The sequence below is a fragment of the Ursus arctos genome, unplaced genomic scaffold (assembly GCF_023065955.2).
Source record: "Ursus arctos isolate Adak ecotype North America unplaced genomic scaffold, UrsArc2.0 scaffold_21, whole genome shotgun sequence".
NCBI lineage: Eukaryota > Metazoa > Chordata > Mammalia > Carnivora > Ursidae > Ursus > Ursus arctos.
The window spans coordinates 4,457,175-4,526,188 of NW_026622886.1; the positions used below are offsets into that span (position 1 = coordinate 4,457,175).

The following is a 69,014-nucleotide window of genomic DNA, read 5'->3' on the forward strand; positions in this document are numbered from 1 at the left end:
TGCCCTGCAGCTGTGGAGGGCAGAGGTGGGACACTGTTGTCTGTCTCCTACTTGGGGAGATAAAGGTGGCCTGCGTCCCAGCTCTTCTCCGCCCTCCCAGTCCCATTCTGGACCTGCTTCCCTGCTCTCATTTGACAGGACGGAGGAATTTCTGAACAGACGTTCTTGCTGCTCCAGGGACACCCAGCTCTGTGGACACACACCAGGCTGTGTCACGCCTCTGTGCCTTTGCACAGCCTGTTCCCACAGCCTGATACACCCCTCTCCACCTTCTTCAGCTGACCAACTCCTGCTCATCCGTCAAGATTCAGTTCGGGCCGTGGCTGCCTCCTGGGAGGCGCTGCCGTTCCGGCCTGGATGGGATGCTCCTGCTGCGAGTTCCTGCAGCCCGGACCTCACGTTCCGCCGTGCACCACCTGAGGACAGGCGTTGGCACATGCGGCCCCATAAAAGTGATGGAGACGCAGAGGACCTGCTCCAGGCAGGGCTTCAGCGTGTGGGTTTGCGGATCGTGGGGGCCGGGAGAAGGCACCCGTTTCTTCGTGCACGCGGGACACGAACCGAGTCTCCCCACCAGGTGCTTGTGCGCCCAAGTGCAGGGGTACAGGCCCGGATGCCAGAGCTTTCTTCCTGCATCTCCTACCTCCTCCCCTCTAGCTTCTACCCTTTTGCGTGTGGCGCAGGTGTGTGGGGCATTGGCCAGGGAGCCGCTAGGGTCTAAGAAGCGTCTCTGGGGGTGGGAGGGAGTGAAGGGTAGTGAGCCGTTGCCAAAAGCCCCTGCCCGAGGGTAGAGATCTGGTGTCTAACACTGTCTCTGCGGGCAAGCTTGCTGTGTGACCTTGGACGAGTCATTTCTCTCCCCAGCCTCAGTTGATCCGCCCGTAAAATGAGTACGCAGCAGCCACACTTCTCGGGTTGCCTGCCGTGATGCACAGGTCGCGGGCGGCCGGGAGGAGGTGAGGAGGGGGTCCACCCGCGGAGGTGGAGTCCGGGGCCGCAGGCGTCCCCGGGCGGGCGCTGGGGGGCGCTGCGCCCCTCGGGCGGCCCGCCCCGCGGCAAGTTTGCCTCCAGCTGTTGAATGCGCTCGCGAAGGCGGCGGCGGGACCCGGAGCCCGCGGGGTGAGCGGGGCCGGGGGCCGGGGCGGGGCCGGGGGCTCCGCGGTCCGCGCGGCCGCCGCCGCCTCCCCGGGCGCTGCAGCTGCGGCGTTGGAGCCGGGCGCGGCCCCCGCCCCGCGGCCGTGTGTCTGTGCGTGCGCGTGTGTCCGTGGAAGGATCCAGCCGGGAGAGGGGGCGGGCGGGGTCTCGCTGCGGAAAGGCCTGCGGAGGGAGCCGGGCGCCGGGGCGGGCCAGGGCGGACGGACAGACCGCCGGCCGCGGCCCCTGACGCACGCTGCGCCCCGGCCCCCTCCCGGGCGGCGGGCCCCGCCGAGGCAGAGGCGCGGCGACGGGGAGGCGGGGGTGGCGGTGTCTGCGCGCACACGCTCGCTCGCAGACACACACACACACGCACACGCGGGCCACGCCACAGACACACGACAGGCACTGAGCCCCGGCCGGGCGCCGCGCACACTCGCACCCGCGCTCACACTCACTCGCGCGCAGGCCCTGCAGCCGCCGCCGCCGGAAGCGGCGCTCGGCCCGGATCCCGGCTGGGCTGGAGGTAAGTGAATCCCTCCGTATCCGAGCGCCCGCGGCCGGCGGAGGCGGTGGGAGTGAGGGCTGGAACCCGAGGGCACCCCCCCCCTCCGCGGTGGGGGTGGGGCTTGCCGGGGGGGACACAGCCGGGGCGGGGGGAGGATGAGACCGGGAAAGCCACCCCCAGGGGCTCCGGGGTCTGGGGATCACTGTGAGACCCCCGAGGACCACCCTGTGCTGGGGTGCTGGTGGTGGTGGGCGGAGATGGGGTGGGAGGACGCGGAGGACGGTCGGTGAGGTGAGCATTTTTGGGGGGTGGTGCAGAGGCTCGATGGTGGACGGCTGTACCAGCCAGTGCCACACCGCACCTCCCTGCCCTCCTCCTTGTGAATCGGGGACCCTCGCCCCCTCTCGCACTGAGTGCTGCCGGGGTCGAGGAATTCATCTTCGTAGCTGTGAAGGGGGGTTTGATTGGTGCCGCTCCAGGGGGAGGGGGGCAGGGTGGGGCTTTACCCCCTTTACCCGCAGGAGGGCGATGGATTCGGTAAGAGGACCAGATGCGGGGACCGGGGTCCCCGAGGTGGGTGGGGACCCTTGCAAAGGCTTTGCCGCCTTCTCGGTGGTGCTGGCGTGGGGCAAGCAGGGAGGCAGCCCGGGAAGCAGCAGAAATCGGCATAGACTGCAGCTCTGGCATGGAGGGCCACTGCCGGGCTGCGTGTGTGTGTGTGTGTGTGTGTGTGTGTGTGTGTGTGTGTGTGTGTGTGTTTGCATGTGTGGACTCCAGCAACTGGCAGAAGATGGGGGCAGGGGGGTGGGCGTGCTGGCTGGTGGGGCGGTGTGTGCACGTGGGGAGGGATGTGTGTGCCCTGTGTGTGCACACAGGGCTGTGTGCAGGGGCGGGCCCTGCTCTGTCTGTACACACACACGCACGCACGCACGCACACACATACACTGTCTGTGGCCCAGCAGGATTTTCTTGAAATGTTTGGAGGGGACAGAGCTGGTATGCGTGTATGTGTGTGCACTCGGGGAGCGTGTGTCCAGGACAGAAGCAGCCACAGTGTGTCAGGCATGTCCAAGGAGAGAGATTAGAAGGGGATGGTGGCGCCGGCCCTCGGCTCAGCTCAGGAGGAACATGGGACTTGAGGGCACTTTGTGTCGCTCTGTGCTCCGTGCTAGGCCCCTCTTCCCTGAACCCTTCCTAGCCCAGCGGCCAGCTCCGGAGGGCACTGCCTCCGTCCCCTTGCCGAGACACAGGTGTCGGACGGGAGTATGTGTGTGTGTGTCCGGGCTGCGGCTGTCGCTGTCAGCAGGCCAGGCTGTCGGAGGAGGAGAGAAGCTGGGGGGAGGAGGGGGTGCTGGCAACACCTGGAGGAATGTGGTGGAAGCTGCCAGCCCTGGACTGCCTGATTTAGTCATTGAGGGACATTTTCATACAGGGAGCCGCATCATGGGGGTGGGGCTGCAAGGATTTGCCTGTGTACATGCGTGGCCGTGGCTCATACACCTGTCCGAGGGCACCTGTGGGACGTATGGTGGCTAGGCCATCAGCAGGGCATGTGGGCCTGTGCATGTGTGTAAACGTGTGTCCTATGAGGAATGCACACACACGCACATGCACACACAGCCCTGTCTGTAAACACCTGTCCGGAGTGAGCGGTGACTCTGGAGTTGTGTACGGGGGGGGGGCGACCTCTGGGCCATCTGCCCCTGGGCAGCAAGAAAGAGGAGTAATTGAATGGGGGCGTCTCGGGGAGAAGTGTGCGTAACGTCAGCATGGGCCTGTGGGTGTGACGTCAGTGAGAACCTCTGGGCGTGACATCAGCTCCAGGCTGCCAGTGACGTCACTGGGACAGCAGCGTGAGGGGTCACCCCCAGCAGCCGGAGTGTGTGATGTCAGTGGGAGGGTGTGTGGCCGACTGCGCTTCCGTCCCCTATGTTGTGAGCCGTGGGAGGGGGAGGAGGATGGAGCCCCGGAGTGAGCGGTCCCTCCCCAGATGCCCCAAGTGGGTGTGGAGCCCCTTTCCTGAAGGCCTCTCCTCTGCCCCCCACCTTTTAGTGGGGCGCCTCTTGCCGTCCCCCAACAGTCCCAGTTCTCTGCCAGCCGCTGCCGGGTCACAGAGATACGTGTTTGTGAGCGAGGCTGTGTGTGCAAATTCATGCGACAGCACAGCTAGGAGACGGAGCCCGCTGGTTCCAGTCCCACGGGGCTACTCTGGGCTTTGTGATTTAGGCCTTCCTGTCGCCTCTCTTTGGCCCTTAGGGTCTCATCTGTCTCCGGGGTGGGGGTGGTTGGAAAGGTGAGGGGTGTCATGAGAGCCCACGGTGCGGGCTCAGTCCACCACGTCCCCAGGCCTCCTGCCCCAGCTCGGAGTCTAACTTTGTAAAGAACTTCTTTCTCCCTCCTCGGATCCCCAGAGCCGTCCTGTGGGGCTGGGAGGCTGGCTGCTATCATGTGGACACGTGACAGATGAGCAAACTGAGGTCCAAAGGGTAAAGCAAGCTGTGCGTTGATTCATTCCTTAGTGAGGATCTGCCCCCATCTGCCTTCCCCAGCTCGGAGGGTTGGCAGGTCCCTTCCCGCAGGGCACTTTCTTTGTTTTATGGAGGGACAGGGAGCTCTGTGCAGTGGGGGTGGGGAGCGCCCAAGGCCGAGGGGTCACTGGCCCCTGTAGAGGCCGCCTCGACCCCCAGTCCCCTCTCGCTTGTCCTTCCAGCCAGCGAGCTCCAGCCATAGGCAGGGTGACAGAAATGGGTGCTTTCGGCTGCTGAGCCTTCTCTTGTGCTCCGTGCCCGCTCCCCAGTGTGGCTTCCTTGTCCCCTGAAGTCCGCGGGATGTCTGCTCTGGAAGCACAGTGGTTCCAGGGACACCTCCGCGGAGCGGCTGTGTGTGACGTGGGGTCAGCCTTGCTCTCCTCTGTCTGCGAGGCGGCAGCTGTCTTGCAGGCTCAGTGAGAGAGTGTGAAAGTGTGGCATCCACGCGCAGGGCCGGGAGGTACCCATCACGGTTACCCTCCCCCATTCCAGCGACAGTGCTCCCCACTGTCCCCCCAGTCGGCAGCCGCAGTGCCCTGGGCCACGCAGAGCAGAAAGCCAGGAAGCAGGACTGCCTGGAAGCTCGAGCCTCCTTAACCAGTGGTCCCGAAGGTTAACTCAATCGTCTGCCTCTACTGCCCCATCCAATCCCCTATTCAATTAACCTTCTCAGGGCTCAATGAGCACCTGGGGCAGAGTCACTGCCATTATTACCAGGAGGCCGTTGTTCCTGGTGGGGTGGTCCTGGGGGTTGGAATAATGGAGCCCCTCCCCCTCTGCTCTGCAGACAGTCCCCGGGGAGGCCCCAGAGAGGCCCTGAGGCCGGGGAGCCACCTGGCCAAGCCGAGGCTGCCTGGTGCTGCTGGTAGCAATAATTATAGTGACAATAATAACGATAATAATGATATGAGCTAATATTCAGTGAGGCCGAGAGCCAGGCCCGGGGTGAAGCTCTTTGTAAGTGTTTAATCCCCACAGAACCTTCTGTAGCACAGCTATTCTTATTCCTCGTTTCCCGCACAAGACACAGAGAGGTTGCAGACCAGCTCAGGGCCACACAGCGGCAGAACCAGGACTGGGAGCCCCACGTCCGCACCATGAATCTATGAACTCCTTTGCCAGGGAACCTTTCCATCTTGGGGTGTCCTTCGGTGAGGGACCTCTCTGCGCCTTGCCTTGCTCATCTGTCAGCAGAAGCAGTGGACGTGGCAGTGGCCGCAGGGACAGAGGGGCAGGAAGGCTCTAGGGTCTCAGGCCTGTTCCACATTCCTTCTGTGCCCCCCCCCCCCCCGTCCCCTGTGACCTGTGACATCCCCGAAGCCAGCAGCACGCTCTCTCATTGTCCCCCAGCATGGAGCACAGTGCCAGCACCCAGCGGGTCCTCTGGAGGGGCCCCCCTGGGTGATGGAGGGGATGCTGCTCCCAGATCAGTATCTTCCCCAGGCTCCGCGGCTGTCACGGCCTCAGCTGCGGTCCCCCTGGGCCACTCTACCATCCTCTCCCCCTCTCTCACTTGTGGAAAGAGTAGGGGCCCCTCTCTCACTCGTGGAAAGAGTAGGGGCCCAAATTCTGCCTCGTTTTAACGGTGTGTGTCTTGAGCGAGTAAGTTTCCTTCCAGAAGGCCCTGCTTCCTCAGTAGAAAGTGGGGATAACGCTGCCGGGTTCCTAACTTTTCCAGTGTGGTTGCGTAAGAGAATGTCAAGTGCGGAGCATTGAGTCTAGCACATAGTAGGTGTCAATGAGATGAGTCCCCTCCCCCTTCCCATCTGTCTCCCTTATTCATTCCTGGTTCTCTGGAGTGGGTCCTGGGCTATAGTGTGTGTGTGTGTGTGTGTGTGTGTGTGTGTGTGTATCCCTCCCTCTCCTTTCAGCTTCTACGTTCACCCCCTGAAATACATAGAAACTGTTTCAGGAGCCAGGCTGGGAGGTCCCCCCTCCCCCCCCCCCCCCGCAGAAGTGCAAGAAGGGACTGGGAGCTGCCTGTGCCCCCATCAGGGATGTGCAGAGGCGCTGGGAGGGGGCAGGGCCTGTCTGTGTGCCCCTGTGCGTGTATGTGACTGCGTGTGTGTGTGACTAACCGTGTGCCTGGGCACGCTGGTCCCCACCTCTCCCAGGGGAAGGTGGGCAGCAGTTCTGAAGGGCTGCCTGACCAGCCTGCCCGGGGTCCAGCCCCAGCCGCAGCCGCAGGACTCAGGGCTGATTCAGTTTCCCTCCTTGGCCTATCTTTGTCCCCTGTCTCTGAGATTCTCCTAGGATGGGGGTGAGACACAGGTGGAGCGGTTGGCAGCCCACCTCCTTGCTCCCTTGCTTTCTGCGATTCTCACAACCGTGGGGGGGGGGCGGTGTTGGCGGTTCTGCTTTTCTGGGTGTTTCCTGTCTGTCTCTCCTACTAGTACGTCAGCTCCACACGGGCACAGACTCGTAGACCCTCAAAAATTACTTGTGCAAGTTCTTATCTGCATGCTGTTGAGGATGGACTGATGCATTTTGCAATCAGTACACACACACACACACACACACACACACACGTGCGCGTGCACGCACACACACGCACATCTCACCCAGGGATAACTGCTGGGTCTGGGGCTCAGGCAGGAACGCACAGAGAGGAGTCACGTGAAACATCTGGAAGAGGGATGAGACACGGGGGACATCTGCCGAGTGCCCAGCGTGGGGCCTACACACAGTAGGGCTTGGGTGACAGGGGGGCTCTTGGTTGTGTATGCACCCTCGAGGGGGCTGGCGGTGCAGGCCGCAGCCTGGGGAGTGGGGTGGGAGAGGCGGGGCCCACTTCTGCTCGGGTCACGGCAGGATCCCCGGGACCGCACACCTGCTGTGCGCCAGGCCCAGGGCTCAACACTGTCTATTACCTTGTTTAATTTTGGCTGGAGGATGGTGAAAGAGGGCCAGCCAGCCTCTGGGTGGGGGCCAGCCAGGTCTGGAGGTCGGAAAGCCTGGACTGGATTTTGGGAAGACGAGTCTGGACTGCAACTGGGGGATCCATTACACAGGACCCTAAACTTTGGGCTAAGAAAGTGAGTGTCATCCTTTTTGTCAGGGAGCGCCAGAGTCTCTGGGGGTTTGTTAAAAATGCAGATTCTTGGGTCTCGTCCGCTGAGTTTTTGATTCAGGGGGGTTGCTGTGGGGCCCGGGAACCTGCATTTTTAAATGCATTTCCAGAATATGAATTCACCCATGTTTGCTGGTTGGAGGACAGCTGAGGGGGGCTGCATCTTCCGGATCTTCCCGCACAGGTGGGGAGGCCGCAGAGGCATCTGCATTTTTCAGAGGAGCCTGGGCTCTGAGAAGTGTGGCCCCTTGCCTGCGGCAAGACCAGGCCGGTAATGACTGATCTCCATGGTCACCAGCTGCTGTTCTCGGCTTGTTCATTGGCCCTCATTAAATCCTCAGAAAGACCCTCTGCATCATTCCTGTTGCACAGACGAGGGAATGGAGGCAGAGTCTGCAGGCATGGGTTCAAGGCCGCACAGCTGGGAAAGGCATGAAGTGAGCTGGGGACGAAGTGAGACTGGAGAGGGCCCGCCCCGGTCTCGGAGACGCCATGCCCTCCCTCTCCCTTCCTTTGATGCCAGGGTGCAGGTGGAGCTGAGCCTGGGCTTGTGCACGTGAGCAGAGGTCAGAGGCTGCCAGGCGGTGGATGTGGGTGGGAGCAGAGAAGCCAGAGGAGGACGAGAGCCCGGAAGACCTCCCAAGAGCCCGGAAGACCTCCCGGAGGCGGCAACGCAGAGTTGCGCAGCTTGGCCCCGAGGCCGGTCACCCGGTGCGCGATTTGGCCCAGAAAGGTCCGGATCCGGCGGGCGGTGAGGTGTGTGCATCCCCGGTGCGAGTCCCGTGGCGGGCTCCCAGGGTGCACCCGCACGCAGCCCTCCCCGCCTCCCCCTGCCAGCGCGCGGTGGCGGGGTGGGGGGGAGGGCGCGCACGGAGCCCCCTCCCCGGGCTGCCCCCCCCCCCCCCGCCGGGGCCCCGCAGCACGCCGGGTTTCTGCCTTACTTCCCTGTGCTTAGAATTTGCAGCCGCATCCCTTGCCGCTCGCAGGCAATTTCACGGCCTCTGGGCTCGGCACGGTGTGCGGGATCGTAAACCCGCGGGCGCCAGGCAGGGGTTGGCGGCAGGCCGTGGCGCGTGCCAGGGGCGTTAGGGGGGATAGGGGGCCGAGGGGGGACCCCAGCGCCTGCGACTTGTTGGCGACGGGGTGTGTGTGTCAGGTGGGTGTGGACTGGATGGGGGGGTGCCGCGGAGAACTGCCCTGGGGGTGCGCCACGGGTGTGCAGGCGTGGCCGTGCGTGTGCCAGGGGGCTCTGAGAGTGGTTCCCAGAGCGTTGGTGTGCTAAGGGCCTGTGTGCATTGGCGTGTGAGGCTGTGTAGGGCCCCTGTGCCCGTGGGCATGTTTGTCTGGGTGTGTATGGTGAAGCCCAAGTGTGTGTCGGGGGGTGGGGTGGGGGCAGTGCCTTTCCATGGGTGTGTTGACGGGTGTCTGTGCAGTGGCCCCAGGTGTGTTGGCACACGTGTGAGTCTGCGCGCTCAGGTAGGCAGCACCGTATCCGGCTTCTGTGGGCAGCCGTGCACACGTCCGTGTGAGGGGATGTGGAATTCTGATGTTAGTTGCTGCCTGAATGTGCTGGCAGTGTGTATAAGTGTGTATAAGGGTGTCTGCTGGCCACAGGGCGCAGGGTCAAGCGTGGAGGAGGTATCCCTGGGGACCTGAGCCTGGGAGCCCTTTCCAGGAGCCAGCTGGTGCGTCCTTGTCCTCTGCCTTTGAGCGGGGGCAGCGCCGGCCCGCGTGCGCACTGCTCTTCCGTGGCCTCCAGCTGCCAGCACTGGGAGGGTCTATGTGTGCTTATGAATGGCAGCGTGGAGGGGGCCAAGGTGTGAGCCCCTGCCTGTGCGCCAGGGCTGGGAGGACCATCTGGGCTGGTGGAGGGTGGGCGCCAGGCAGGGAGAGGGGCCTCCGAGGGAAGAGAATGAGTGTATGCGTGTGCACGTGTGCGCACAGAGGGAGGAAGGTTGGGTCGAGGCGCGTCTGTCTGGAAGTGTGTGTGTCTGTGCCGCTGGAGGTCAGGCAGGTGCATGACTCGTAGGGCGTGTGAGTGCGTGTGACAGCATTGCACCCAGCAGGGCACAGGCCGTGGGCACACTGGGAGAAGGGGTGTGTGCCAGAGGCATCAATGAGAGATGATAGGGAGGCGGGGGGGGGGGATACTTGTTTCCTGCAGCGGAGGGGCTGGGGCCCAGTTGTAGAAGGAGAAGGTCGGGTTGGTGTTGGGGTGACCAATAGGAGGGTGGCGTGGTTGCCCATGTGAGGAGGGAGGGGCTGTGTATGTGAGCACCTGGTGACAGGGAGTGGGAGGGTGTGGGGGCCATCCCCACCTGGCTATGCTGTGTGTGTCCATGACTGAGTGGGGTGTCTGGCTGGGACGTGGGGAGAACCTCCAGGCTCTGGGGCCCTGCAGGGAGTCAGGAACATGGGCTAGGCTGGGAGAGGTGGTAGGAATGGGGTCCCTTCAGCTCCCAGGAAATCTACCCATCCGTGGCTTGCCCCTCCTCCAGGAACCGTGGAGGGATTGAAAGAAGTCCTGTGGCCCTGGCCCCTTCCCTCCTCTCACTCCTGAACCCAGTGGGGGTAGGATGGGGACCCAGCCTTCCATCTCTCTTCCCCAGCATCTTTCTGTGTCCATCACCCAGCCTCCCTCTCCCCCACCTCCCAGCCTCCATCTACCCCACCTCCCAGCCTCTATCTCCTTCACCTCCCTGATTCCATTTCCCCGCCTCCATCTCCCACTCCTTGTCTCCTTCTCCCCCTCCTACCTTCCTCCCTGTCTCCCATATCCCTGCCTCCCTCTCTCTCATCTCCCAGCCTCCCTTTCCCCCTTTCTCTGCTTCCCTTTCCCCTATCTCCCTGCCTCCATCTTCCCCTCTTCCCAGCCTCCATCTCCCCCATCTCCCATCCTCCATCTCCCCCTCCTTCCTGCCTCCCTCTCTCCCATCTGCCCACCTCCATCTCCCCCATCTCCCATCCTCCATCTCCCCCTCCTTCCTGCCTCCCTCTCTCCCATCTCCCCACCTCCATCTCCTTCATCTCCCAGCCTCCATCTCTCCACCTCCCAGCCTCCATCTCCCCTGTCTCCCTGCCTCCATCTCCCAGCCTCCATCTCCCAGCCTCCATCTCCCCATCTCCCAGTTTCCATCTCCCAGCCTTCATCTTCTCATCTCCCAGCCTCCATTTCTCTATCTCCTAGCCTCCATCTCCCCCATCTCCGAGCCTCCATCTTCTCATTTCCCAGCCTCCATCTCTCCACCTCCCAGCCTCCATCTCCCCCATCTCCCCGCCTCCATCTCCTCTATCTCCCCGCCTCCATCTCTCCACCTCCCTGCCTCCTGTCTCCTCCATCTCTCTCCATCTCTGCCTCCATCTCCCTCCATCCCTCCCCTCTCTCTGCCTCCTCCCTCTCTCTCACACTGATATTCATTTGTGGTATATTCGGTTGCCATGGGAAACCTAAGAAAGAAGTGAGTGTACCCTTCAAGACTTCAGCATTTTCCCTCCTCCCTCCCTCCTGCTGCCCCCCTCCCCCTCCTTCTCTCCTCCTCTCCTCTCCCTCCCTCCCCTTTCTCCCCCTCGCTTCCTCGCAGAAGGAGAGGACCTGGGTGAGAAGCTGCCGCCCGCCTGAGCTGGACCAGGACCCGAGACCCCATTGCTCCTGCTGCTGCCGCCTGCCGCTGCTGCGGGGGGGCCCCCCTAAGACCAGGCCAGGGATAGAGCCTCGCGGGCTGAAGGGCCCCCTTAGCCCACAGCCATCGGTAAGGACAGGGTCCTTCTGACTGTGTGCGAGTGTGTGGCTGGATGGCAGCAGAGCTCCCATGACCTGGCCTTGCGAACCGTGGTGTAGCGCGGCCTGTCTGTCTTCCATCGGTCCCTTCCTGCCTGCCGCCCCCCCTCCCCGCCAGCTGTGCGCGCCCTCACCTGCCCCTCCCCAGCTTCCCTTCCACAGGGCCTATGAGGCGGCAGGCAGAGTGGCAGGCCTTTCTGGGGGCCGGGACAGGCCCACTGTGGCGGGTGGGAGGAAGTCCTGTTCCTGCCCCTCGTCAGCCCGAGAGGCTGAGCAGGGCCTGCCTGCATCCCATGGGGCTGGGGGCATCTGTGCCGGGCTGGGGTGGGGGCCGGCTTCCAGGGTCTGGCCTGGGAGAACAGGGTCTTCTTTCCTCCCTTAGTGGAGGGGGGGTGCTTTCCGTTGTAGAGAGGGGCCAACTGAGGGGCCGGGAGTGAGCTGGGAGTGAGCTGGGAGCAGAGACGCGGGGCAGAATCAATACCGGGTCTGATCGGGCGTCTGGAATTTTGTCGGGAGAACAGGCAGACAGCTGGAGGCCGCAGGCAGGCAGGAGCTGTTCCATCTCCGCTAGGGCTGGTGGCTGCCCCAGAGAGGAGATGCTGTCACTGTCACCACGGCTGTGTTGGTGGTGGCCACGTGGAGGGAGCTGTGGTCCGGGCGGGTGCTGAGTGACGGTGGTTGCCTTGGCGAAGGAGCCGCCTCTGTGGCATTGTGGTCTCCATGGAGAGAGGAGGAGACAGAGGGAGGAGGCTGGCTGGCTGGGCACGGTGTTGGCGGTTGCTAAGGAGAGGGAGATGCCATCTCTAGCACGAGGTGGTCCCCACGTGGAGGGGCTGTGGCTGCCGAGGTGTGGAGGGCCCCGGGGAAGGGCTGGTGATGGGTGCTCTGGAGGGGCCGTGCAGGGAGCGAGTGGGGTGGTGAGGGCTCCATGGGGGATGGTGGAGGTGGGACACCGGGAGGGGCTGCAGCCACGGCCTTGGTGTTGCTGGCACAGGCTGAAGCAGGGTTCTTTGGGGGCGGGGAGGGAGGCACAGTGGGTGGGTCTGAGCTGTCCCTTCACTTTCAGGCTCATCCTGTTCTTACCTCCCACTTCTGCGGCCAGGCGCCCCCACCTCTGCCTCCTGGAGCCTTCTTCCTCCTCAGGGCCTTTGAGCATACGAGTCCCCCATCCGGATGCATGTTCTCTTCTTGTCCCCAAGTGACTTTGGCCCCATCCCTCAGGTTTGCTGTGCTCCAGGATACCCGGCATTGATACCTGCCTTTCAGGCATCAGATAGGGCAGGTAACTTGCCCCACGTCACACAGCAGGCACACGCACTGGGGCTGGGATTTGACCCCTGGGCACCTGTCTCCCCAAACACCCAACTCACCCGTCCTGACTCCTCCCCTGGGAGCCTGCCCCTCCATGACCGCCCCGCTGAGAGTTGTCTCTCTCTTCCCTCAGTCCCCACGTACTTTTCCGAAGCAAACATTTCACTTCAATAATTACACTAGGAAGCAGCATGGGACAGCAGCAGCCTGGGTTTGAGTCCTGACTCCGGCACTTACAGCTGTATGGTCCGGGGCCTCAGTTTCCCAATCTGTAAAATGGAGACAACGTGCATGCACCTTGGGCTTGCTGGCACTGGGGAGAATGTATGCGACGGCCCTGGTGTGGTTCCCGGCACATAGTACAGTCTCTGGAAGAGTCAACCACTGCCACCGCCACCACCAGTATAATTCCTTTCGAAAATGATCTAAAAAGGATTTTCTGACGTGCCTGAGGAGGACAGTGGTGACGTCTCACCAGAGGTCTGCCTCACTGCGCCCTTCTGCGGTGACCCTTGAGCCCTGGGGGGCAATGACCGGACAGCAGGAAGTGGGGCTGGAGAGGAAAAGGGCCTCGGAGAGTCAGCAAGGCTTGCTTGCTGAGCCTGCATAGAACCAGGTGCAGTGGGTCCGCGGTCCCTGCTACCTGCCCGCGTGCTCCGGGGGCCCGTGTGTGTGCTCTGCTCATGCGGGCCTTGGCCCCCCAGCTGCTGCCTGAGCCCCCTGCCTCCTGGCTTCCTTCACGGGACCTGGGCGTCCTTTCAGGGGAGTGACCGGCAGTGTCCTGGGAATAACTCTTTCAGGGCAAGTCCTTCCCACTCCCAGGGGACAGGCCAGGCACTGGACGGAAGGGAGGTCCAAAGAGGGACAGTTGAGGGACTTGGGGGCTGAGCGGCAGGACGACTCTTTCTGAGTGACACAGACCTGAGTTCAGAGCCTCTCTGCCACTTTCTAGGTGGGTGGCCCTGGGCATGTTTCTTACCTTTTTGGGGGCCTCAACTTTTTTCTTTGTGCGATGGAGGTGACAGGACTTGGCCTCACTTTCCCCGTGTGCGGCAGGGGGATGACGGTAAAGCCCAGGGCCTTGCCGCCTGGGAGGGGCTCCCTGGAGCCACAGCTGCTCTTTCCAACCCGTGAGCCTTTCCTCACCTTTCCAATGACCTGCGGGAAGTGGGGGGGAGAGGTGTCCCGCGTGGCCCCAGGTGGCAGAAGGGGGCCCAACCGGGTGCAGACCTCTGTTCAGCCCAAGACGCTTTCTGGCGGTCAGGGCCGTCTTGGGATCGCCTGGGGGAGAGGCAGGGAGCACTCTGTGACTGGTGAGGCCACACAAGGCTGGCAGGACCTAGGGTTTGGGATGACAAGACCTGAGTTGCCATTTAGGGGCTGTGGGGTCTTCGGAGCCTCGGCTTCCCCACTTTGCAAAACGGGAGGAATAAGAATGAATCCAGGTGCGTGGAAGAGACAGGCTTCCCTCGAAGCCGCCCAGTACCCTGTTTTCCAGAAGAGGAAAGCAAGGCGCAAGGAGCTCACGGGGTTTAGAGCAGTAACACCACCAGCTGCTCTTTCTGGAGCTTCTGCTGGGCGCTTCCCCCAGGCTCCGCGTCATGCGGAATTCCTAGGCCTTTGTACTTGCTGGTCCTTCTGCAGGAGCTGCTGCCCCTCCTGTGCTCCCCGCTGCTCCCCGGGCTTGTTACTGGGCTCCCCCCACCCCCCATTCGGTTCCAGGTTCGGTGTCCCCTCCCCAGGCAGGCCCTTTCTGAGCGCTCGGTCTGTGACCCTGGGCCTCTTCCCTCCCTTTGCTTCCTTTAGCCCCTAACACAACCGGATGCTATTTTGTTTTTTGGGGTTTTTTTTTGGTTTTTGTTTTTGTTTTTTGCTTATTTATTATCTGTCCTTCCCCCAGCACCGATTTTCAGTTGACGAGGGCAGGAACTTTCTTGGTCTTGTTCCCTGCTCTCTCCCACGTGCCTCGAATGGGGCCTGGCACCTGGCACATAGTAGGTGTTCAGTAAATACGCCGTGACCACATAGATGGGTAATCCTGCCGGCCACCCTAGGATGCCAGGCTTGTCATTCCCATTTTACCCACAAGGGAAGTGAGGCTGGGGAGGCCTGGTCATTTGGCCCCAGAGACGCAGTGGGACGTCGATGGCAGAGCTGGCCTCGGAGCCCCGATTGTGCTGACTCTGAGTCAAGCGCTTTTTCTGCTGCGTGACACCACCTTGCTGGGGGCCCGGCCTTTCAAGCCAGAGAGTTTGGACTTCACTCTGACCGCAGAGGCAAAATCACAGAAAGGCTCTCAAGTGGGGAAGGCTCCTGCCATAAGGAGGGGCTTCTGGTAGCGGCCTGAGTCGTCAAAACCCTTCAGGTTAGCTGCTTACTAGCTGTGTGTCCTTAGGCAAATTACTTAACCACTCTGTGTCTCAGTTTACTTGTTTGTAAAATGGAGATGATATCTTGGCTTATCTAGATGGGCTTCTGGGAGGCAGCCAGCTTGGAGCTTCGATTTGCAGGCTTGACTCCATGGCCCTTTCCCCAGAGTAGAAAAACAGCCTCCACTGAATCACCCCAGTCCTGGGAGGCCCCACTGCTCATTCCTGAGGGAACTGAACTTCTTCTGAGTTCTGAGTAGGAGACATTTAAGGTGCTTGGAAAAGGCCATCTTCTGCCCTGCCAGCCTGGGCTCTCGCCCTGCCTGTCCCACCCCCCTAAAAAGAGGAAATTGAAGAAAGAAGGAAACTGGTTTTCCTTGAGCACTTAGTTCGTGCTGGGGACTTTCCTGTCCGTGTCCGCATTCACGGTCACAGCAGCCCAGACAGAGGAGGGGTTGTTATGCCCGTTTTACAGATGACCTGCCTCAGGTTTGAGGACATTCTCCATAGGGCACAGAGCAGGGATGTGGACCTGGGCTCAGAGGCTCCTACCTGCACTGTGTCGGGCGAGGGGAGGCACTATGGGGGTGTCTGGGGTTGGTCTGCTCTGGGGTGACCCAGGGAGTGGGCTGGTGACCCTAGCCCCACCAGGACCTAGCTTAGAGAGCCCTGCCCCTGATTTTGGAGGCTGGACCTTGAGAGAGGCTGTGGCATGGACAGCCGGCTCGCCCCCCCCCCCAACGGCCCCCTGGCCCCCTGCTGGCAGCGACATTAGCCTTGGGAATAGATCTGGCCTTGTGTGCGGTCCCAGAGGTTCACTCAAGACCCCATTTGTTTGGGGAGGAGAAAGGGGGGTCTGTGGTGCCCAACAGAGGTGGGATTCATGGACAGGGCCCGGGGGAGGGGAGTAGGCTGCCTGGTACGGGCCAGGCCTGGAGGAGTGCCAGGAGGGAGCAGGAGAGGAGGAGGGGTCCTGCTTGTACCATCGGGGTGAGGGTTATACTCTGGGTGGGGGGCTGTGTGGGTGGAGGTGCGGGAGGAGAGAGGTGGGAGTCTCACCCTCATTACTTCCCAGTCTGAAGGAAGGAGAGCATGGTGGCCCTGTCTTCAGGGAGTCCCTAGTCTTCCGGGGACGAGGAAAGCCTATGCCATCAGTATCCTGGTCTGAGGGAGACATAGCCCTGACTTCAGGGGGTCCCCCGTCTCCCAGGAGCCCTAGTCTGAGGGCAGAGGCTCAGTCTGCTTCATGAGTGTAGGAGGAAAGCACAGTCCCTCTGAGAGGAGGCTCCCTGAGTTCTGGGAAGACTTCCTGGAAGAGGCAGTCCCTAAGGATTGGGAAAGTGTTAGATTTAGGGCTGGGGCTCCAGGAGGATGTGTTCTGTGGTTGGAAGCAAGGCACAGTGGGTTCCATCCCGATCCTGAGTGATCCTGTGCACCTGAGTCTCTTTGTTTACTCATCTGTGAAATGGGAACATTGCGTGCGGACGGTGCCGGGCTCCTGCAGGGGCATGGAATGAGACAGGGTTGCGGAGGGGACTGTTTACACATAGCAGGCCCATAGGGCTGCTGGGGGCTGCATGGTTGGTAAGGCCTGAGGCATCCTAGAAGTTGCTAAAAATCCCTCCCCCTGCCCCTTGCCTCCACACTGGGTCACAGCTCAACCAACCTAGCTTCAGGAGGGAGGGCAGACTCTGTGCTGAGCCGTGAGGGGGAAGCCAAGGGCCATAGCTTTCCTTCCTGCCTCTGACTTGCTGGGTGACCCTGGCTCACCCCACACCCTCTCTGGGCCTCGGGCTGAGACCCAGCTCCTCTTCCTGAGGATACCATCTGAGGTCTATGGGGAGACACAGACCTTCCCCTCCCCACTCAGGGCTGCGCTTTAAGGATGGAGGTGGGAGCTCACCAAGGATCCTGAGCATCCTGGGAAGAGACGAGCCGTGGAGGGGTTGGCAGAGGAAAGCAGGTTCCCCAGATGATGGCGGCTTGGGAGCCCTTGAGCCAAGCAGAGACTGGAGGAAGGAGGCCCTTCTTGCCTCTGTCTGACACTCCGGGGTGTTGGCTTGCGGTCGGTGGGTCAGAGCAGAGAAAGTCCCGGGGCTGTAAGATGGGGTGACACAGTGGCCAAGCGTGTGGGCCCAGGCCTGGGTTCAAGTCCCCATGCTACCCTGACAAGTTGCCACGCCTCTGCAAAATGGGAATTAAAAGAGTACCCGCCTCCGAGGATTGATACTACCAAGTGCTTGGCCCTGACCGTGGCATACAGTCAGTGCTCAATACATGCTGACTCTGTTGTTGGGGTTCCTGCTAGCAGGAGCAGGTAGGCAGGGCTGCAGCGGCCCTCCCAGCCACCCCCCTCTCAGGCTGTTGAGGATGGGCTATGGCCTGTGGAGTCCTGAGGCCTGGGGTGCAGGGTTAGGAAATGTGGGGTGTCTGCCTGTCCGGCCCCTCCCATTCTCCCCAGTACCTGCTGGACAAGATGCAGACGTTGCTGCTGAGTTCTGGAGTAGGTGGCCTGGGCTCCCCCACAAGCTCCTTTGTCCCCTTGTGGCTGCGTGGTTCTGGGCAGTTCGTCTACAAACCTCAGCTTTTTCATCTGCAAAATGGGATCGAGGGCCTTCGTGAGGATTAAGTGAGACGAAGTGGGCAGGCAGCACCATCCACTCCTCTACGGACATGCATGACATGTGGCACTTACGGTCCTTGTCACTGCCCTGCTCCTCCCCTCTCTCCTCCGGCTGGCCTTAGTGGCTGCAGAGGGGGAGGGGCTTTGGGCATGGGGTTCCTGGCTTGGCTGAGATGACAGCTGACCTGGACGCTCTGTTCTGGATTCTGGATTGAGGGGAAGATCCGGGGAAGAGGAACGGCACTGTCCTCAGAGACGCTCTGGGCCCGCGGGGCAGCTTGCAGACAGTGAGGGGCCTGGGGAGAGGTGGGAGCTGGGCCTTGGCAGGGGCTCAGGACCCCGGAGCGCTGGAGACCCCACGGGGTCTCCCTCCCTTTGCCCTGCCATCCTGGGCAGGCTGACACCCAGAGGGGCACTGGCCCAGGGTCCCTGGGCGGTGAGTGGCCAGGCTGAGGGTAGGACCCGGGTGGTACCCAGAACTTTCCCTTCTTTCCCCCCGGGCCAGCCTGAAGTGGCTGCTTGGGAGCGGGTCGCGCCAGGGCCCGAGCGGAGCTTTCTTGGCTCTGCCTTTCCCTCACTCCATCTGTGTCTCCCCGTCTCCTCTGTCTCTCATCTCTACACTCGGCCCAGCTCTGTGGCAGCTTCCGTGTCCCTTCCTCGTGTGGCTGGCCAGCTGTGTGTGCGCACGTGTGCACGGGGTGAGTTTTGTGTGTTTGTTGCGTGTTGCGGTGTGTACGTGTAAGGGGGAACGTGCGAGTGTATACTCCCGCTTTCTAACTAAGGAGCTGACACGTGCTCTCTGAGTAGAAAACAGAGGGACGAGCTGGTGCCGCTGCCCCATCACCGGGGGGGCCCTTCCCCGCGTTTCTGGGCCCCCACAAACACACGGGTGCCATCTGTTCTTACCCTTGTGGGACTCGCCTTGCTGCCTCTACCCCTTACTCCACACTCTGGGTCTCGCCCCTCGGGGACAGCGGGGGCTGTGCTGGTCTGCTTGGCAGAGGGTCCCCTTGCATGGCCGTTTCCCTGTTTGGGGGGGCTGGGTTGGTTGCACATTTTCCACCAACACTGCATGACTTCAGATACTCGCATCCTTGGCCCTGGGTGGGCTGGCCTGTGATGCGGGTGGGGCTCAGCTTCTGCGGTTGCACGTGGACATCTGGGTTCCCCTTGCAACTGTTGGCTGAGGGCATCAGGGAGTACCCCCATTCTGGGTGGGATTCCTGCCAGTGGGGCTCCCTGGGACTGGGGTAGGGGTGGAGTGGGGGCCCAGGAGGCCCCTGGCTATCCCTGGGGCAGAATGCTGGGGACTGGGAATGCTGTAGCCCTGGCTGGGAGGCCAGAGTGCCCCTTGCCACCCCCTGCCTGCTGTGGCCCAGGACCACTGGCCTTGGGCCCTTGGCACCGAGGGGAGCTGCTTTGGCACCTGCTGCCCAGGGCCCCTGGGTGGCCGTAGGCGTGCGCGGGACTTCTGGAGCTGGGGGTGGGGCAGAGAAGGTGGTGCAGGGGCTGGCTCCCAGCCTGTGCTCTGACCTCGGTCTCCATATAACCTCTGCTTACCTCCCGGGGCCCGAGCCAGGGTCAGTCCTGGGACGTCTTCGTTCTCTTGGCCAAGCGGGAGCTACCTCAGTGTTGGAGGGAGAAAACTGGGCAAGGAGTCCTGGACCCAGGGTTGGAATCGCAGCTGTACCCCTGGCCCTCGGGAGGACCCAGTTCTCAGGCTGTCCATAGAGTCTAAGGGCATCCTTTATTCTTTTGATCTGACAACGCCCTAGGAATGCTTGCCCCGTGCCAGGCACTATTCAAAGAGCTCTATAGACAGTAAATCCTCACAACAATCCAACAAAGTGTTGCGATCCCCGTTTCATAGATGGAGAAACTGAGGTGCAGAGAGGTTAAGGTTCCTGCCCATGGTCCCAGAGCGCGTCAGTGGGGAGACTGGGATTCGAACCTGGGCCATCGGGCTCCCGCCCCCCCCCCCCCCTTGCTACAAGAACCCTTGAGAGTGTGCAGAGAGCAGTGCTTCGGCAGGGTCTTGTCCAGCCTGGTCCCCTGGTCTGAGCCTTGACTGGGGTCCAGGAAGGTGGTCCCGGGGCACGGGAGGTGTGACAGCATGGGATCAGGCTGGATTTGATCCACTCACCGAGCAAGTCACTTGACCTAGCTGAGCCTCAGTTTCCCCATTTGTCAAACAGGATAACAGTACTTACCTGGCAGGGCTGTTGTGGGAATTCCGTGCAGTGAGGTGTAGGGGACACTGGGCATGCTGCAGGCTCTCAGGACGTGGTGGCCAGCTGTGATGGCTCCATGACCAGGGGAGAGGGAGGCAGTTCAGGGTGGCCTGTGCCAGCCGAGGTGAGCGTGCACCCTTGGAAGGCTTGACTGGGAGAGGATGAGACTCCAGGGGCACGGGCAGCCCCTCTCATCGCTGCGCGCACCTGTCCCTCTGGTGCGTCTAGTGTGCTTGTGGACGCAGGGCTGGGACCGTTGGCTGTGCATGCATGTGTGTCGGGGGCATGCCGCCGCCCCTGGTGTCACCCACATAACCCGCACCCATGATGCGGAAACAACTGAGAATCCTCACTTATGAGGGCTGGGGTACACCTTGGAGACCACCTCACTCGGCTCCCTCCTTGTTGCAGATGGGGAAACTGAGGCCCAGACGGGGGAAGAGGTTTGCTCTGGGGCCCACAGTGAGTTCCAGTTATCTCAAGTTTCATTGCTGGGCAGGACCTTTTCTAAGAAATACAATGACAAGCCCTGCCTTTGGTGGCCCTAGTCACCCTGGCCCGTCTCCACGGGGTCGGCGCCTGGAGGCTTCTCTCTGTCTCACGCTGCGTTGGTTGGAACATGGAACACTGAACAGTGGAAGCCGTGGGGACAGAAAGCTTGCCTCGCACGGAGCCTGGTGGGCGCATAGTAGGTGCGGCCACAGTACGTGCTCGGTACACATTCGTTGACTCCGTGACCCTAGCAGTGCGCCCTTCCTGCTCTCTCACGGTGAAGTCTGGATTTCAGAGGGGCAGGGACTTACCCAGAGGAGAGCGGGGAATTGAGCCCAGATGTCCTGGCTCCCGGTCCCAAGCCCTCTTGTTTGGGGCACTCATGGATGTGTGTAGCACGTACACGCACGTGCACACACGCACACACAAGCGCACAGACACACACTCAGTGCGCTCACTCTACGCCACGATCCAGAAGCTTCACTCTGATCATTGCTCAATTTTCTAGCTTAAAAGTATCCATCTGTCCATCTCTTTGCCAAGGCCGTGGGCTGGACACCTAATGGGACGCCTGTTCTGGGGCCTCCCCCCGGTCTGTGGCTGCCCCCAGGATGGGGCAGGAGTCCTGGAAGGGGGCTCTGGGAGGGTAGGACCCACCCAAGGGACGTTGCCCCAGGCACATTCTCTGCTGGCCCTCCTTCTGGCCACATCCACGGAGTCCTGCACTGAAATCCCTGCCTGAGCGCCCTGATTCCCTCCCCCCTGCCATTTATGGGCCGTCTCAGGCTCTGGGGGAAGGGGGTATCATTCCTGGGGACCAGCCTCCCCCCACCTCCCCCAGGAAGCCTGCCCTAATGCCCGGGAGGATGGTAATTAGCATGAGGCAGGCTGATTAGCTCAGAAATTAAGTCTTTGTTTCCCTCGCTCCCCAGTTTCCCTAATTGAGCAGATGCGGAGTGGGGGGAGGGGAGGGGCTGCGGGTTGGTCACGGGGCTGGGTGGGGGCCCGTGTGGCTGTGTGCTCGATGCAGGAGGTTGTGGAGGTGACGGGTGCGTGTGGGGGTAGATAGGGGCACAGTTGGGGTACAGTCGGTCGGAAGACGGGGCGGGTGGAGGAATGCCAGCATGGGGGTTGCCCCTGGGGTGGACCCCCAGGCTGCAGCCCTCTGGGGATATGCTTACTTGGCTGGGGGGAGGCATCAATCCCAGGACCCCACTGGAATGCTTGCGGACCCTGATTCTTTCCTTCAGGTCTTCCCATCCGATCAGTAATCACAGCTGCTGTGCTTTATAGAGCGCCTGCTGTGTGCAGTTCCTGGGCTGAACACCTTTTGCGTATCTCCTGGTTTCGTCCTCAGACAACGGTGCAGGGATAGGACCCCTCTTTTTTTACGGCAGGTACTTAAGGCTCAGAGAGGTGAGGTGACTTGTCGAAGGTCACACAGCTCAGAGCAGCTCGGGCAGGGTTCAGACCCAGGCAGTCTCACGTGGCCCTATCCTGGGCTGAGAGGGCCACTTGGGCTGGGGAGGGAGGGTCCTGTGATCGGATGGTGGTCAGTCCCGGGCCTGGATGCTGGGGTAAGTGAGGCTCCGCCCTTCTTGTGTGTTACATGGGGACCATTGCTTTCGCTTTCTCGGGTTACTGGGAGGAACGTTAGCAACGACTGTAATGATGACCCACGGTGGTGATTTAGTTAGTGCTTGCTGCGTGCCGGGCAGGTGACAGATGCTCCCGTGTTTTCATATCGCACACTCACAACAGTCCCACGAGCCACGGGCAGATACCCTCCTTATCCCCATTTCACATTCCCAGGAGCCGAGGTTGGAGGGGAGGCGAGGGGCTGCTCCTGGTCCCATAGTTAGTAAGCTGGGACCCAGGGGTCGGCCCCAGACTGTCCTCCTTGATCACCACTCCGCACGGTCTGTAACACCTGTGAGAGTGCGGCTCATGCTAGATGCTCAGCAAAGGTTAGCGTCCTGCCCCTCTCCCGGAAGGAGCCCGTTCCTTGAGGGAGGTTCCTTGAGATCCCACACCCCTGGGGGACCCATGGGGAAGTCCTCCTCATAACAACCTTTGGGACTGGCATCACTTTTATTTCCATTTTAGGGATGGGGAAGTTGAGGCTTGCCCAGGGTCTCCCAGCTGGTGAGGTAGAGGGGCCCGGATTTGAACCCAGACCGTGTGGCTCCAAGTGCCGGCGTGTGGAAGACATGTTTGTCCCTGGGGAGTGAGCTCCCCGGCCTGATCGGCAGCCTCTGCTCTTGGGGGTGGGGCTCCACCTCCCGGGCTCCTCCCAGCAGCTGTGTATGAGGGAGGAGGGGTGCCCAGGCCTCTGTCCTGACACGTCCTTTGTGGGGGTCCCCCTCACCCCTAAAACTCAGCTTGTTCCATCCTGGACTCCTCTCATCCAGCATCTTGACCCAGGTGCTCCTTCTCTGAGGCTTTCTGCTCTGGGGTGGGCACTGCCGTCTTTCACCTGCCCCCCTGAACCCTGGGAGTCATCACTCAACACCATGCTTGGGGTGTTCTCTTGTCCTCATCCTGAGGGTGACCCGTGGGTCACCGAGCCCTGCTGTCATGTCCTGCCATCTCCTGGTCGCCCTGTCACCATCGTAGCAGGTCCGCAAAGGCTGCTGCCTCCACTCCTGTCCCTCCCAGTTCATTCTACACCCTTCCATTGGCAGGACGCCCTAGCGTGTCACTGGCTCCCCACTCTCCTTGGGCCAAGATCCAGAATCCTTACCCTGGCTTTTGAGACCTGCAGGGGCTTGGCCCAGCCTCAGCGCTCCTGCCTCGAGGCACCCTCTCCTCTCATATGCCATGATCCAGCCCTCCTGGCCTCATTCCAGTTCCTCAGACTGCCACCCTCTGGGTCCTGCATAGGTGGTTCCACAAAGCCTTCCCTGATCCCAGGATAATGAGGTCCCCAGGTGCACTGGGGATGTCCCTTGAATTCTCCTAAGAGCCTTTTGAGGGGAGTGGTGTTGCCCATTTTGCAGATGGGGAAGCTGAGGCTCAGAAAGCGAAGCTGGCCTCTGATCCCAAGGCACTCTCATGGTGGGGCCCGAGTTCTCAGTGTGTGTTTACCCGCGCTGGTGTGTGCACACGGCAGGCGCTGCTGTCTGTTGTTTGTGCCAGGCGGTGTTTGGGCTGGGATGAGCTGCCCCCCTTGGGCGAAGGGGTCTAGGATGGTCTCTGGGGACGAAGCCCGCCTCTTCCTTGGCGGGGTGGGGATGCTACATATGCACGTGGGGCGGGGCGTCAGGCTCTCTCCAGCCCCCGACCACAGCCTCCCAGCTCCTCCCACTAATCTCCCCTTCGCTTCAAAACAAACACCCGTGAGCCCAAACCGCCCATCCAGCCAAGGCACAGATGGAGCTCCAATCGGAATTAATTAGTCCGGTTGCCAAGGCAACCGGGCCCAGGATCCAGCCTTACCTCTGGGGGGGTGGCCCCCCACCTGCCAGGCCCCGCCCCGCCTTTCTTGGCCCCGCCCCTCGCGCCGCAGGCCCCACCCTCTCCCCCTGCGGCACCTGAGAGCGCCTTGGGGACTTTTACGAAATCAGGAGGTAGTGGGTGGGAATGTCCAAGAGCTGGGTTCGAGTTTGCATTTGGCCACGCCTGGCTTGGTGGGAGCCTGGGCAAGACCTGCCAAGCTGGGAGCCATGCTTTGTTCAGTAGGAATGGACAATGGCTGGACCTGTCTGGGGAGGGGCATCGAGGGGGCCATTTGAGACTGCTGAGAGAGGAAGAATGACGCAATGACTGTGGCCTGAGCTCGAGATCCCGCTGAGGTATGCCGCCATGGGAGCCGTCAGGAGCAGCCAACCTCTCTGGTTCGCAGCAGGGGTGCCTCCCCCACCCCCGCCTCTGGACTCTGTCCTCCTCCACAGCCCCACCTTGTTCCCCTCGTCCTCTGCATCATCTGGGCACCCGGAGCCGGGTTTGGGTTCTCCATCCTTGCTCCTTGCTCTGCCCATCAGTCCACCTGCTCTTCCTTCCTGAGTAGCCTTGGGCAAATGACTTAGCTTCTCTGTGCTTCTGCTTCCTTGTCTGAAAAATGGGCATAACAGACCCATCTAGAAGGTTCTGAACCCACCTAGCCCCCAGCACGGTGTCTAGTCTATGGTAACCCCTCGATCTTTCCTGTGCCGCCGTTGGATATAGGCCAGGGGGTGCCCAGTGAGATCGGCTCTGGGGAAGACAGAGGGGACAGAAGCCCCATTGCCCTCTTGACAAAGTTGAGGCACACGCAGAGATGACCACAGTGACCGGTGTTGAGGACCCCCACCCCACCGTCTTCTCTCTCAGAACGGCTCACTGTGTCCGAGTCAGCCATATTGCAGATGGGGAAGTCAGGCCTGGAGAGGGTAGCTGGAGCAGTGGGCTGGTCTCTCTGGTGTGGGTCTGGGCTGGTGCTGGCTGGAGGATAGCCCAAGACAGGCCTTGGAAGACCAATCTCCCTTTGTGGAACCGTAGGGAATCCATTCCTCCTCCTGCTTGGGCCTCAGTTTCTAGTTCTGGGGAGGTAGCTGGTGGTAACTCTGACTGAAGCAAGTTGGGGCCACGGCTTTTTATGCTTTGTGACGTCAGAAGAGAGGCCAGTGTGGATGGACGAGTTGCAGTTTCTGGCCTAGGCCATTCGTGGAGGTGCACTCAAGGAAGAGGGTATAGAGGGGCCCCGAGGGGAATGGGCCAGCTCTAGCCCCGTCCCCCATCCTTGGAGCCTCTGATGCTGGGCTCTGCAGGGGGCTGGGGGTGGTGGCACAGAGGAGTGCCGCCCTGGCTTGGCACACCCATCGCCAGGTTGGTATGAGGCCCAAGGCAGGCCTTGGCTCCTGCTCTGCCCCCCACCTGGTCCTGAACACACTGAGCTCACGGAGGCCAAGCCCGTCTCTCCTGCCACCTGGCTAATGGGCCATTTACTCCTCCATGTGCCAGGGAGGCGTCTCTCGAGCTGGCACAGTGGGGCTCGGGCCGGTGTCTGGCCCCACAGCCCCTCCCCCAGGGCCGGTGGGCCGGTCGTTGGCCCTCTGTGAGCCTGTTTCCTCTTCTGTACCCTGGCCTAATGATGCGTTCAGTGAGAGCACCAGCTGGAAAAGCTTCGGAGAGACCTAAACCAGGGGTGGCAAACTCAGGTGCCCACAGGGGCCAGGTCACTTAAAGGTTCGAATCCAGCCCGAGTGAGACAGTAGGGTGTGGTGGGGCCTGTGGTAACGGCCAGCGCTCGGGCTCTGCCTGATGGTATCAAGCTCCGGTTTTTATCAGCGGCCAGCGGGCCAACAAAACCGATCTGTGGGCTGTGTTGGAGCTGCCAGCTTGCCCCAGAAGGCAAACTCTACAAATGGATTAACTGGGGGGTGTTTAGCTCTCCTTTACATAATAACAAGGGCTAACATTTATGGAGGGCTTGTTCTGTGCCAGGAGCGAACTAAGCACTTTACTGGGATTATCTTGTTTGATCCTCACACCAACCCCGAGGCCGGCAGGGTACTTTGTGGATGAGGCAATCCTACCAGAGAGGGGCATGCAGCAGCCCAAGGTCACACAGCAGCGCTGGCTGGAGCAGGGTCTCCCCGGCGGCCTTCTCGTTGCTCTGTTGAGGTGTCTCCTTCTGGCCCAGAGGGTGGAGGGGAGGAAGGGCAGACCTATTTGGCTGGGACACCCCCAGATCTGCAGCTTTCGCTTCTCTCACCAGAGGAGGCTGGGGGAGCGGGGAGACACAAAATTAAGCAACCGGAGGGTGTTGCGGAGCTGAGGAAGAATAACTTATTTTTTATGAGCTTGTTAACATTTGTGAAGTTAAGTAAGCAGAAATTTATGCCCTTCATTTGCATGCATTAAAGGGAGGGCTGCCTGGGCCCCGTGTAGTTACCAGGAAACCTCACGCTTCCCAGGGCGCCCCCCCCCCCCGCCCCGGCTTGCAGGAAGCGGTGTCCACGTCTGGAAGGTTTGTTTTGGCTGTGTGCGGGGATTTCTTCAGATCCAGCTGTGGCCACTTCTTGACGCCCCACTGTGTGCGTGTACGAGCTGTGTCTGAGGACGGCCCACCTGGCTGCCGGCAGAGCAGCTTGGCCCTTAGTTCAGAGGCTGAATGTTCTAGACCCTGCTCCCCGCTTCCGTGGGGGGCCTCAGAAGGTACTGGAGGCCCAAAGACCACCTGTTTTGCTGCCCAAGACCTGTGAGGCCTGAGGCAGGTGGCTTCAGCTCTTCCGGTCTCTATGTCCTTGTCTGTAAAATGGGGACGGTGGCGATGCATACCTCATGGGATTGTGTCCTGCTCGTGACAGGCTCATCTGAGATGACATTGGCTTGTGGGGTGGCAGGCCCTATTGGTTAGTTGACCTGGCTCCTTGGGGACCCTTTGTTTCCAGTGGCCCTGGGAGCTAGCTGGTCCTTCCTCTGGGAGGCCTGACTTGACATCCCTACCTGGCTTTGGCAGCCCCACGGCTCCCCCACGTCCCTCTTACAATGACTGGTCTCCTGTAATTACTACTCCCTTCCAGCTGTGAGCTTCCTCAGGGCAGCGTCTTGTCTGTCCTGATCCCTGCGGATGCCTCGTGCCCGCCCCAGGGCAGGACAGATGATATTAAATGAATGAGCGAATGAAATCTAGCATCTCGGCCTCGGTTTTCTCGCGTTTGGCATTAGAAGTCCCTTCCACGTGTGTCGTGATTTACGTTTTTTTTTTTCTTTTAGATTTATTTACTTATTTACTTATTTGAGAGGCGGGGGAGAGGCAAAGGGAGAGAGAGAATCTCCAGCCGACTCCCTGCTGAGCGTGGAGCCCGCCATGGGGCTCGATCTCACGACCTGTGATCATGACCTGAGCCCAAGTCAAGAGTCGGATACTCAACTGACTGAGCCACCTAGGCGCCCCTGATTTATGGTTTTAAAAGCACTTTCCGGCTAATGCCCTCGTTTGATCTCTACTTTTTGGTCCCCCTGCAAGGAAGGCAGGGCAAGTTACAGATGGGGAAACAAGGCCCAGGTGGAAGTGGGGGGATTTGAATCCAGCCCTCCTTCATTTGTTCGTTCAAGGGAACTTTGGAACTCCTGCTCTGGGCTAGGTAGTAGGGGTCTTGGGGGGCATCCGGTGGAATTCTGCTCCCCAGGGACTTAGAGGCTGCCATGTAAGGCAGCAGGGGTGGGGGGAAGCCAAGGAGGCTGTGGGACATCCCCGCATCTCTGTAGACCCCAGTCTGTCATCTTGTCTAAGGGGTGACAGCTCAGAGGCTTGCAGCCTCTTCCGGTTCTCATGGGCTGAGATTCTCGGCAGTTCAGGGGGGTCAGCAGACACCGGCTAGGAGGCCTTAAGACCTCAGGACTGCCCGTCTTCCAGCCCTGTCCACACAGCCCTGGCCTATCCAGGAGGCTGAGGGGGCCCTGTAGACACAGGTGTCTCAGCCTCGAGGGCTGGAGGAAGTGGCTGTCCCCGCTTGTTGTCCCTGGGCCTGTGACCACGGAGGTGGTTGTCTGCACACTGTGTGTGGGGGGGCGGTCTGCTTCTGGATAGAATTTGCAGTCAGCCTGGAACTAGGGGCAGGGGTGCGAGGAAGCAGAGCTAAGGGGCCTAAGCACTGGTGGGATGGGGGTAGATGTGGGAGGGGTGGTCAGCTTCTCTGAATGGGGTTGTCCCATTTTGGGGGGCTCCCTGGGGGGAGGTTGAGGCTGCAGAGTCGGGGGAGATCAGCACTTTGGGGGGTCAGGCCAGGCCTGGGGAGTGAGTAGAGGGGCAAAGAGATGAGGTCACGGAGGCTGTGGCTTGTCTCGTGATGGGAGTCTGCGGCCGGGTGAGGGGGGCGGCAGGGAGGAAGGTGCCGCCCCCCTGTGGTAGTTCAGGTGTGCAGCGGGAGGTCCTTGTTGGCTCATGAACTTGTCCCCTCTGCCTCCTGGAGCTCAGGGAAGGTATGGGAGGAAAGTGCTTTTATTTGGCCTACAGTTCTCAAGCATCTGGTATGAGCCAAACATTGTGCAAGGCGCTGAGTGTCTGAGAATGGTCCCTGCCATCAGGGACTGCACAGCCAAGGGAGAAGGCAGACTAGGGTGAGTGATGCCCTAGCAGGCTGGAGGGCTTCCTGTAGGAGGTGGCTGTGCATCCCGCACAATGGGAAGTAGCATTCATGAGGTGGGGGCGGGGCAGAAGGGGTCGTGGGAATTTCAAGGGGAAAGGCCAAGAGGAGTGAAAAGACTCCATGAGTTCAGAGGAGGGTGAGAAGCTCGTGTGCTAGGGTCTGGGGTTTGGGAAGGAGGATTTGGGAGTCTGGGGAAGAAGCAGGGCTCAGGAGCTCCTTCCGGGCCAGGAGAAGGAGTCTGGGCTGTGTGTCTTCCCTCAGCGAAGAGCATGCTGGGCACTCGGAAACCAGGGGTGTGGCTGATGCGTCCCAGGACGGAACACAGAGTGGGAAGAGCTGAGGCCTTGGGGAGGGGCCTTCTGGGAAGTGCTGCTCTGGGGTCAGGTGAGAGGCTGGTGGTGGGATCAAGGCTGGAGGAGGGATCAAGGGAAGAGCCAAGGAGTCCCAGTGTGTGTGTGTGTGTGTGTGTGTGCGCGCGCGCGCGCGCACGTGCTTGTGGCTGGGAGCGGTTTGTTCTGATGGCGTCTTGGTTACAGGATGGTGTTGGAGAGCAGATTTGCAGAGACAGGGCCAAGCCAGATCACGAGAGGTCTTGAATGCCAGAATCAGGACGAGGGAGGCAATCAGAGGCTTCTGAGCAGGGCAGGGCAGTGACCCATGAGCCTGCTATGCTTCTGGAAGTTTCCTCCAGCGGCTGGGCAGAGGATGGGCAGAGACAGGGTAGTCTGGACAGATCCGTTAGGAGACTGCACCTGTCTGGGGGACTTGCATGAGCCCTGGCGGAGGCAAAGGCGAGGAGGGAGGGCGGCAGAGCACAGGGAAGACTTGGGGGAGAGGTGGCATTTGATCGGGGCTGTAGAGGGCGAGAGAGTTCTGCTCTGAGGAGGGGGAAGAGGGCGCAGCAGGTGGCTGGCACGGAGGTGGGAGAGGAGGCTCGGCTATTCAGGATGCCTTTGAAGGATGAAAGGGAAGGTCTGAGCCGGGAAGGAATATCATTAGTGAGCACGCACCTGGTGCGAGGCTTTCTGTCCCCAGTGCCGCGCACCCAGCTCCGTACTTACAGCTGCTTGGCTTTGGGCGGGCCCTTTGAACCCAGCACCTCCATTTTGTTGTCTGTAAAATGGGGAGGCTGTTAAACCTGCCTCTTTGTGAGGATTACACGGGCCTCGGAGACGCTCCGGAGTTAAGTCGTTAATTGGCTGCGGTCATTACAATGTCATCGAACACAGCGCACCTGCAAGGCAGCCTCGAAACACAGGGACAGCTGAGGAATGGGCTCCGAGGAGGGTTCGGGCTGCCCGAGGCCACACAGCTGGGAGGGGTACAGAGCAAGGGTACCCCAGGCTTGGCACACTTTCCTCCGTGCCTGCGGCCTCCCAGAAGCGGGCTGGACTGTAAAATGCCCAGCCCAGCATGCTCCGTGAACATTCCCGCCCCTCCTTCCGTGTTGAAGGTTCCAGGACTCCAGCACCAGGACAAGTGGGCAGGAGTCAGCCTCTGATTCCTCGGTGGCCTGGCCCCCACCAGGTGGGAGAGCTCAGGTCAGCCTCAGCTTTCTCACCTGTTAATGGGGGCCCCATGTGCCCCATTAGGTCAGTTCTGTCAGGCCCCTGGAGGGCTCCTTTCTCTGCTTCTCTGCACCTGCCTGACCACACTGCCTTGAGTGGGCTGAGGCTGGGGTGGACATGGGAGCCGCAGGGTTGGTAGAGGCCCTAATGGTCATAACAATAGTGGTAAGGAGCTGGGAGGCTGTCTTGTCCCCAGTAGTAATAATGAGCACACCTTAGCATGTGGAGAGGTGAGAGGTGGGGACCGAGACCAGCTCGGAATGACACACTTCTGGGGGCGCTGTGCGGGTCTTTCGCTTTTTCAGTCCCCACACTTCAGGCACCTCCTCTGTGGTGGCGGTGGGGACACAGAGGGGACATGGTGCTGTCTTGGCCCTCCGGAAGGGAGCCTGTGACTGTTTAGGGGGACGCCACTTGGGGCTGGTGAGCACGGGGTTGCTGTGGAATGGTGAAGCCAGACCTAGGGTTCAGGGCAGGCTTCCTGGAGGAGGTGATGCCTGAGCTGAAGACGCTAGGGGTTCACAGTGTGGGGGCCAGTGCAGGGAGAAGGAGGTGCCTGTGCCAGCGTGGGGTGGCGTGGGCGGGGAGCTCGAGGAAGGCCGAGGCTGGAACAGGCAGTGGAGAAGCTACAGGCCGCCTCCCAGAAGCTTCTCACGCCGGCAAGGAGCTTGGCCTCTAACCCTGGGCCTTCAGGGAGCCCTGGAAAGATCGTGAGCAGGGGAGGCAGCACCAGCATTAGCCTCTGGAAGACTCTTTCTGGCTGTTGTACGGAGGGGCTGGAGAAGGCCACGGCAGGCTGCGGGGCAGGTGATGATGGCGGCCCGTCCTGGTGAGGTGGGGAGCAAAGGACAAACGTGGGACATTTCGAGGACAGAAGTGGCAGATCATTTATAGGGGGGAGGGGGGAGTTGAGGATAATGCTGGGGTCTGTGGCCTGAGCAAGCAGGTGGGTGGTGGTGACCTCGATCAGGAGGAGACGTGTGGGCTTGTTCCAGAAGCTGACCTAGCCCGGCAAGTCTGGGGCATCTGAGGGCACGTGGGAGGAGAGAGCAGCTGTGGGTTGGTGGGGGACAGAGCCTGGAGGAGCAGTCATGTTTCGGGGGCTGGGGCAGGAGGGGACCCCCCCCCCCCCGCCCCCGCTCACAGGAAGGAGAGGCCTCCAGTCTCCTCCTGTGTTCCACGCCCGGGGCCTGGGACGTGCTAAGGGAGCTGTGAACCCTGACCTTCTGTGAAGTCCTCCAGAGGGTCAGAAAGTGGAAGGAGCGAGGTTCACTGGGGGGTCCCCACACACAGCGGCTTTGGTCCTGGATCCAAAGTTCACTTGGCCGGAGTTTACTGAGCACCTTCTGTGTGCTGACTCCTGGGTTGGGCGCTGGGACAGAGCGCGACACGGCCCTGGTCCCACCTTCTGGGCCTATGCTGGGGGTGTGGTGAGGAGGCCTCCAGAAGCCCAGGGCTGTTGCCTCCCTTTTCAGCCCCAGTCTGTGAAAATCCCGACTTTTTATATGTGAAATTAGAGGCTGGTTATGTATTTACAGAATATTTGGGAGGAGGGTTTCCTGAGACAGTGCTCATCTCCAGCGCCTGTGTGTTGAGTCCCCTGCTGGTCCATGAGTTCCTTGCTCGTCTTTGTTTCCTCCCCCATTCAAGCTAGGAATCCCAGGCCAGGCAAACAGTAGGTGCTCAGTAGATGTGGAACGTCTAGTTGGCCGAGTGCAGCCCACTGCGGGGATCCCCAGCCTCCTGGGGCGGCAGCAGGTCCTCCGAGGTGCCAAGCCCTCCCAGTTAATAATCAGCCTTGGTGTCTGGGGAGCCGCCAACCGCAGCCTTGGCCTCTCTTCTGGCTGCCTGTGGGATCTGCGGTGTGCTTGGTGACGACAGGCAGGGCCTTGCACCCCGCTTGTCCCTGAACCCCGAATGAACTCCCTGCCCCATCCCACCCTGGGTCTCCCACCCTTGCAGAAGGGGGACCAGTTTGCCAACCCAGGGCCTGGAGTTGTGCGTGGATAATGTGACTCTGCTCTCACGTGTCTCGTCCACCCCCTCACAGATGAAGAGGTTGGGGCCCGACAGGGAGGGCCTGGCTCGAGTCCTTGCCACCAGGGAGCTGGGATGGAGATGGAGCCGGCAAAGGGGACGCCTCCCACCCCAAGCGCCTCTGGCCGCGGAGGGCCTGGGAGGAGTTGAGTCAAGCTGGAGCAGCAGAATGGCTCCACGGCCACAACTTTGTCTCAGGCTCTTCCCCTTCTTAGCTCTGTGCCCTTGGGCAAGCGGCTTCACCGCTTGGGGCCTCAGTTTTCTCATCTCTCAAATGGGTATAATTAACAGGGTCCGTCTCACAGGGCTGGGGAGAGGCTTGACCAAGGTAATTCCCGTAAAAGTCCTATTCGGGTCTGGCACGTAGTCAGGGCTCAGCCCAGGCAGCCGGCCTTGAGTGCCGCTTACCAGCAGTGACCCGGGAGGCCACTTTGTCTTTCCGAGCCTCGGTTTCCTCATTCTAGAAAGGGGTCTGGTGAGCTTCTCCTCTCATCCTGTTGGGCGGGGGGGTTGTGTATGCACACAGACCAAGAGCGGCGAGGTCTTCTTTGTGGTCTCCCAGGCTCCCTGGTGGCATTGACCGCAGCCCTGTGGGTTTGCTGTCTTGACTTGACCCAGGTGTTCATTTAGGCCACAGGATTACTGTGCTGCCTGGGGCAGGGCTGGAGCCCCAGCGGAGAACACGCTGTGTTTGCTGGGTGGACCCAGTGGTGCATGGGGCGGGGGCGGGGGGGACACCTGCCATGGACAAGAATAGAGAGAGAGTCACTGTGGGAGAGGAGAGAGCTGCCTTGGAGGAAAGCCGGAGGGAGGGTCTACCGTGAGCTGTCTGGCCAGGCCTCATGGCTGCTTTGACCTTCAGGAGGATTTATGGCTTCTGCCTGGGAACCATGGAAACTTCTGAAAGTGTTTTAAGAGAGGGTCTCTCCATGGGTCCGTGATGGATGGCATTTCGAGAGGCTCTCTGGCAGCTGAGCGGAGGGGAGGGAAAGAACGCAGGGGTTGCGTGAGACCCTGGGATGGAGTTGTTGCTCTCTAAATAAGAGCCATCAGTGGTCTGGATGACCAGGTGTGTGGGCCTGACAGGTGTCGGGATGGATCGGAGAAGGGGGATGGATAAGGCAGAGGGCAGAGTCAAGTGTGATTCAGAGGATGGGGCTGAGCACAGAGAAGTTTGGTAACGGGCCCACAGTCACACAGCCGGCGGGTCAGGGAGCGAAGCCTCAGGCCCGGGGCTTGTAGGAGGCAGCCCTGCACAGAGGCGCCCATGGCGTGGAGGCAGAAGGCAGGTCAGAGCTAGCGGCGGTGTCATCACGGCTTCGTTCTCGGGCTCTGCTCAGAGCCAGGTGTGATGGAGACAGATCAGGGCTCCTGCCAGGGAATGGGGGGTCCGGTCCATGTTGCCCGCAGCTCCACGAGGCAGGGATCAGCACGTAGAGGAACCAGTCAGGGAAGGATGGAGCCGGCGCGAGTGGCGGCGAGCATCCCGTCTTCGGGTGGTGAGTGCGATGGGGAGGAGCTAAGGACTTCAAGTAAGAGAGATCCAGGTTTGCAGCCGGCACCAGCATTTCCCAGAGAGCTGGCCTTGGCCCCGCTGGCCTCAGCATTCCCATCTGTAGGTGGAAGTGGTTCTGAGATGGGTGGGACAATGCAGGACTCAGCACAAGGCCCGGGGCATGGCCTCTCTGAGCTGGGACAAGTCATGGCCTGCCAAGCCAGCTTAGTGCAGGGCCAGACCGTATCCTTGAGATGATGGGCAGTGCCGGGACCCAAGTCCCACCGGCTGTAAGTGCAGGCCCGGGCCCAGGTAGGAGGGGAGGCCGCTGGTGGGGGAGGCCCAGGACAACTCTAGCGAGGACGGGCTCCTGTTCCGCGGAGACTAGAGAGTTATGCAAGTCATGGGAGCCTGAGAGAGGCACAGAAGTGCAGGGAAGTGACAGACGAGTCTGCGGAAGGATGGGATGGGGCCAACTTTGATGAGCCTGGGCGGTGCTGAGAGACTGTCCTTTGCCTGGTTTTACCAGGGAGCCATGCAGGCGGCCCAGAGAGGGTGAGGGCCAGGCTCAAGGTCACACAGCAGCTGGCACTGGGAGCAGACCTGCTGGCTCGGGCCCTGGGCCCCGCCCCCCTGTGTGAAGGAGGGATGTGATCATTTGTCAGGGGAGTTTAATAATGAATGAAGTCGAAGTGTCTTTAATGCAGGCAGCAGGCCCGAAGTAATAAGGGGCCCTGTATTAATTCGGAAGTTAATGAATATGCAGGTGTGTCTGAATGATTAATGGGGCTCCCAAGGCTTTGGAGAGGGGTGCGTGAGCTGCTGATGGAAATATGAATATTGCATACATCTGGGAAGTCGGATAAACTGGGGAGCAGGTGGGCATTCACGCACCAGGGAGGACTCGAGCAGCCACGAAGACTGAATTTACAGACGCTCGGGGGCAGACGTACCGTGTCCTGGCTAAGTGCGTGCATGTTTGACTGTGTGATCTTGAGCAAGTCACTTAACCTCTCGGGGTGTCAGTTTCCTCATCTGCAGGAGGGCATAAACATAGTACCTGGTCCCTAGGTCCTGAGCCTAGGGGCAGGCACTGTGCAAATATCTGATAAAAACTCTCAGAGCCGTTTTAGAAAGGAGGGCAGAGATGGCTGAGAAAGGCTAAGGAAAGGATAACAGTGACATTTAAATTCCCTTGAATATGAACAGCACTTTACAGTTTGTAAGGGAGGGAGGGTCTATCATCGGTCTCCCCCTTGGCTCCATGCAGCAGCGGCCTGGGGCAGAGGAGAAGGGTCTTGGGGACGCTGAGGTTCAGAGAGGGCTGGTCACTGCCCAGGTCACCAGCCAGCAGGCACAGAGTCGGGCCTGGGCCCAGATCTCCACCCCTCGACCATGAATCTCAGGGCAGGTGGAGGTGGGGGGTCCCACGGTTGCACTGACCGGGAAGGGCCTTCAGGTATTTGCTGGGCCTGGGGCCCACACCACCTCTCGGAGCCTTAGTGTCTCTGTCTGGCTTGTGAGGGTCTGTCTGCCTCTTGGGGCTGCTGCGAGGCATTGGTGAGAAAATGGGACATGACCCCTCGCCTGTGTCTGGCCTCTGGGGAGTCCTGGGCTCTACAAACAATGTCTCTTATTGTTTGGAACCGCTGCCCTGGGAGTTTGCCTGCCCCAGCCCTGTATCGTATTGGGGGGCTATGGGTGCTGGGCCACTTTGTAGTTTTGGGTCCTCGGGCACATCTCTGAGCCTCTCTCTGCCTCTGTCTCTTCATCCTTCTAGTGGGCATAACCGTGTGGCTGTTGGGTGTTAAGTGTGCAGGCCCGGCTCACAGTTGTGCTGGGCGCAGTGAGCTCCCTTCCCCCCCCACCCTTTCCACTTCTCCCGGGGCCCACATCACAGCCCTGGGTGTGGGTACCCTTTTTATGCCCCCATGGCACCTGATTTATCCTTTGAGCCTATGAACATTTATGGAGCACCTCCTGGGCGCCCTGCTGGACCCTGGGTTTGCAGGGTGAGTGAGACCGCCCTCCCTGTCCCTGTCCTTGACAAGGTCATGGTCCAGGCAGAAGGCAGGTGTGAATCCAGCGTCCCGTGATGCAAGCCGGGTTGGGGCGTGGGAACCAGAGGCTGGCCCCAATGCAGGCGTGGGCAGGACCGGGGGAGACGTGCTCATTTATCTTGCGGGCTTCCCCGCTAGGCCTCCCACCCGAGGCTATGTCTTGGCTGTGGGTCCTCAGCTCCCAGCGGGAGGTACTCACAGGGTGGCTGGCGGAGTGAACGAGGGAGCGAGTGAATGGGTGGCTGCTGCCTAGACCCCTGCCCCGCCGCTCCCGGGCTCTAGACCAGGCCGTCCCAGGTGCGCCCAGGGGGAGGCTGTCTTGTGGCCTCCTCTTTTCCTTCGCACGTCTCCGATCTGGGCCCTGAAAGGCACACCCCTGCCCCCCACCCCACCGGCCTGGCTGGGCCACAGAACTGTAGGCTGTTGGGTAAAGAACCCGAGCTGTCCTGGTCATGGTGTAGCCTGTGTTGACAAGACGAGGAAACTGAGGTCCCAGGGTCGGGGGAGGGCTGTGGGCCAGGGCTGGGTTGGAGCCCCCGCTGGGCCAGTCCCGGTGCAGCCCTCTGCTGTGCCCGGCCTGGCTGGGTATTTATAGTCTCTGCTGGTCTATATTAACACCGGGGCCTGCAAAAGAGGCCTTTGCAGCCTTTTGCATCTAAGGATGGCTTTGAACCCCCCGGGGGCTGTGGAATCAGGGCTCGCCCCCATGGGAAGGGGAGAACGTGGTTTCTCATCTTTCCCTTCGAGGCCCTGGGGCTCACGCTGGGCCTTTGGCCTGGAGAATCTTTGCCAGCCTGGGCCTGGGCTCAGGCCCCGCTTTGGTGGGTTCGAGGTCTTTGTGGCTGGTTCTACCCCGCTGTCCTCCAGCTCTGCAGGGAGACCGTTTACACAGCACGGGCCCCAGGGCATGGGCCGCGTGACTTTGGGCAAGCCGCCTCCCCTCTGAGCCTCAGTGTCCGCATCTGCAGAGTTGGGCTTAAGTCTCACCCGGCTTTGCGCGTCAGGCACGGAGCACTCGATGCTTGTGAGCTCCGAGTCCGTGTTTACGTTCCTCCCGTCTCTTCTGGTTCTTGTCCCCAAAGGCCCTCAGAGGCTGTAGGGACTGGACTCTCATCTCCGTTGGACAGCTGAGGCCATTGAGGCTCTGGGGTGGCCTGACTTTCCAGGGCCATGCTGTCTGTTGGGGCACAATTCAGACTCCTCTAAGTCCGAATGTTCTAGCTTCCCAAACCGCCACTCCTTCTCAGGGCCCGTGGGGTCCTCGGGGCAGGCCGGACTCCTCACCCCACCAGCTTGGTTCCCACCCCCGTTGCCACGGGGACAGCTCCACTAACTCTATGCTTCTCTTACAGAGCAGAGACGACTGGCCGCCCTGAGCGCAATTCAATTCAACAGACATTTACTGAGTGCCTACTATGCGCCAGGCCTTAGGCTAGGCACTGGGGTGGGGAGCAGAGAGGAAGATGGGGTCCCGTCCTCAGGTAGCTCCGGGCTGGGGGAGGGCCTCGGAGAAGACTGGTAAGGGCTGAATGGCTTGACACCGGGAGAGAAGCTGCATGCAGAGCTGGAAGCAGCAGGGATACCTGGGTTCAAGTGCATGCCTGGAGAGCTGCTCGTCTGTGCCTCAGTTTACCCATCTGTAAAACCGGGGGGGGGGGAGGTGAGGTGGAGTGAGACGATCTCTAGGATCCTTCCAAGATTCCATGGGGATGGAATCAAGGGATGGGGGCAGGGCAGGGAGACCACTGTTCTCCCTGCACAGAGGAAATCTGAAGGCTTCTCGGAGGATAAGGCATGAGGTCTGGGCTACAGGGGGTGGGGAAGGGTGGGAATGGCACCCCAGGCTCAGGAACAGTGTGAGCAAAGGCCCAGAGGACATGTAGATGGGCATCCCCACAGCTGCCCAGGTTATGAAGGGATGTCATGGGGTATGAGTTGGGGCAGGAGAGGGGCCTAAGGGCAACATGTTGGGGTGTGAGCTTATTCTGTGGGCTGTTGAGGGTGGAGAGTCAGGAACAAATGATCCTGCTTTGTCCTGCCCCTTCTTCTCTCCTTTCCCCCTGGGGGTACACCTCACGATCATGTTTCCATAGGACCTGTGGCCACTGCAGTGTCCGCACTGTGCTGGGCACTTTGCAAGTTAGTCCCCTTTGCAACCCTATAAAGTGGGCATTAACAGGCCCCATTCACAGATGAGGATCTGAAGGCCGAGAGAGGGAAGCTTCTCGCTCCGTGTCATGTTGTGATCCCCAAACCTCCTGCGCTCCTCTCACTGGCTCTCACGGAGGAATTTCTCTGTCCTGTATGACATCTCCCATCCTAGGACACCCCCCCCCCCAAGCTCTGAGGAGTGCCTGCCAAGGGCAACGCAGTTGGGTTTGGAGGCGAGGGCGGGAGGACCCCCAGATGTAATTAGCAGGATGGGTGTTCTCCAAGAGTGGAGTTTCTGCCCCCACAGCCACCCTCTGAGATGGGGGGGGGAGGCAGGGTCCCTTCCCACTTTACAGATGGGCAGGCTGAGGCCCTGGGAGTCATGGGGCTAGCTGAAAGTCAAACTCAAGGACGTGACACAGCCTGGGCAGGGAGCCCCATCTCCTATCGTCTGGCTGAGGCTGGAGGGAGATTCAGTTTCCCTGAGATCTGGGTGACCCCCTACAGCCCTCACCAGGAAGTGGAAAAGACTGGCACTGGAGTCCAGACCTGGGTTCAAATCCCGGTTTTCGACTTGCACAAACGGTGTGATCTTGAGCAAGTGGTTAATTACTCTGAGCCTCGGTGTCCTCACCTGTAACGGGAGAGAGCGGACCGCCTTCATTCAGTCGTTAATAGATATTTATTGAACACCTGCTGGGTGCCTGGTGCTGGGCTCTAATGGAGAACCTGGCCCTCCCTGGGTGAATGCAGCCCAGGAGTAAAAAGAGCAGTCCCGATTCTGGTGGTGATGGAGAAAACCCTGGGGGCTGCGGGAACCCCCAGGACGGGCCCTTAACCAGACGGGTTTACTTGGCTGAGGAGGCAGGAGGGCCGGAGAGGAGGGCAGGAGCTCGCTCCGCAGGACCCCAGGGGCTGGCTTCCCAGGTCGTCTGTTGGAATCTTACTAGATCAATAGGGAGCCAGGGAAGACTTTTGAGGAGGGGAGTGCCACGCTCAGCTTTATCCTTGAGGAGGCTTGTCCTCTGCCTGGTGGAGGATGGGTTGAAGGAGGCCATAAGATTGGAGACACAGAGACCAGTGAGGGTGCTGATGGCGAAATTCATCCTGGGCGAGGAAGGAGGCCTTCCGGGTGTGGAGGGGCTGGGCAGCTGCGGGCTTCTGGCTGGCTCAGGGCAGAAGCAGGAGTGGGGAGTGGGCAGGCAGTGGAGGGGGACAGGAGGCAGCTGGGGTGGAGGGCTTGGGCCTGGGCCGCACCTAAGGGATAACAGAAGCCTTGGGAGGGGCTGAGATGCTGGGTGGGGGTGGGGAGCAGGCTTGGCGGGGGGCGGGGGGGGTTTGCCGAGGCCAGGACCTGGACCTCAGGGGAGGCCCTGCAGAGGAGCCCGAGGGGGAGCTCAGGGGAGGTAGGAGGAGAAGTCAGGTGTAGGGACTTTGGGCTGTCCTGCCCGGGGGGGGGGGGGGGGGGGGGGGCAGAAGTCACAGGCGTCAGGCGCTTTGCCCAGTGCCAGGCCCACGGGAGGGGCCCAGGAGGGTCAGTTCCCCACGAGCAGAACCTAGTCTGTCCCCTCGCCATCCCATCCCGAGGAGGAAGGTGTTGGGAAGGAGAAAAGGGAAGAGCATTTGCATGCATAACAAGGCTGAAGTGAGGGAGAGAGAAAGGGGGAGCAGGAGATGAAAAGAAATTACCATACGCCAGGATCTTGTTATTCAACCCAATTTTCAAAGGACCACAGCTGTCGCACTGAGATAATCCGTTAATTATAACAGCCATTGTGCTTTGGCAATGGGAGAGAAACCGAGGCTGGGGAGCAGGCAGAAGGCGGGGGTGGGTGCAGGCCTTTGGGGGGGCCGGACCTGTGAGAGGGGACAGGGGCAGGCGGAGAGGGGTGTATTGCCCTTGAGACTGAAAGGAAGACACCGTTGAGGGGCCAGGCCTCCTCCCTTCCTGGCTGCCGTCAGTAGAGCAGTGGGTGGCGAGGACCTGCTGTGTGCCGGGCACTGTGCCTACCCGCACCCCCCAGCCAGTCCACTATAACCACACTAGCGGCCCCTGACTTTATTGAACACTTACTATGGGCCAGACTCTGCTCTGTAGCTGCTCGCTCCCGCGCTCTAAGGTAGCGCCGTTCTAGTCTCATTTTACAGAAGAGGAGACTGAGCCTCAGAGGGCACGCTGTGGGTTCAGGGGCGGAGCCAGGATGCAGCTGGAATCTGGCCCACCCTTCCAGGAGAACATGAGGGGGTGCCGGTCTCCATGGCTTGCCCTTGAGTTTCAGGACTAAGGAATTGTAGCAAGGTATAGGCCTCAGCCTCATCATCAGAGACCCCCCAGGATGACACACCCATGCTGTTGGAGGGTGGCTTGGTGGCCACGTGCCCTGGGCCATGGTTTCTGTGCAGCCGGCAGTCATGGGGTGCCCCCGCCCCCTGCATTTCCGGGGCTTTTCCAGCATGGACAGAGCTTCCTTGTTCTCTGATGCCGCAGCTGCAGGCCCCTGGGGGCTCCCCCCCCCCCCCCCCCCGCTCCAGAGAAGCTAGTCCCAGGGCCAGGAGAGGGACCCCTTGCCTCTGCCTGCTTCATGGTGGGGATGGGCTGCGCCCCTGGCTGGCTATAGGCTCTGGGTGCTGGGGCCTGCGACAGGCAGTGGGCCCAGGTGAGCAGAGTGAGAAGGGAACTTGAAATCTGTGGGCGGAGGGGTGGGAGCAAGGGGCCATTCCAGAAACTCCAGAGCCCTTTGCTGCAGGCCCTACTCTGGGGGGTGATCTTAAAGCTGTCCCTGGGGTGTGGCTTCCTCAGCAGAGGCCTCGCTCGGGCCTCCTGGCATCCACAGCAGCCTTGGGTGACAGTGTTTTATGGGGTAGGACTTGTGTTTGGAGCGAGTAAACCTCAAACCTCAACAGGAACCCCAAACCTAACCCAGGAGCCCAGGCAGCATCATTGCAGAGCCAGGGGTCCCCTGAGGCGACAAGCAGATCTGGGAGATTGTATGGGTGCTCCCCTGGTTTGGGGTCCCCACCCCATTGGGTCTGCTTGGAGCTAAGTGGGGCTTTGCTCTTGGGTCAGGGCAGCTTCAAGTCCTCTAGAATTGGTGACCCATGGAGACCAAGATGCAGTAGACTTTTAGGACCAAGGAATTATAGGTAGGTAGAGAACTCCTGAGCCCCAGACTCCTTATCAGAGGCACCCCAAGATGACAGACCCATGCCATTAGAGTGTCTCAGAGCTTGAAAACCCAGAGCCACAGAACAGGGAGGACAGGGGTCGGAGGGAAGCAGGGACGAAGGCACTCTTGGGTCCCAGACCAGGGGGCTCGTGGGATCCCTCCCACCCCAAGGCTGGGATTCTAACTGTTTCCATGCTGAGCTTCCCTCCGTGGCTGGTCTCATAACCTCCAGGGTCAGCAGGCAACTCAGCCAGAGAGGCAGGGAGGAGGATGGGCATTTGCTGTGTCCTTGCGGAGACACAGATCCTGGGCAGCCAGAACTTCTCGGTGGTTCCGTGGAGTCCAGAAATGGGGATGTTTGAAATGAAGTCACCCAAGTTTTCAATATTGGCAATTAATTTAAAAAAAAAAAAAAGCTTTTTAAAGCACTGTCCAGATGAAACAGGATCCCACAGCATTCTTGACCCAGAGCCTGGTGCCACAGAGGGCCAAAGCCACTGTGTAGGAGTCGTGAGACCTCAGTGTCCTCCTCTGTAAAGTGGGAATGATAATGGTACTGCCTTCTAAGGCTGTGCCGTGGATAAATGAGCTAACGTGAGAGGTGCTTAGGCCCAGCCCGGGAAGGAGCCAGGACTCTGTCTTCACCTTGCCCCAGGCTGCTTATCCCTCCCCCGCCAGGCTGCCTCCCAGGGGGCCGCACTCCGAGCCACTGGAGCTTCCCCTTCTCCCGGTGGGCTTCGGATGTGCCACCCCACTTTGGGACCGCCCTGAGGATGTTGGCAGGCAGGGCATGTTCACCCCTTGGGGCCCTGGAGGAGGAGCAGGCAGAGCTGGGAGGTCAGGCCTGGCCGGTGCCTGGTACATAGTAGGTGCTCCATAAATGTTTATTGAATGAATGAATGGAGGCCGTGCGGGCAGAGGCAGCCGCGCGTATGCAGGCACTGGTGAAAGAGCGGGTCCAGTGGAGACTGGTGAGTAGTGCCCGGGGTTGCAGCTGAGCGGGGCCTGGGGTTTGCTGGAGCCAAGGCCAAGGGGCCAGCAGGGGCCCAGTGGGGGGCTGGTCAGGGACTAGGTGGGTGGGGGGGGGTCAGGGGCCAGGTCGGGAGGCAGGGGTCAGGTGGGAGAGGTGGGGACCAGGTGCAGAGGTCAGACAGGGAGGCAGGGACCAAGTGAGGGGGTCGGGGGTCAAGTTGGGGGATGGGTCAGGTAGGGGGCAGGGGGCAGGTGGGTATGTCAGGGGAGGGCAGGGATCCGCTGGAGGAGGTGGGGGTCAGCTGGGAAAGGCATTCCTCTGAATAGCCTGGTGGATTCTGGGAAAGCCAGAGATAACCCCTGGGGTGGGACTAGGCGGTGAACTTTTAATACAGGTCACCCTTGGCTTTGGGCAGGATCACATGCTCCCCCCAGTGCCTGGTGGTGGGTGGGGTGGGTGCTGGGCTGCTCGGGGCTGGGGAGTGGGTGCCAGGGAGTGGGCCGTGTAAGCTGGGCCATCTGAGAAGAGCTCTCCACAGAACCGGTGTCGGGCCTCTCTGGTCAGCTACTGGGTAGTTTTTCAAGACCAAAACCTTTTGGTTGAAACCTTCCATCTTCCTGCTTATCTCCTCCCACTGAGGCCTGGACACGGCGGATGCGACAGCCCTGGGAGCAGTGGGTTCAGGGGCGATGACTCAGTGGGCTGTTTATAGAGGGCTTTGGCGGGGGGGGGGTTCCCAGTAAACCAGAGAGACGCCAGTGCCTGGCTGTTCTCCCCCTGCACAGACGAGGAAACTGAGGCCCAGAGCGGTAAGGTGCTGCCCTGCCCTAGGTCACACAGTGAGCCAGTCAGCAGCGCGTTGCGACAGCCAAGAACACCATGGAAGAGCCAGAGCCCCTTCCCTGGCCAAGGTGACCGGGCTTGGAGGCCAGGGCTTGTATGTGGAGGCTGTGCAAACCCAATTCACCAGCCACCCCCCCCCCCCCAGTAGCTCTCAGCCCTTGCTGCTGTTGCTGGTGTGGTGTTCTCATGAAGCTCTTCCAGGTGGGCTGGAAGCTTGGTGAAGGCGGGGCGTGCATATCCGCTTCGGTGCCAGGCCCCTAGTAGGTGGGCGGTGGATACGCGCCGCTGTGTCAGGAACGCGGGTGCGTGTGCTGCTGGGCCGCAGGGGTGAGCGGCCAGCCTGTTCCCCGTGTCCCCCGTGACACAGATACGGATGCCGCCGTGGTCTGCTCGCCCAGCCCCGGATGGCGCGGAGCCGGGAGAGAGGGCCGAGCTATCGAGGGGCAGAAGCTGGCTCCCCCGAGATGCGGAGCAGCTGTATGGAGGGCTGAGCCTAATGAGACGTGATTGAATGGGGGTACACGGAGCCCGGCACCTCGGGCGCGGCCCACACGCTTACTGCCCAGAGCTGCCTGGGGACGGTCAGCACACTGGGGCTACCCGGCGGAATGTGTGAAGGGGCCCGGGGGTGTGGTTGACGTCTAGGACGAGGACACAAGGCCCGAGCACACTCCCGCTTCTCCAACGGAATGTGGTGCCGAACCGAGGGAGGCAGAGGGCCCTGGTGCCCATCATGGCTCGGACCGCGTTGGCGTGATGCTGGGCTCCCTCCAGGGGACACATTTTAGTGGGGGCCTTGACAGCAAGCATGACCTGGGGCAGCTGGATCCAAGAGCTGGGGACTTGAAATCATGGGGGAGCAAGAGGGGTAGGGGACGTGAGGCTGTGTAGACTGGATAAGCGGACTGGAGGGGCGCGAGTTAACTGATGAGCAATATGGGTGGACCCCTTAAGGGATGCTATTGGCCTTGTTCTCAGCCCTCAGACCCATGAACAGAGGCACGAGGAGTCGGAGTTGGCTCTGTAATATAAGAAGAAACGTGCGTCCATCCGAGCTGTTCAAGAAGGCTAGAAGTAGCTTCAGATGGGCGCTGAGATGCCTGTCACGAGGGGTATGCAAGTTGGGGAACATTACCTCTGCAGGAATTCCAGAAAGTCTGATAGTTCTAAGAGCTCAGGCAGGCCCAGGTTCCCCGCTATGTGGTCTTGGGCAGATCACGGCACCTCTCTGAGCCTGTTTACTCATCCATAAATGAGAAGCATAAGGGGAGTCATGAGGCTAACAGGAAGGCTCAGTGCGTTTCCTGCACCCCATGAGCACCCCATCAGTGGGGCCCCTCCCTCTGATATGTACCATGCTGTCTCAGTGGAGTCAGGGACCCCAGGATCTCCCTCTGTGCTCTGTCCCCATCCCTAGCCCCGAGGTCTCATTCCACACATGGCGTTCTGAGCACCTGCTCCATGTTTGACCTTGTTCTAGGCATGGAGGTTAATTATAGTTGCAAACGAAATAAAGCCTGCTTTGATTTCATGAAGGGGTGGGTGAGTAGGGTGGCTGATAATAAAGAACTAAATGATGTCTGGTATTGTTGAGTCCTATGAAGGGACCAAAGCCAGGTTTGAATGACCAGTGAGTTATCTCAGATTTGGTGTCGGGAAAGGTGGGCTTAAGAGGGGAGCAGTTGACTAGAGACCTGAATGAAGTGGGGGTAGTGGCCTGTGCAGACATGGGGGGTAGGAGCATTCTAGGCAGCGAGAATAGCATGTGCAAAGGCCCTGAGGTAGGAGTGTGCCTGGGGATTTGAGGAGCATAGCTGGCCTGGAGTAAGTACTTCGTAATGATAGAGAAATTGAAGTTTCTCTTGGCTTGTGGATACTTTCCTGATAGGGAGGAAGGTGCCTACGCAAGGGGTCCATGTCCAGTCCCCGCCATTGGCCCAGCTCTTTAGAGGAAGCTAGGGAAGGAGAGAGCCTCAGTTTTCTCATCTGTAAAATGAGGCGGATAGCACCAGTCATGCAGGATTGATACAAGATTCAAGGACTGTACAATGTCAGCCAAAGGGATAGTTATGACCATCTTACAGGTGAGGAGACTGAAGCCCAGAGAGGTTAATTAAGGTACCGTGTGTCACACAGCTCAGCATTCAATCCCAGGACCCTCTGCCGTCAACATCCATACTTCTTACTCTCTGCCCTGCAGCTGGGGCTCACTGTACCTGAAATCCAAATGGTTTACCTACCAAATGGTAGCTCAGTGGTGAAGGTATAATTATCCCATTTTACAGACGAGCAACTGAGGCCCAGAGTGACCTGCCCCGGGGACCCCCAGTGTGGTGGAGGCAGCGACAAGTTTCAGTGTCCAGCCCCCAGAGGTGGCGGGCTTTGTCCCAGAGAGCAGAGGGGTAGTAGCCCATCTCTGGGACCTGTGGCCTGGTTGCTGTCTTTCAGCAGACAGAGGTGAGGCAGCCTGCTGCCTGTCCCAGGAGTTCTGGCTGGGTCCCAAGAGTCCTCAGTCCTCGTAATCCTGGGTGATGGCATTGACCCAGACAGTGACAATGGTACCTCAGGGGACCTTGGCCAGCCTAGCCCAGGGAAGAGCCCAGGCCAGGGCTTATCTGCTGCTGCAAATGAGATTTCCCCAGTCAACCCTCTGGTCCCTGCTCCTGGGAGGCTAGAATGTGGACTGCATCCCTCCCCCCGAACTGTTCCCCAGATCCCACCACCAGTGTCCCCATGGGAGCCTTCTGCCCTGTATGGTGCATTTGTCTCCCCCATGGCCTGGGGCTTCAGGGGAGCCCAAGGAGATAGCAGGTGGCTCTCCCCATGCCATGCAGATGGAGAAACAGGTTCAGAGCTGGCCAGCCCTGCGTCTCGCCTTCCCTGCTGACCCTGGCTCCCCCATCTCCCACCTATCCCCCCTCAGCTGGGGGACACTCCAGCAGACCTTACCCTGTCCACCCATGTACCCAGCCCAGGGAGGGGGAGCCCTGGCGAGCAGCCCTGTGTGCCGGACAATGTGCTATGCACCCTGAGCCGTGTTCTGGGTTAGCTGAGGGGGGGGGGCGCCCCTGTGGGGCAGTAAACTCCCAGAAGGGATTTGAGGTTGGTAGATCGAGATCCACTTCCACCCTGGGGCCTGAGCCTTAACTGCCGCCAGCGGCAGGTGACCCTTCCCCGGTCCTGGCATCTGCTTCCCCTCTGGGAAGGGCTGGGACTGGGTTGAGCAAGGGCCCCTCGTCCTTCCAGCTCTGAAGGTCTAGGATTCGGAGTCCATGGAGGTGCCCGGAGCCTCGTGGCACCTGGAGGAGAAGGGCCTCCAAACCAGCTCGATCAACCCGTGGCTTCTGGGGGGCAGTTGCTGAGGCCCAGAGACAGGGGTGGGGGTGGGGGTGGAATTTGCTGAGAGTGACTCACGTTCTGTGGCTCTGAACTGAGACCCCACCTGAGCTGTGCCCCTCAGACCCGTCAGGTCTTGCTGACCCTCCTTCCTCTTCACCATCCAAGGGTGTCCCCATGACAGGGGACATCTGTAGCCAGCTAGACTGGGGGCCCACCCCAAGATCCCTCTGCAGTACGCCGCACCCCCCAACTTGGCCGTGTTTCTTTTCTGTGCTGGGGGGGGGGAGCTGCCTCTGCACGGGCCAGAGGTCATTTGTCCCTGCCACACACGTGTGCACCCCGGGGGCAGGCCCAGTGCGTGGGTGGGGGAAGGGAGGCTGGGTCAGCTGGGAAGGTGGGAGGCGGGGCCAGGCTTTCCCAGGTGTAACACCCCTGGTGCAGGGTAGCAAAGGCCTCTGCTTCCACCTGAGCTGGTCCCCTCTGCTTCCGCCCCTCCCTCTGAGCTGGTCCCCGACTGCATTTCGGCCCCCCGGATGGGTGCGGAGCAGGCTCTGTGCTTTCCATCACCTCCCTGAGCTTCTCTGCTGATTGGTTCCTGTCTCAGACGCTCGCTCTCCATTCATTTCCATCCTCTGTCTCTCCCCGCTTGGCTGTCTTGGTATTTTGCTTTCCTATCCTGCTCAGCCCTGGCCTCCTGTTTGCAGCTCCCTCACTCCTTCCTTTCCCTCCACCAGCAGTCCCCCCCCAGGAGTGGGGGGGTAGGGCCCTGCTCCTCCTGCCAGCGTGTGTGCTGGGGCATCACCATGACCATGAGGCCCCCCAGCTCCAGGTGTGAGCCAGCAGCCCTCCCCCACACCTTGAGTGGGTGTGCAGCCGGGTGGGGGGCCAAGTGCTGCTCTCAGCACCTTCTTCCCCTTGCTGTCCCCCTTCCCTGGCTGCATCAGGCCTCAAGGGGTGGTGGGCAGGTGGCCCAAGGACCGGGACCGAGTGGCTGATGCACACACGGGAAGGGGTGATGGGGAACCTCCTCTCCTTTGGTCTGAGTCATGGGAGGGGTGGGAGGGTGAGGGGAGCTGGGCTCCAGCCCAGGACATCCTGGAGACCAAGAGGAGCAGGAGAGAGGGCCACGGGCAGGGTCACCTTGAGGGCTCGGCTGCACAGAGCTCAGAGTAGCTGCGGTGGGGGCTTCTGTCTACCCTGGACTGTTTGGGAAGGGAAGAGGTGGGATAGGACTAGCCCCTGTCCCTAAGCCTGGACCCTTCTCCTAGTCCCCCCCAGCCTCTTCACATTCCCTAGCATGGCCTTGGATTGCCAGGGGCTCCAGCCAGCTCAGCTTTGCCCTGTACCCCCTGGGCCTGGCTGGGGGTGCTGGCTTGAGCAACTCAGAACTGAAGATAGGGGGGTGGGGAACAGGGGGGCTGCTCTGTGTGGCTGAATTGCACATGCACACACATACATCTACGTGTGGAACACGCATGTGCTGAAACATGTTGACGCATAAGCAGGTATATGCCTGTGTCCCCAAGATGCCCCTACGTGCACCCCTTCCCCCCCCACAAGTGAGCTCACCTTCACCCAAGAGCACTCCCATAGCAGGTTACATGCACGCGTCCTGGGTGTTTGCTTAGGCACGTGTGTGCACACACGGCTGCCTGCACATCCGTCTGCTTGCACACGTCTGCTTGCACACCCCTGCGCTGGCGTTCTGAGTCAGTGCACACCTGCACGTGTACCTGCATACAAATGCGGTCCCCAGACATTCCCAGCCGGGGGGGGGGGGGTTGCACAGAGGGCTCTCTGACAGGGTGAGCTTGGCCACTCAGTCTCCGCCAGTACAACCTCGTTGCCTGGGGCAGGGGAGGAAACTGAGGCCCTAAGGAGCCAGCAGCCACGCCAGCTGGGAGCGCGGGTCTCCGGACTCCAGCTCTGCGGCCGCACGGCACGACCAAGGACAGAAATGCTCTCTGCTGCCCGTCCCTGCCCGACTGCCTTGTGTCCCCTCATTGCCACCCCCCCATCCCCGCCCCATCCCCGCCCGGCAGCTCAGCCCAAACCAGCCCTGCAGGGGACTGGGAGGTGTGAGTCCGCCTCACCTAGAGGTCCTGATCATCGCAGCTTCTGTCACTGTGTCCACCTTTAATCCAAGAGGTCATCGAATGCCCTGTTCCCCTGCCACCCTCCTCAACAGAAACTGCCTGCCTGCACTGCTCTGGGGACTGTTTCCCTCCCTGCTTCCCTCTCCTCTGTTCCTGCCCTCTGGGGCTCAGGGCTGTAAATTGGTTTTGCTTTAACAGCAAAGGTTTAATACATTTTTTTTTCTTTTCAACGCACTGTCTCTCCTGGAGTTTCCTGGGAGGAGGTGCTGAGTTAGCGGTGGCTCTTGTGAACCGTCTCTGGCTTTCTTTGTCCAAACGTGGATTTCTCTGGCCCTATCTTCATGCCCCTGGCCACTGCCCAGGGCGAGGGGAGTGCGCACGGGGCTCTTCCTGCAAATCGAGAGAGCCTTGCGGAGGAGCTGGACCCACATCTGGCTGAGCGGCCCCTGTCTGGCTTGCTGGGTGACTGGGGCAAGTCTTCGCTGGTCCGGGGCTCAGTCCCCACCTGTAAAATGAGGGTCTGCTGGCTGTGAGCCCTATGCCACCAACACTATTCCGCGGCATCTTGGGTGTGGGCAGCATGGCTCACTGTACTTCTTCCCCATCAGACAGCCGGGCAGGGACCTGGTCCCCATTTTACAAACTGGCAACACATTCAGAGATGGTTCGTTCCATCTGGCATCATGGAGGGGGCTCCAGGCCTCCTGACTCCTGGTGCCTGGGGAGCCTCGATCCTGGCCCAGGCTGTGCTGTGTGACTAGGGGCAAGGCCCTGCCCCTCTCTGGGCCTCTGACTCTCCAGCCACAGAGGAGACGTGGGGCTTCGGCCACACTGTTTGGGATGCCGTGAGCTTCTCCACCTGCCTGAGGCCTATACTCTAGGATCAGGCCCTCTAACGGAAAGCACTTTAAGGACGTGATATCGGGGTGTGTCTGGCTTCCCAGACTCTTGCCCTCTCTCCCTTGGCTCTGCTCCCTCAGGTAGAAGGAGTTCTCCGCATGCCCTCCCCCTGTCGGAGACCCCCGGCTTGGGGGGCCCACAGCCATGCTGCTCCACTCCCCCTCCCCCATGGAAGCTGAGACAAGGGAATTATTTTTGGAACAAGAGCGGTTACACAACAAATGAATTATTTATCTTTGGGCATGGAGGGGAGGAGGCATTTTGCTGGGCTTCTTAATTCTTTTCCTGGATTGGAAGGTGCCCGCCTTGCTATGTGGTCGTGTGTCTGTGGGCCCATTTGTCCAACATAAGCCCGTCCGTGGGCACGCTCCGGTGTTCTGGCTCATGCGAGCGCCTGTGGGTCTTTGTGCAAGCAGGGGGATGAGTGTGGACAGGAGCGCTGGGGAGTGTGTGTGTGTGCGCACGTGCACCCATGCGCGCCTGAACTGTCACTGTCCAGTCTCCCTTCTCTGCCCACTGTTCTCAGTTCTGTCCCCGTCCCTACTCCTTGTTTCTTCTGTCTCCTTCCTTCCAGACCTCTTGGCCCCCTCCTCCCTCTCTCGCCACCCACCGCTCTCCCTTCTTTTATGTGACAGGGACCCCAGTGTGTTGCTGGCACCAAGGACCCCCCAGTGGGAGGGGGTAGAGAAGGGACAGGGGCCCGTGCTGGAGCTTTAGTGGGGCTGCTCTGAGCTTTCACTGATCTGTCACCCCCTCTCGGTGCTGCCTTTCAGGAGCCAGGTGACAGATGGGTCTCTTCCTTCCTGCCCCGTCTCTCGCGCTCCCTCCTCAGAGCTTCACTCTCCAGCCTCCCGTGGGCATCGTGGGAATCGTCTGAAGTTCTGAGCCCAGAGCCGGAGGAGGAGGAAGAGGAGGAAGAAGAGGAGCAGGAGCAGGAGAGAGAGGAAGTCAAGTCTCGAGAGCCTGTGCACCTTCCTGGAAACAGGCGGTGGGGGTGTGTTCCGCTGCGTGTCCCCGTCCTGGTGGCCCCCACCTGCTGGTAGCGCCGCGGAGGACACCCCCTCCCCAACCCCACCATCGGCCCCTGCCGTGTCTGCTTCACCCAGGGCCCCCCGTGCCGGGGGGTCGCCCCCAAGATGGTGGCGGCCCCGGGGAGGACTGTGCTGCCAGCCCCAGCCTCCCGCCGCTAGGTGCCCCCGCGCCCCGGCCCCCTGTCCCCCCGAGCCCGGCCTTCCCGGGGGTGGCGGCCGGCGCCATGCTGCGCCTGGGGCTGTGCGCCGCCGCGCTGCTGTGCGTGTGCCGGCCAGGCGCCGTGCGCGCCGACTGCTGGCTCATCGAGGGCGACAAGGGGTACGTGTGGCTGGCCATCTGCAGCCAGAACCAGCCGCCCTACGAGACCATCCCGCAGCACATCAACAGCACCGTGCACGACCTGCGGCTCAACGAGAACAAGCTCAAGGCCGTGCTCTACTCCTCGCTCAACCGCTTCGGGAACCTCACCGACCTCAACCTCACCAAGAACGAGATCTCCTACATCGAGGACGGCGCCTTCCTGGGCCAGTCGAGCCTACAGGTGCTGCAGCTGGGCTACAACAAGCTCAGCAACCTGACCGAGGGCATGCTGCGCGGCATGGGCCGCCTGCAGTTCCTCTTCGTGCAGCACAACCTCATCGAGGTGGTGACGCCCGCCGCCTTCTCCGAGTGCCCGAGCCTCATCAGCATCGACCTGTCCTCCAACCGCCTCAGCCGCCTGGACGGCGCCACCTTCGCCGGCCTGGCCAGCCTCATGGTGTGCGAGCTGGCCGGCAACCCCTTCAACTGCGAGTGTGACCTCTTCGGCTTCCTGGCCTGGCTGGTGGTGTTCAACAACGTCACCAAGAACTACGACCGCCTGCAGTGCGAGTCCCCGCGCGAGTTCGCCGGCTACCCGCTGCTGGTGCCGCGGCCCTACCACAGCCTCAACGCCATCACCGTGCTCCAGGCCAAGTGCCGCAACGGCTCGCTGCCCGCCCGGTCCGCCAGCCACCCCACACCCTACTCCACCGACGCCCAGAGGGAGCCCGACGAGAACTCGGGCTTCAACCCCGACGAGATCCTCTCGGTGGAGCCGCCGGCCTCGTCCACCACGGACGCGTCGGCGGGGCCCGCCATCAAGCTGCACCACGTCACCTTCACCTCGGCCACGCTGGTGGTCATCATCCCGCACCCCTACAGCAAGATGTACGTGCTGGTCCAGTACAACAACAGCTACTTCTCCGACGTCATGACGCTCAAGAACAAGAAGGAGATGGTCACGCTCGACAAGCTGCGGGCGCACACCGAGTACACCTTCTGCGTGACGTCCCTGCGCAACAGCCGCCGCTTCAACCACACCTGCCTGACCTTCACCACGCGGGACCCCGTCCCCGGCGACCTGGCGCCCAGCACCTCCACCACCACCCACTACATCATGACCATCCTGGGCTGCCTCTTCGGCATGGTCATCGTGCTGGGCGCCGTCTACTACTGCCTGCGCAAGCGGCGCATGCAGGAGGAGAAGCAGAAGTCGGTCAAGGTCAAGAAAACCATCCTGGAGATGCGCTACGGGGCGGACGTGGATGCCGGCTCTGTGGTGCACGCCGCCCAGAAGCTGGGCGAACCTCCCGTGCTGCCCGTGTCCTGCATGGCCTCCATCCCCTCCATGATCGGGGAGAAGCTGCCCACCTCCAAGGGGCTGGAGGCCGGGCTGGACACACCCAAGGTGGCCACCAAGGGCAACTACATCGAGGTGCGCACGGGCACGGGCGGGGACGGCCTGGCCCGGCCGGAGGACGACCTCCCGGACCTGGAGAATGGCCAGGGCTCGGCCGCTGAGATCTCCACCATCGCCAAGGAGGTGGACAAGGTCAATCAGATCATTAACAACTGCATCGACGCCCTCAAGCTGGACTCGGCCTCCTTCCTGGGGGGCGGAGGCGGCGGCGGGGACCCCGAGCTGGCCTTCGAGTGCCAGTCCCTCCCCGCGGCCGCCGCCGCCGCTGCCTCCTCGGCCGCGGCCCCGGGGGCGCTGGAGCGGCCCAGCTTCCTCTCACCCCCCTACAAGGAGAGCTCCCACCACCCGCTCCAGCGCCAGCTGAGCGCCGACGCCGCCGTGGCCCGCAAGACCTGCAGCGTGTCCTCCAGCGGCTCCATCAAGAGCGCCAAGGTCTTCAGCCTGGACGTGCCCGACCACCCGGTGGCCGCGGGGCTGGCCAAGGGCGACTCCAAGTACATCGAGAAGGGCAGCCCCCTCAACAGCCCGCTGGACCGGCTCCCGCTGGTGCCCGCGGGCAGCGGTGGGGGTGGCGGCGGGGGCGGCGGCGTCCACCACCTGGAGGTGAAGCCCGCCTTCCACTGCAGTGAGCACCGGCACAGCTTCCCGGCCCTGTACTACGAGGAGGGCGCCGACAGCCTGAGCCAGCGCGTGTCCTTTCTCAAGCCGCTGACCCGCTCCAAGCGGGACTCCACCTACTCACAGCTCTCCCCCAGACACTACTACTCAGGTTACTCCTCCAGCCCTGAGTACTCCTCCGAGAGCACGCACAAGATCTGGGAGCGCTTCCGGCCCTACAAGAAGCACCACCGGGAGGAGGTGTACGTGGCAGCCGGCCACGCCCTGCGCAAGAAGGTCCAGTTCGCCAAGGACGAGGACCTGCACGACATCCTCGATTATTGGAAAGGGGTCTCGGCCCAGCAGAAGCTGTGACCCTCTCCTTCCCGGTGAGGCCGGAGGGGGAGGGCGGGGGGGCACACGGGGAAGGGCCCGGCAGCCGGGGCGGGGGGAGGGGGCGGCGCCGGGGGTCGAGGCCGAGGCCGAGGAGTGGACGCACACGCACACCCGCACGCACGCACCCATGCACACACCTGACCACCACCTGACTGTGAACCACCACCACCCGACAATAACGGACAGGAAAACAAAGACACGTTCTCCTTAAAGTTTACACACTGATACCGAAACCAGTCGTCTTTACTGTGCTGCCCAGGGACTCTGCTGGGGTGTGCGGGCCTGGGGGGGGGGCGGGGCGCAGGCCAGGAAGCCAGAAGGGAGTGTGGGGTCTGGGGCTCGGGGACTAAGGGACAGGTTTGGGGGCAGAGGAGTCTGGAGCAGAGAGAGGGTCCCCCTCACTCTGGGGACAGGTCACTTGGAGATTTAGCACCAGACAGACATCGGGCCTCATTTCCTTTCTGTTATGGCTGGGGAAACTGAGGCCCAGAGAAAGGAGGTGATAACCCCAGGGCCACGTGGCCAGTTAGGCAGTTTCCCAACTTCCCAGCCCAGTGCTGTCCCCCACCCTTCATCCGCCCACCGCCCCCTTCCAGAGCTGTGGTCTCCTGGGGCTGAGGGACTTGAGAATCAGGCAGGTGCTTTTCCTTTCTAGAAATCCCCATGGCCACGCCCCCAAGCGTGGGGCTGTGATTCATCACGCTGGGGCTCCTTCGCCCCCGCCCCCCCACGCCAGCACCCAGGAGAAACGGGAGGTCTTGCTTGCAAGAAAGGAGCAGAGGCACGGGGCCATTCCACCAGCCCCCTTCAAGTGTCTTCCAAGTAGCCTGGGAGCTGCTTCTGGGGTCTGAAGAGAGAATAGGTGGGTCCGTTCCCACCGCCTCTCAGGTGCAGGCCCCGTTGCCCCAGCCCCCCAGCCTCTCTGGGCCTCTAGGACCCCTACTCATCCCAGAAGGGCAGCAGTGAACTGTGATGCCTGGGAGCAGTAGGGAGGCAGGGTATAAGGGGGGGTCTTCCTGCTTGTGCCCCCACATCCTGGCCTCCCACCTGCCTGACCCCCATTATGGGATCTCGGGGCAGCACCTTGACCTGCCCAGGAGAAGGAGGGCTTTCCCAGGCTTACTCACCCACCACCTCTTGGCTGCCCATCCCTGCCCCACCCCCTGGCCAGAGGGGCTCCCATGTTTCCATGGAAATGGCCGCTCCTCCCCTTGCTGACCCCCACCCAACATCGAACAAAGCACAAACAGTGAGCACCACCCCCCCTGCTTGGGGGGGGAAGTAGGCAGGTTCTTGGGGCCCCTCCCTCTCCCTGGCCAGCTTCTGTCGCCATGGCAACCCAGGGCCTGGCAGTTGGGACTGTTGGGCTCCTGGGGGTTCTCTCTCAGTGTGGGCGGCAGAGGGTGGTAAGGGAGGGCAGGGCCAGGCACCTGCGGCCTTTCTCAACAGCTAGGGGCTTTCAGGGTCGAGTCTGGGGCGGGAGGGGGGGACAGATCGGGGTTCCTGAGACTGTGGGGGCTTGAACAATGTCGGGGTGCTGAGGGGCCCTTCACCTTTGATTAGGACGTGGGCCAGTGGGGGGCGGGGACAACTATAGCCTTGCCCACCTGCTGACGTGCTCCTTGGCTCCCCACCCACCTCAGGATGGGGAGGAGCCTACTCAGCTCCCCCCATACCCCTGCCAGAGACCCCCAGCCTCTGGCCTGTCACCCCTGTTGGGTTTCCTGAGATTTGGGGAGTGTGGCTGTGGGGGGACGGTGGGCACTGGGGTGGGACCAAGACCTGTACTGTGTGTGGGGGGGTTCTTGACCAAGAAAGCTAGTGCCATCTCCTGGGTTGGGGGGGGAGTCTAGCGACCTTCCTGCCAGGGGTAGAGTCTGGGGGAGGACTGTTGGGGGGTTGCTGGGGCTCAACTGAGCTCTTCTCTTACACCCACTTGGGGGACAGACCAAGCCCAGGGCTCACTTTGGGGGTGACATTTGCAAAGGAAGGACTGTTCTTCTGGGGAGTAGAGAGGAGGGGGCCAGCCTGGATACGCAGAGCAGGCCTCCCTCAATCCCCGAAAGCTGCCCCCCCAATCCCTCCTCACCCCAGATTGGCAAAGCTGAGAGGAGAAAGCAGGCAGAGCCAGCGGTGTGAGAAAGCAGATTCCTGTTATATTTGCATGACGATTTTACTGTATTTTTCTGAGCAAACATCTGTCGTGTATGTGCCAGTTTGTCCAGACCCCCAGGCCCCCCTCCCCGCCGCCCCCTCTTGCCCACATTCCCTCTGTTGTGATCTGACAAGCAGCTCTTGAAACCTGGGGAGGGCCAGCTCTACAAAAGTCCCAAAACAGGTGCCACCGAAACGCAAGCCCTGCCCGCATACCCTTCTTCTGTCTCTCTGAACGTTGGGCCCTTAAGTGCCACCTCGCCCTGTGGGTCCCCAGTTTCATGCCCTCGCCCCTTCCCCTCCTTCCTGCCAGGGAAGGGAGCATGGGGGGGGGGACTTCTTTGTCCCACTGGCTGTCATTTTTCAGAAGAAGACGTCTGGGGGAGGTGCCGAGGAGAGAAGGGCTGGGTGACTTGGCCACCAGGGTTGGGGGGGGGGGAGCTACTGCTGAATCCAGGGGGCTAAGAACTTGGGGCTTCATGGGTGCCCTTATGGGGAGGCTTGGGAGGAACCCGTGGCAGGAGCCAGACCCCAGGGTGGGCCTGGTCTCCCTGGAGATGGGGCTTCCCGCGGGGAGGGTTCCCAGCAGCGGGAGAGGGAGCCCCCCACCCTTGCCATTCCCCCATCATTCCTGGTTGAAGATGACCTATAAAAACCTCAGACCATCTTACTTCGGGGGCTTTAAGGATACGTCTCCATCTTAACAGCGAGGGTCTTGCCCCTCCTGGAGGTAAACCAACCTTCCCAACCTAGATCACCCGAATCTTTGAGGCAGACTAGGATCTAGCTCGGGCCTCTGGCCTCCTGGCCAGGCGGGATCTTCAGCTGCCCGGCCAGGCCCCTTGATCTGGGAAGGGGGCCAGGGCACTGTAGCCCACCTGGGAGGCTTCCCTGCGTCTGTGTCCTGTGTCCCTATTCAAGATCATTCTTCCCCAGCAGGGGGCAAAATATTCACGAAAGACAAATGAACATTTATGTCACCGAGTCCGGCTGCCTGAAGCCCTGTGTTTGTAATGGCGATGAGCACGGTGGGCCTGGGCCGCAGCCTGGGCAGATGGGGAGGGCAGGCAGCCAGGAGAGAAGGGAAGGGAGGCAATGGGGGAAGGGGGCAGGCCAGCGGGAGGGAATGTGGGTGCCGTACCCTGGACCTCCTGGGGAGGCCTCTTTGCCTTGGATCATGCCTGGGCTTTGCTATCCCTGTCAGAGAATCTCCAGAGGAAATTCCTGGGTGCCTGTCGCTGGAGGAGGGGACTACTGCGTCACCTGGAAGGCTGGCGCTGCTAACCCTTCTGTTGGAGCTAACGGCCTTCCAGAAGTGAAACGCGGAGGTCTGGAGGGGAAAAAAAAAAACTAAACAAAACCTTAATCTGGTGTGGACACCTTCTCAGGGGTCCTGGGGCCTGCCCCTGCCTGCTGGAGGCCCCTCACCTCCGCACCCCTCCTAGGGGACAGTGCTGGAGGCCTGTGGAGGCTGCCGGGGTCCAGGCCAGGGGGGCGGGCGGGTAGGGCTGTCTGCAGGGCAGCAGGAGTGGAGAGACCCACTTGGGAAGAAGAGTAGGCCTGAGTAGCCCCAGAGACCGGGGAGGCAGGGGAGAGTCTGGGCCTGGCCGAGGGTCTGTTTAAGGTTTTTCCACTGAAAGTCGCTCACCGTCCCCACTCCTGGAAATTTAACAGAGGGGAAGCAGAAGCTCAGGAAACGGAAGGAAGGAAATCTTCTAGGGTCTCAAAACCAGTTAGGGACAGACTGTGAGTCCGAGAAGGGGGCCAGGCATGGGGGACAAGAGTAATAGGCCCCAGCTTGTAAGGGGCTTACATGCAGAGAAGGGACAGCCACCAAGTGTTCCCCAGCGAGGGAAGCTGTGCAGAGAATTAAAACAGGGTGATGGAGGGGGGAGGGGGGAGGGGAGTCCCTGCAGGGGCTGGGTGTCAAGCTTGGAGGACCAGACCAGAGGGCGAGGGTGACGGGTAGCTGGATGTCCCGAAGAACTTCCTCAGGTGCCCCCACTCTGCGGCCCCCACGCCCTCGGGGGGGAGCCCCCCCTTCTGCAGTAACCCACCCCATCGGTGGCTAAGCGGGGCTCTTTCTGGGTGGAAGCGCTGGGGGGGGGGTCTGAGCCCCGAGGGGCTTGGAGGGGCAGGGCTGACCGGTGCCCAGGAGGCCATTGTGAAGGGGTAGGGGGGACTTGCCTGATCCCAGGGCTGTTCTCCTCGCCACCGAGACTTCTGCTCCCCAGTGCCCTCCGCCCTCTGGCCCCGGGAGCCACCATGCTCCTTGTCCATCCTGACCCAATGACCTCCCAGCTTTAAGACAGAACCAGTATTTACACTTTCTGCCTCTCTTGCCTGCCTCAAAGGCCTCATTAAAGGTCCCTCACTGCTGCTGAGCAGAGGGAGAGGAAGGGGCTGCCGCATGGGGTGGACGGGAGGCTCTGGGCCTCCTCTTGCTTCTCTTGCCCCTCGCCAAACAAGCACAGGGCTGGACAGGGGCAGGGGTCCATCCTCGCCGCCTCCTTCCCTCCCTCCCTCCCCTCCTCCCCTCCTCCCTCCACAAGGAGCCACCAGCCCCGTGGGCCCTGCGGCTAGGCACCTGGTTTGGGTTAGTGTAGAGCTGGACTCCCGGCCCTGGGCTATGAACCTGTGAACCCTAGCTGTGTGTGGACCTTTCCTTCCTCGGGGGGCCCAAAACCTCTCCTTTTCTTCTTTTAGGGGGGTAACTTCATTTATTTTTCTTCCCTATATCTGCCTCTCCCTCCTCCCAGTTTCCTGTTTTAAACTGAATGGCACGAAATTGTTTTCCTCAACTCGGAGATTCCTGTATGGAGAGAATCAATTTCTATATTTGCAATAAATTTCTTATTTAAAACAATGGGGCCAAGGTCTGTGTTGAATGTCGACCCCCTCCCCGCCCCACCCCTGCCAAGTGGGAGTCCCGGCACCTCCAGTTTCCCTTTCTCACCAGAGCCCCCCACACAGGGTTGAGGAATGGGGCCCCCTGGACGGGCAGTCATCACCCGCGGTCAAGGAGAAAAGCTGTGTGTCTGCCGGAGGGCAGGGGCCAGCAGGAGACGAGAGGCTCACGGTCCCTCCACACCCCGCAAGCCTGGCAGGGTGGGGGCCTGATGGCGTCTCTTCCTGAAAACCTAGGAGGCCCTCTGCCGGCTGCCCCTGTTCCACTCGCTGGCGCCCTGGCCTCCATCGTCCCTGCACTCGGTCAGACCCGAGGAGACGGACAGGGTGTGGGCATTTCAAGTCTCGGCTGATGCCCAGGGATTATGTCCCCTCGCCAGTGGCCAAGGACCCCGCTTTCCCATAGGCCTACTTCTCATTGCTCTGTGCCCTGGGAGAGGGGTGACGTGGGGTCCAGTGGGTCTCCTCCTGGCTGCTGTCAGGCCCACCTCCGGGCAGCCTGCCGAGTCCCACCGGGTCTCCAGACAGGTCTGCTGCCCTTTTCTCCACAGCTACGAACCACCCCTGCTCCTTCTCAGGGATCAAGAGATGCGACTTGTCTCTCTGGAGTTTGGGTCTTCATCCAGGGAAACCCTCGCTCAGGTGGGGCCTGGGGGCCACCTACAAGCCCCAGCCTCCCTGTCTCCCCAGGCTGCCCTTTGCTCGGACCCCTGCTCTCCGACGGTGGCACACCCCTCATCGGGGAAGTCCCTGGATTCAGCCTGGATGGCTGTGGGGTCCTCCAAGTGGCCTCCCTGGCACCGAGCTGTTCTCCCGGGAGTGAGGCCATGTGGTCCCATTTGGCAGCTCTGACCCTGGGACAGCCATCCCTGGGGCTCTCGTGGCTCTTGGCCCATGGGTCCATTGTGATCCCTTTCACCTCCCTGAGAGCTGGCGTGGACTGGGGCGGGGGGTCCTTCTGCGAAAGCCCCTGTCTGAGCTGTGTCTCCTCTCAGCTGGCCTCAGCCCTGCCCCCCCCGTGCTGCTGTCTCAAGGCGGTGGCAGCCTGGCCCCTGGTCTCCCAAGCCCTCTGCTTACTGGCTCTTGCCAGGTGGCCCATCGCTCATGCCCTGTTTTCTGAGGGAAGGTTCGGGATGAACTTGCACTATGGGATGGGAAGAGAGAGGGGCATATCTATGGGAGGGGTCGTGGGGCAGGGCCTGCTGCTGGGGCTGCCCCCGGGGTCCCCCAGACTGGCCGAGGATCGGGGCCACCCCCGCCCAGCCGCCTTCCTGTGACACTTTGCTCCAGTGTCTCCATCAACATGGGCCTTTCCTCTTGGAGGGTTCCCATTATTCCCGAGGATACGAAGCCATGACCAAAGGTGGGTTGAGCCTTGGCGGTGGCGGGGGGGGGGGGGCAGCCAGTCCAGGTCCTTCCATTCCCGCTGCCCTGAGCTCCCCAGACCCTCAAGTTCCTTCCCACAGGGGTTCAAGGGTCAGCAGCAGTTACTGGGAATTTGGAAGTGTCTTCAAGGACAGCTCTGCTTTTGTACAGAAGGACTCATTCTGTTATTACTCAGGTACAAAGGCAAAGACCTTTAGCTTTTCATTTCACACAGAAGTTATTCTATTTATAAACCTAGTAAATTTTCATATTCACATTTAAGGAGATTTGGGTTAATGTAGGTCCTGTTTACAAAATGCAATTAATCAAATGTCCTTACCTGCCCCAAACTTTATCCAGTTCAGTCTATCTGATTTCCTTTTTAAATACTTCATTTATTTGAAGAACAAACAAAACCTTACATCCTGACAAATTTCTGCTTGCTCCTAGGGTGACTTTGGGTTCTTGTCGTGTACCAATCTTCTTATCACATGAGTGGTATTTTCAAGGAAAATCACAATTCTGAATTAATTCCTTCTATACAAACAATCAATTTGAATTTCACAGACATTCGTGCCTGAAAGAGCAAACAGCAAACGGTGCAAATAACCCGAAACACTAAATACGCCCAGATATCTTAACACAAGCGTTACTTATCCAAATGTGACATATGGGTTTCATACCTACTTCAAATCCTTTCTGGGGTGAGGAGGCGTTCTTCCAGTGACAAGACACGTGTCACCCAGTGGGTCTACCTGGTGGGCACTTTGGGGTAACCTTCTCGCTAGCTCCCAGATATACTGGAGATTTCTGCTGGGGCTGGCATCTGGGAGCTCCAGACAGAGGAGACCCTACTTTTACAGTTTCCAGGTGGTGCCCTCTAAAGGGAGGCTCGCTCAAACCAGTGTCCGCCGGTGACCCAGTTCTTCCGTCTTCTCTAGGAGGTCTGCAACCCCATCATGTCCTCCTGGCCTTGAGCTGTCAGCTCAGGCCTCCCACCTCCTCAAGATTCAAGAACGTTCCTCCCATGTACGCGGGCTCCCACTTTGCAAGGTGCTCCCAGGATGGCTCCCTGGGCTCCGCCCGGGCTTGGTTTGAAGGTGTTCACAGTTTCAAGGTCATTCTGTGACCCTCTCAGAGCTGCGGGCCAAGAACTTGCTCTTCTATTCAGTTGCTTAGCTCAATTCCCCACCCCCGGGCTCCCCCCCTTCCCTGTCTTAGCAGCAATAAAGTCCCTTCCTCTGGAGATGTCTGCGAGACCAGCCCTTGTGCCTGAAGGGCACTGGGGACGTCACTGGGTCTCGGCTGGTTCTCAGAGGCAAGTCTGTGAAGACACTGTCCTGGGTACCCCAGCGCCTGGCCCATGACCCCCAGGCCTGTCTGCCTCTTGTTTCTGCTTTGGGTGGTCAAGGTGTCTGTGGGGCCCAGAGGCCGCCTCCTGTAGGCCACAGCCAGGGCAGCGCCAGGCCGGGCAGACCCCTGACCTGGGCTCCTGCTGGCCTCATCCCTCAGCTGCTCTTTTCTCCACAGCTATGAACCACCCCTGCTCCTTCTCAGGGATCAAGAGATGCAACTTGTCTCTCTGGTCAGGCATGGAGTTTGGGTCTTCATCCAGGGAAACCCTCGCTCAGGTGGGGCCTGGGGGCCACCTACAAGCCCCACAGCCTCCCTGTCTCCCGAGGCCGCCCTTTGCTCGGACCCCTGCTCTCCAACGGCAGCACACCCCTCATCGGGAAAGCCCCCCCCTGGGTTCAGCCTGGACGGCTGTGGGGTCCTCCGAGTGGCCTCCCTGGCACCGAGCTGTTCTCCCGGGAGTGAGGCCATGTGGTCCCATTTGGCAGCTCTGACCCCGGGCAGCCGTCCCCGGGGCTCTCGTGGCTCTTGGCCCACGGGTCCGTTGTGATCCCTTTCACCTCCCTGAGAGCTGGCGTGGACGGGGCGGGGGGTCCTTCTGTGAAAGCCCCTGTCTGAGCTGTGTCTCCTCTCAGCTGGCCTCCCCCCCCCCCTCACTGTGCTGCTGTCTCAAGGTGATGGCAGCCTGGCCCCTGGTCTCCCAAGCCCTCTGCTTACTGGCTCTTGCCAGGTGGCCCATCGCTCATGCCCTGTTTTCTGAGGGAAGGCTCGGGATGAACTTGCACTGTGGGATGGGAAGAGAGAGGGGCATGTCTGTGGGGAGGGGTCGTGGGGCAGGGCCTGCCGCTGGGGCTGCCCCGGGGTCCCCCAGCCTGGCCGAGACTCAGGGCCACCCGGCTCAGCTGCCTTCCCCTTGCCCTGACTGAGGCTGCCTCCCGCATCATGTATAAGGATGGAGCACGGCTTGCCCCGTACTCCAGGAAAGGCCTTGACGTCTCCTCCTGGGCAGTTGGGGACTTCAGGCGATTTCACAGCAGCTGCGGTGTTTTTCTCGAATTTTTAGACAATGGGGTTGGAGAATCCAGTTCTGGGTCTGGACTATCTCTTAACCCCAGTGCACCCCATTTCCTGGATTACAGGTGCCAGTCTGTAGCTTGTCGGCCCCTGCATTTGCTGTCTTCCACATAGGGGGATGCTCAGCGCCCAGGAGCCACCTCCCCAGGGCCTTTTACCTGCAAGAAAGGAGACCTGGTGCCACATGCAAGGCAGAGGAGAAGGTTCTGGGCTCCCACATTCCCTGTGTCTTCTTTCTCCTCCTGTGGGTCACCCCTGGGGCCTGTTCCTGGCTCTGAGCCAGCCTTGCCTCCAGGAACTCATTCACTGTGTCCTTCCTCGGGGCCGGAGCTCTAGGAGCGTCCTTTCCTTCATGCTTGTCTTGGGTCCCAGGACATTCCGATGTGAGTCCCAGACAGCAGGGTCTCTGGCGCTGGAGCCCCTGGTGGTGGCTGACTCAGGGCTGTCTGCCTCCCCTCCACTCCTCTCCAGAGAGTTCTGTGATGAGTGATCTGTAGGGTCCAATCTCCAGGTGGGGTTTGCGGCTGCCTCTCTGGCCTGGGCTGGGTCACCCTTCTCTCTCCCTAGGCCTGGCGGGCCCCAGCCTGCTGTCTGTGGGCCTCTCTCCTCAGCACAAGTTTACCATACCCAATCCTGCCTAGCTCCCCTCGAGGCTGGAAGGCCTGCTCCAGATCTTTCTTGGGCTAGAAGAGCCCTTCCCTGTACCTGACAGCCCGTCTCCAGTCCTCCTGGTTCTTGCCAAGCTAAGCAAGATCGTGTGTCGGCGGGGGGGGAGTTTACACAGTGACAGCGGTGCGGACAGTTGTAGCCTCTCAAAGTCCCTGACCTCCACATTCTCGCCTACCCTTTTCCTGACCACCTGCTCTGGCAACCTCCTGTGTTCTCGTCAAGAGAGCTACCAGAATCTTGGGGCGCCTGGGTGGCACAGCGGTTAAGCGTCTGCCTTCGGCTCAGGGCGTGATCCTGGCGTTATGGGATCGAGCCCCACATCAGGCTCCTCCACTATGAGCCTGCTTCTTCCTCTCCCACTGCCCCTGCTTGTGTTCCCTCTCTCGCTGGCTGTCTCTATCCTGTCGAATAAATAAATAAAATCTTTAAAAAAAAAAAAAAAGAGCTACCAGAATCTGGAACGGCCCAGGTCCTACACCTCGCTCTCCACCCCTTCCTCTGCTTGCTTTGGCAAACGATATTTCCATTTCCTAGGCGCAAGAGCGGTGAATGTGTAGACTCTGGTGTGGGCTCTGCCGCAGGGAGCACAATTCTCTAGAGCTAATTGGAGCAGGGAAGGCGTTCTGAGAGGCGACCAGCAGGTGTACCGAGGACCCAGACTGGAGCTTTGTGCTTTCCCACATAGCACAAAGGGGACTTTCCCCCCCAGGCCCCCGTGGGGTTGCTGCTGCCCCTCGGGCCCTTAGGAAGCCCGGGGCTGTGGGCACTGGGACCCCAGCAGCTGAATGGACGTCTGTGGAAGCCGGTGATGGGCTGAGGCTTCCCCGGCTGAAGCGGGGGGGGGGGCGGGGGGGGGGATAGGATGGCACAGAAGCAGAAGCCTGCCCTCTGCCTCATGACCTCCTTCTACACCTCTCTGAAGCGTAGGTGAGCTGCAGGGCCCTCAGCTTCAAGGTGGTCTCGGCAGGTGGCGTTTGGCTTCGGCTCCGCGGGTGCCCTGCGGGAGGGCCGGCCGGTCCCTCCCATCTCTCCCACGGACCAAGTTGCCTTTAATTCCCATGGCAACCGTGTGAAGTAGGTGCTCCAGCTCTGTTGTGCGTTTTGGGGGACAGGATCTGAAATAGGAATTTCCTCGAGCTGGTGCAGCTCATCGGGGGCCGGCTGGGATGGAGCCCCACCCCACAGTGCGCCCAGGCTTTGCTTGTTCTTCTAGGGAGCTTCTTCCATATGTCCCCTCAGCTCAAGGTTCACAGGCCCAAGGCCAAGGTAGGGTTCACTGCAGGACCTCCTAACCCATAGGCCAGCTGAGAGTGGAGGGAAGGCCAGCTTTGAAAGAGGCCAGGGCCTGTGGCCGTCCCGAGTCTTGAACTTACGTGAAGATGTCCCAAGGCCCGCCAGACCCTGCATTCGGATGCTTGCTGTTAAAATCCTGGTGCCTGCTGAGCTCTCTGTTACGGACCCTTCATTTAAAGATGAGAAGAATGAAGTCCAGAAAACGGGATGGGGAGAGCCTTCTCAGGTCACAGGGAGCATGGCATGACCTGGGAGGATGGAGGTCAGGTCTTACAATATTTCGACTTGGTCCCAGTGATGGGAAGGGGAGGGGGCTGACGGGTCCAGGATCAAGAGGGGCCCTAGCTCGGGCTATGCACATCAGAGGGTTTGCTCTGGCTCTCTAGCCCCCAGCACAACAAGTCTGCAGGGCCTCCCCGCCTCTAGACCCTGCTCGAAATACCTGGGATCCCGACATTGTCTCCCTAGTTGGCGCTAGACCTGCTTCCAGGCTCTGTCCTCCTAAGGGAAAACTGTGCCACTCCCAGCAGGAGAGATGGCCAAGGGGTAGCTGTGTGTGTGTGTGGGGGGGGTGTGGACAGAGCTTGGAGGTGTGGGTCGGGGGATTATAGACATCCGAATGAGAGCCCTTAAATTGTGGGCTAGTGCTGAGGGAGAGAAAGGAAGGGGGTGTGGTGCGCTCAGGGCCAGGAGAAAGGGTCTCCCTCTCCGGGGGCCACCCCATTCAAAAGTCCAAGAATTTGAAGTTCACATCTGTCATAGGTCATGAAGAAGGTATATTTGTGTCAAGGCAGGAGGATGTCCTCACAGTTTGTTGGCTTGATTATTAACCGTCATATATTTAGACTACGGGATCTGAGCTTCCCTCCGCGCTCTGGCCCAGGCCTTGCCAGCACCAGGGGCGGGCTGGGGCTCAGGGCTCACGGAGCCCACCGAGGGCGGCAGATGGTGCGGGATGGGCCCACGGTTCAGAGGAAAAGGCTCTATAAATGGTGCCGGATGAGGAAATGGTTTTGCTTTTTTGTGTCTGGGCAGGGGCAGGTGGGCTGGCAAGCCGGTCACAGAGGAGGGAATGAGCGTGCAAGGAGGGGCAGGGTTGGAAGCAAAGACGGCCCAGCTTGGGCCCAGGATTGGGGGGCTGCACTTCGTCTCCCAGGGGAAGAGGGATGATGGAGCTGGCTCCTGGGGGCGGGGGAGGGAGAAGAGGAGGTCAGAAAGGCAGGTCACATTCACGGTATTGTCCTCATTGTGCCTTTTTCAGCTAAGTAAAAAATGAATATTTTATCTTCCCTCTTCCACTGCTCAGCAGAATCCCCCAGCCCAAGGTTCACCTAGTTTTTTACTCCGAGGGTCAACCCACGAGCCTTGCTCCATGTGCCTCAGGGGCGCTGGGCCTGGCCGGTATCTGCAGCGTAGAAGCATAGAGGAGACGCGGCCTCGTCCCTTGGGAGCCAAGAGATGTCAGGGCAGGACAGTGACCTTGGGGGCAGCACACTGGTGAGGGCCAGGGGTGGGGGCTGCCTGGACGTGGCCATCCCTTAAGTCCCTCTAACGTTTCCTTCACATTCTTTAGGTGAGGATTAAGGCAAAATGTAACCCTAGTACCTAGTGGTGCCTCATGTGGCCCAGTCTCTGCTCTGAATGTCATTCCCCAAAGGCCAGTCCAACCATCCAATGGCAAGCAAAGGGGACGCCACTCCTCCCTCGCTCTCTTGAAGAACATCTGGATTGGATTTAGGATTCTAGCAACCCTTTCCATAGGCCCCTCTTTAATCTGCTCCTTTGTCTCATGCCCAGAAACTGCTCCCGCACCCCTCTCCCACTTCTCTGGTGTTGCTGCTCTCGCTCTGCTCCTGGCACCCCCGTTTTGGTCCATAGGTACCCCCCTTCCCAGTCCTTTCTGGCCTAAGGACCATACTGGCTTTGGACCTGAAGTCGCCCCACCAATGTCTCATTAACAGGTGCCAACCAACCCCACAGTTAGTGCCTGAGCTGTCACTGTGCCAGGCCTGCTGGTGGCTGCTCTGGTGGAGGAAGGGGGGAGCGGTCCATGGCACCTGCCTCGGAAGACCTCACCTTAGGGACAAGCACCTACTACGTGTTTGCACACAATGCTAACCATTTAAACCTCACAACAGTGCCATGAGATGGGCATCATCAGGCCATTAGATCTTTGCAGTATGCTAGTGAGATACACGGAGTTATTCTCCACCCCGGTGTATAGACCAGGGAACCGAGGCTCAGCAAACGCTGATTACAATAGGCAAGGCCAGACTCCCGCAGCTCGTGCCCCTGCCTCAGGCCTGGCTCCCCCCAACACCCATCAACAGACAACGACTTGTCCCAGGCCCAGCTCTGAGCCAAGGGTGGAAATGACCGCCAGGGAGCCCCTGGGCGGTGGTTCTCATCAGAACTCCAGGGCCTCAGTTTCCACCTCCGTGAAATGGGAGCTAGCCACACCTACCGCAGTGAGTTAAGGGAGCGCTGAGAAGCACCTCCCCAGGGCCCGGCCCAGCAAGGCTGTCCAGGAATATCAGCGAGCGCAAGAGGGTGTGACGCAGCAATGGAAACATATGCTTTGTCCAAAAGAAACAGGCCCCAGAGAAGGTGCTGGGAGCGGGGGAGGCAGAGAAGCTGGGGGTGAGATAAAAGGGGGCGTGGAGAGGTGGGCGCTGGTGGCTGCCTGGCAGGGGTCCTCCCACCACCCAGCTCCTTCCTCTCCTTCTCCACCTGCCTCTGGCTGGATCGTGAAGTCCTACAGATTGTATCTTTGACGTTGCTGCAGTCGGTCCTCTCCAGTGGGGTCTTACTCGGGGCCTCCGGCTCTCTCTGGGATCCCCTCAATAGCCAGAGGAACGCACGCGTGTGCAGAAAGTGTCCTCTCATTGATTCTCTAGCGCATGCGCTCTGCGGGGCCCCAGGGCTTCGGACACCACCCATATGTTGATGACTCTCAGCTACAGATCCGGCCCAGACACCCCAGCAGCCCCCCAGACCTCCTGCTCCACTCAGCTGCCCCAGTCAACACTGCAGGTGCCCTTTACTGAGCCGTCCCCTCCTCCCACTTGCGGGGCCACAGACGACCTGGAAAGCCCATCTCCAAGCTGACTATGCCCTCCACGTACACCATTCCCCCTGTGGGCCGTCCCCCCAGACGATGGCAGCGGCCTCCAAACGGGTCTCCCTGCCTCTGTTGTGAGCCCGGTCCCTCCCCTTGCAGCCGCTGGAGGGACCATGGTGGGCGTGCATCCGTCTGCGCCCTCCTCTGGTGAAAGAAGCCCACTGCCTCCCTCCGCTGCCAGGCCCAGTGGGCTCTTTACCTGGTCACGCTGTTTTCTCCGCTGGGGTCTCCCCGCTGGACCTCCATTTCCCCCCTCTACCTTCCTGTAAAGGACACTCCTTTTGTTCAAGAGAGCTCTCCCCACCAACACACAGCGCTGGACAGGGCCCCGTCCCCAGCCCAGGGGCAGGCTGGATTGGGCTGAGGCCACCGTGGTGGTCCTAGCCCCCTTGCCAGTGATTGGTTTAGGAATGGCCATGTGACCTGGTTCCCACCAGGGAGGGGAAACCTGCTGATGGGCTTTCGGGGGTGGCCTCTGGAAACCCCGTTGGATCTAACCGGGACGCAGATACCTGGAAACACGGCAAGCTCGTGGCCACGAGGAGCCTCCCTGGGAGCCAAGTGGACATCCTGGGAAGGCCAAATGGAAAGAGCACAAAGCTTGTATTTGAAGAAATGGCGGAGCTGAGGGTCCCACCAGTCCTGGACCTGCCTGCCCCCACCTTCTTGCGAGATGATGTCTCTTTCGCTGGAACTCGCTAGAGTCGGGCTTTGTGTTCCTTGTAGCCACACGCAGATGGACGCTGTCGATGTGTTACTCCTCTTCCTAGACATGGTGGTCAGTTTGGGCTCCGTGTCCGCTCACAGAGTGACAGCTGCTTCTAGGCCCGAGGGCAATCATGGGCCACGTTCACAGCAGCACAGGGTCCAGGCTGGGAGAGGTGAAGCTTCTATGCTCTTCTGTCCTACCCAGACCTCACCTGGGGAGACGGTGGTTCATTTGCAGTAACTACTCCAAGAAAGAGCCAGACCTACTGCGGTCCATCTGCAGAGAACAATACCATTCGGAAGGGTTTGGGAATCTTCCTCAGGCAAGGGACAGGTGAGAGAATGGGGCTTGGCAGCCTCGCAAAGCGAAGGCACAAGGGAGGCCCCATTAGTCTCTGGAAGATGCAAAGATGCACGTGGGGCTGCTGAATGGGGGGAAACCAGCCATGAATATGCTGGTCCCGATGACGAGGGAGTGAGTGACGGTGGAGAGAATTCTGCTAACAACTTAGGGCAAACTCAAACTTTAGTGGGCATGCTTCCCACTCGGGGAACTTGGTAAAAGTCCAAAGGCCCAGGCCCTCCCTGCCTTTCAATGAGCCCCACCTCTGAGTTCTTAGCACTCCAGGAGATTGTGAGGCACCCCCAGCATTGGGGAACCCCTGACTTCGAGGAAAGGAAGTCAACATTTGGTCTGGTGCCAAGCTCGCCCATCTGATTTTGACACAAATCCTCAGGGCCAAGCATTGTTGTTACAGATTGTTTAGGTAAGTAGTGAGTCCCCCATATGAAGCATAAGTAAAACTAAGATGACGGTAACTAACCCATGCAATAGGAAAAGGACAGGACTGAGAAGGTAATTCTTAGGTGGGAAAATGAAAACGGCCAAGAAACCTTACAGTGTGGCAGAGATCACTAGCTGTCCTCCACTATCCACCCTCCCTTCTTCCATAGGAGCAGAATCCTTGATTTTTGGCTGGCCACACAGTCATCTAGAATTAAGACACTGCCTACCGTTGTATCAAGGTGAGGCCATGTGCCCAAGTTCTGGCCGGTGAGAAGTAGCAGATTCCTGGAACCTTCCTGAAAAGACAGCTTGTAGGTGCTCTTTGTCTCCTTTTCCTTTATCCTTCCTTTCTTCTGATGGCTGGAAGACAGGACATGGTGGTCGGGGCTCCAGCAGCCACGTTGGACTGTAAGATCCTGGGAACAAGAGATCACACACAGCAACGTAACAAGAGAAAGAGGCTGGGTGATGCCACCGTGGAGTAGAGCCGCCATGCCAGCCCGGGACTGCCAACCTCGAGATTTTTCTTGAGCGATACATTTCTGGCTTAGGTCTCTGTTCTTTGTACCCATGCCTAATTCTAACTGATAAAACAACTATAGAGAAATGCAAAGTCAGACCGTGAACTGTCCCTTTTCATTCAGGAGATTGGCGAGAATGAAAAGATTGTTGAACCATTAGAGACCGTGTGGCACTGTGGTTAATAGCCCACCTGGGCTGGACTCCTGCCGTGGACTTACCTGTGTGGATTAGATCTGTCACTTTAATGCCTTGTGCCTTTTTTGGGTGTTTCCTCACCTGGGGGAAAAAAAAGATGGGGAAAAAACAGCATTCATCTATACAGTCTTGGTGAGAAATAAATTCTGAGAACAGTGCCCAGTACAGGGCACGCACGCACTTGTCTGCCTTTCCTGTTACCACCGAGCAACCACCCCACTGTCGTGTGTAGGGGTAGACGCGCCGTGTTCACACTCGGTCAGAGGGAGTGTGCAGTGTAGACAGCCGGTTCAGAGGGCTTTTGACCATATCAAAACTTCAAAAGTCCATACGGGACTCTTTTCAACCTGGCCCCTGGAGCCTGGCAGTCTGC

At 60.4% G+C, this 69,014-nt stretch overlaps 1 protein-coding gene across 1 annotated transcript; it reads left to right on the top strand.

Moving 5' to 3' along the window:
• The first annotated feature begins 1,501 nt into the window (after positions 1-1,501).
• ELFN2 (extracellular leucine rich repeat and fibronectin type III domain containing 2) lies at positions 1,502-52,472 on the top strand. The gene is made up of 2 exons (XM_044380971.3): positions 1,502-1,660; positions 49,522-52,472. The coding sequence occupies exon 2, from the start codon at positions 50,004-50,006 to the stop codon at positions 52,470-52,472; it is 2,469 nt and encodes an 822-aa protein (XP_044236906.2). The 5' UTR covers positions 1,502-1,660; positions 49,522-50,003.
• Positions 52,473-69,014: the final 16,542 nt, after the last annotated feature.

Bases quoted from the DNA above. Each gene is read 5' to 3' on its own strand.
- ELFN2 (XM_044380971.3), top strand. From the start codon at position 50,004: ATGCTGCGCCTGGGGCTGTGCGCCGCCGCGCTGCTGTGCGTGTGCCGG.